Source organism: Aotus nancymaae, unplaced genomic scaffold (genome assembly GCF_030222135.1).
Source record: "Aotus nancymaae isolate 86718 unplaced genomic scaffold, 86718_ANA_hifiasm-v0.15.2.pri h1tg000007l, whole genome shotgun sequence".
Taxonomy (NCBI): Eukaryota; Metazoa; Chordata; class Mammalia; order Primates; family Aotidae; genus Aotus; species Aotus nancymaae.
The window spans coordinates 64,605,368-64,676,600 of record NW_026988418.1 but is presented as its reverse complement, the minus strand read 5'-3'; the positions used below and the strand labels follow the sequence as shown (position 1 = coordinate 64,676,600).

The window sequence follows — 71,233 nt, the reverse complement described above, 5'->3', positions numbered from 1 at the left end:
CGCCCTCTCTGCTGAAGGCAGCTGCTCCATGGGCCTAGGGATCAGAACTTGAGTGACAACACTTGTCCTTGAGCTGATGAATTAGATCCACATGGATTAATGGAAGCCCTGGCCCAGGGTGAGGGAATGAGGACCACCTGAAGGTGATGGGAGGTGGTGTTCCTTTCTTTCTCTAGTAAACAGATGTTCAAAGTCATTTTCCATGTCCCTAAACTCACCTGTCAAGCAGACCGCAGGATAGGAGCCAGATGGGAGGCTGCAAAGTTGTATCTGGCCATCACCATCCTGGCCCCACCTGCCTGATGTGGCTGACAGGTGAGCCTCAGATGTGCTCTCCTTGGTGGGGGATCTGGAGGAGGGGAGGAAACAACATCAATTTCTACCACATGCTTTTTATTTTCTAAGAAATTAAGCACAATTTCTTCCTCCCAGTGAATTTCTTTAACAAGTATATTTTAAAGCCTTAGAAATCATTCTTGTCCTAATTTAATTGTGTAAAGGCTTTCTGTGCTGGAAGGGAAAGCTGAGAGAGAGAAAGAGACAGAAGAGAGAGGACAGAGAGAAGAGTACAGTGGGAGAGGGAAGCAAAGAGAAAAATGGGGAAGAGGGAGTGGGAGGGAGGAGGAGGGGAAAGCGGAGAGAATGCATTTAGGAAATTACGGAGCATCTCTTTCCTTGAATGAATTTTCTCTCCCAATTTCCTTCTCTCCCAGTTGGCTGCCACCCCCAGCTCACCTTGCAGAGATTAATCACCTGAGGTCTCAGGGAAAGGAGCTGGAAAGGAGCCCATGGCGTTTTATCCAGTGTCACGTTCCTTCTGGTTCTAGCCCTCAGTGCCTACCGATGTGTGGGAGGTTTCTTTGATGATGGGACATCTTCCGTGGGGGCATCTGAGGCAGGTGAGGCAAAAAAAGTCACTGTTGGATGCAGGAGCTTGAACCGTGGTGCCCGGGCTGGGGTAATTCTGCCCCGATGGAGTCTGTTGTCGGTAGATGCCCCGGTATCTCTCAGCTCCGCAGCTTCAACTCTTTCCTGGCACTTCCCTCATAGAGTGGGACCCGGCCAGCTTTCCGGCCTCAGCATCTCTCTTTAACCCCAGCCATGGCCTGAGTTCCTCCTCAGTTTTCCTGTAGTTCTGACCTCAGCCTGAGGGGTTCTGGTGGTTCTACCCTGGCCAGTGAAGTTGGCCCACACTTACGGAAGAACAGAGGCACTGAGGGTGGGGACTGAGGAGCATTCCATAGAATTTTTATCTTTTTCTGAGATGAAGCTTGAGTTTCTGTCTACCATCCCCTACAAATCCCTGCTTCTGAGGAAGGAAGTTGCCCTGGGGAAACTGAGGCAATTAAAAGCCATCCATTATACATCAGAAACACTCCATGATGTCTTATTCCTTTGGCTACCAGGCAAGAGGGCGTGGCCAGAAGCCTCCCATTTTGGCCTCTTGTCAGCACTGACTGTACACCTCTCTGTCCTTCCAAACGAGAGTGTCAGCAGGTTCCTAAGTCACCCTCAAGCGGGAACAGGGCCCCATGATGTCCTGATGTCACATTTGCCTTGCCTTTAGTGCCTCCGAGGACAGATGGAGAACTGGGTCAGGGGAGGGCAGAAGGAAGAAAAGCATTGGGAAAATCTACCAGACGGGAGCTCTGTGAGGGCAGGGACCGTGCCCTAGTTATCGATAGATCATCAGCTCTGAGCAGCACCTGGCAGAAAGAGCATGCATAAGGACTGTTGACAATCCTGTGACTGCCCAAGACCTTGGCTTGCTTATCTGAAAAATCTGAGACCTTGGTCTGCTTATCTGAACAATCTTTGCGTCTCATTTGTTACTTTCTCTGATTTCCTAGAAGAGAGTTGTTCTGAAGAGGAGTTTGTTTGCCTAAAGCTCTGGGGTGGAGTTTTAAAATTAGCATCATTCTTGTTTGGAAAAGTGAGAGTTTGTTTATTCATTTAACAAGAATGCATTGAGCATTTGCTTTATGCTTTAGGTAGTGTGAGAAGCGCTACAGTTAAATGACCAGGAAGAAAAACAGGGTCCTTGACGCTGTGAAGTTTATAGTCTAGACGGGGACAGAATTTGGCCAAATAATCTTGCAGTTGGATAATATCAGACCGTGATGAGTGTTTTGAAGGCCAAGCTCCGGAGACTGAGAGAAAGTTTAGCAGGGAGAACAGGGGGCCCTGGTCTAGTGTGGATTCCTTTCCTGAGGGAGTGATGTTTGAGAGAAGTGGTGAAGCAGACTGGAGTGGAGAAGAGAATTCCAGGTGCGGGGAACATCAGGTCGGGACTCCTCAGTGAACGTGGCTTGGGAAGTGATAAGAAGGCTAATGTGGCTGGAGGGCAGAAACTGAGGGAGAAACAAGACACAGTGGTATGGCTTCAGAGGTGAGAAGGGGCAGATGGTGCAGGCCCTTGCAGGCTGCAGGCAGTATGGATTCTGTCCTAGAAGAATAGGAAGCCATTCAAGGGTTAGAAGCAGGAGAGTGACAGAGTCAACATTTTGACTTGGAGTGGACAATGGCTGGGAAGAGGGAAGGGTGCACACGAGCGACCAGTTAGGAGGCCAATGCAATGGCTCCCATAGTGATGGTGGCAGGGGAGATGTAGGAAGATGAATGAATTTGAGAATTATTCAGGAGATAAAGGGACAGGCCTTGAGAATGAGATGGATTGGATGAAGGATGAATGATTCTTAGTATAGAAAACCTCTCCACCAATCACTGTGCAAAGGGTTTTGGAGAAGGTGAGTGTATCAGTGAGGTAGCTTTCTGTTATAATAGAAAACCCAGCCCCCAGAAGAAAAATGGCTCCAATGTTGGCTAAGTTAGCAGCTTTACAATGTAATGAAAGAAACAGGCTCTTCCCAGTTTTTCATTCTGCTTAGGGGTTTTGTCCTCAAATTATCCCCTCACTGTGGAAAGATAACTGCTGAAGGTCTGAATATCATGCCCAGTCATGAGTTATCTGAGTAAAGAAGAGGGAGTGTATTTCTATTTCTGTAAAACAATTTTTTTTGAGACAGGGTCTCACTCTGTTGCCCAGGCTGGAGTGCAGTGGTGCCACCATGGCTCACTGCAGTCCTTACCTCCTTGGGCTCAGATGATCCTCCCACCTCAGCCTCCCAAATAGCTGGGACCACAGGCATGCACTACCATGGCTGGCTAATTTAATTTTTTTTTTTTTTTTTTTTGGTAGAGACAAGGTTTTGCCACGCTGCCCAGGCTGGTCTCAAACTCATAGGTTCAAGTGATCCACCTGCCTCGGCCTCCCAAATTTCTGGAATTACAGCCCTGGCCTGTATCTGTTTTAAAGTAACCTTTCTGAATCCCCACCCCTCTCCACAAACTTCGCTTCATGTTTCCTAGGCCCAAACTGGTTCACATTATGATTGCTGAATAAATAGCTGGCAAGGAACTGGAATTACCACAACTGGCTGAGATAAATCAGAATTAATACCACCTTCTCTGATTAAGAGATAGTTTAACAAAACTGGAATTCTCTCACCAAGAAAGGCAAGGGGAACGAAATTTGGGAAGGCAACTGAATGTCTATTAATTAGGGGTCATTTTCCAAAATCCTCCCAAGGAGAAGCAGACAGGGAGAAACGTTTTTGATCTGTCTCTCTGAGAGGAGGGTGGCCTGCTCCAGGTAGAAGACTGGGGCTCAGGGATCAATCCAGGCCTTTTCTTCAAGTCTAAGGTTATTGAATCTTGAGCAGGAGAAGACCTTATGAACATCGAAATCAGTGGTTCTTAAATCTGGCTGCATGTCAGATAAATTGGGGAGGGTGTTAAAATACAAATTCCCAGCCTCCACAACCATCACCTGCATCAGAATCCCAGGAGGTGGAGGTCTAGGAATCTGGATTACTAAAGAGTTTACAGGCATTTTGGATACTGATATCTAGTACCTGGGAACCACAAATCCACCCCCACATTTAAGAGATAGGGAGACAGAAACCCAGAGAAGGGACTTAATTTACCCAAGTTCACCTAGAGAATTGGTCGACCCAGTGCGGAGAGAACCTCCCTGGGAGGACCTGCTCGAGGCCCCCGTCTTCTGGGTACCCTCGTGCAGGGGGAGGAAACTGCAGGAGCAGCAGGGCTGGAAGGCCCCTGTGCCTGGATCAGCAGCCCTCGCACGGTGGGCTAGGTCTTCGCTGTGTTAGGGTGGGGACCTGTAACTATGACCACCACACATTAGGAACCTTAACAAACCTCACCACATTCAACCCTGAAATAACCCTGGGCTTAGGAATATTCGTATTGTAGAGATCAGTGGACCGATGCTCCCAGACTTCCGCAAGCGTCTGTATTGTTTGGGGCCGTCGGAACTCAGGCCTGCGCGCTGCGGAAGCCCGTGTATCTGAGTCTCTTCACCTGGTTCTACTTTTCTGCAGCCCTGCAGAAATAAACCTGAGCCCGCGCTCGCAGGCGTCGGGAAGGAGGTCGGCGCGGGTCTGTGCGGGCCCTGGAGGCGCCTCCCCAGCTGCACAGGCCCAGCCGGACCAGCAGAGGTCACTGCGTGGGAAACAGTGGGGCGCGGACCTGCGCAGAGCCCAGCTAGCGGCCGACCCGGCGCCCTCGCGCAGTTGCCCGCCCTCTGCTGCAGACCTCCGAGGGAGAGCTGGGCTTCTGGGGCAGGTCATGACTCTTGCAACCAAAGGGAGGCCTGGGGGCCAGTAGGCGGTCCCCACATGTGGAGGGCGCCAGGGCGGTGCAGCGCAGCGGGCCGCGCCCCTGGGACGCCCTGCCCGCTCTGCAGAGCCCGCCTGGGATGCCCTTTCTTGGTCACGGACTCCACTGGGAGCCGGGTGGGCCTGACCAGAGGCTACCAACTGGGGGCTTCTGCTGCCTGGGGCATGGGGATCCACATTGCCGTCCAAATCCCATCGCCAAAGCCCGTATGTGCAGCCGGGGGAGAGTGGCTTAGGCATTGAGTTTTAGGGCAAGCATACCCCAGATCATGAGAAGAGACCAGCCTGCCTGGGCTTGAACCCTGCCCTTACCCCTGTAGCTGGGCACTGTTGGGCAAGCTATCCCACCTCCCTGCCTCTTGGGTTCCTCGCCCACACTGGAAGGTATGTACTTGCCCCATGGGGTTGCCCTGAGGCTTCATGAGTTTCTCTGTGTGTAAAGCCTTGGGCAGAGCGTGGCACAGGGTCAGTGCTGCGTTCAAGTGTTAACCATATTATTATTAACCTCAGTGTCTTTCCAGTCCCATCTAAAGTCCTCAAAGGCAAGGTGAGCCTCCTTACGTCAAGCTCAGGACAAGGCTACAGAGCCTTCAGTGTTCCTCACTGCAGCAGAGATGGGAGCCCTGAACTCTCAGAGGCTGCTCTGACGGCTCCTCCACAAGCCAGGGGCAAATGCCCGCCCACTTCTGGGCCTCATGCCACAGGATGGTCCTGACCCAGCACTCTCTCGCCACTCTTTGTAGCTCAGTAAGATTCTGGAGTCTCACTTCCAGGGATGCTCTAAGCCCTTGGTGCCCCTCAGTGTCCTCCCGAGGGTCTGGACAAGGCCAAGAAGGGCCAGAGACTTTGCTGAATAGTGCTGTGATGTCCCATGTACTTGGTCACATCCCGGTTTTCTGCAGACGGGCCAGGCCTCTGGTGCTGTCCTTAGAGGACTCTGCTGGTTCCTCCTGCAGCTGTAGCTCCCCAGGCCTCCCTGGTGACTATGTCTACTGAAAGGGCTCTTTGTACATGGCCATCTGGGAAAAGAGTGGCAGTTGGGATGCCCCCGCGAGTGCCTGCCAGCATCTCCCAGCCCCAGGGTGACTGCAGACCAGATTCCTGAGCTCCCACATGCTGCCATTGTCACCAGCACTGGGCTGCCCACTTCCTGGGTGGGGCGTCAGCAGGCCTGGGTTCTTGGGCAAGCCACTTTACCTCTCTGATCTTAGGATCTTCATTTGTAAGACGGAGATCATGATAGTTGTCCTACCTGCTCCCTGCCAGAGGTTCTGCAGAGCCTGTGCATGCAGGCCTTTCATAGGAATAAAGGGCTAATGTAGGTTGCTGTAGTTCCTGTTACTGAGCTGTCATCAGGCTCTGCATTGGGCACTTCTGCTAGCAGCCAAGTGGAGACACAGATGAAGGAAGACCTTGACCTTGGGGGATCTCCACCCCTCCTCGTTTTATTGGAGAAACAGAACATACATTCCTGAGGGCATAGAAATATAAAAATATAGGCTTCAAGAGACCCACAAGCATGGTTTAAATATCCATCTACAAACACATAAACGTTTCAAAACAACAGCTGGAAGTTCAAGTGCTCCAGGATTCTGAATTCCTCAAATTTAGGAGAACGTCATCTAGGAAAGTTTCCTGAAGAAAGAAACAGTCTTTTTTTTTTTAGAAAGAGATTTAAGGTGGTGGTGATGATGATGGAGCTTCAGACCATGACAGCCAGATTTATAACCAGTGCAAAGTAGGAGAGGTTTGGTAGTAGCTCTTGGTATATAGAGATCCTGAAAGAATAAAAGATATGTAAGAAATAGTGAGCAGGTCTCTTTCCCAGGGCTGTCAAGTCAGAACTGGAGTTTAGATGGGAGGGTAAACAGACAGGTAGGCTTGTCAAGGTTACATCATCATAAGGTCAAGCTCAGTATGGCCCCGGTCACAGGTCAGTTTTCCAGGGAAACAGGCTCTGAGACAGAGATTTGCATGCAGGAGGTTTGTTGGGGAGGGCACTTGGTGTCATCACCTGTGGGATGGGGCAGAGGGGGAGGTGGTACTGTGATGCAGTTGCAGCAGAGGAGTTGTCAGTTGATCTCATAAGGAGCTCTGGAGCTAGGATGGCCCTTCCAAGAGGTTCCTATTTAAGGCTGGGAAGTCAAGACCTTTGTGTCCTCTCATTGATCAGTTATTAGATGTGGGCTGCCATTGGGGTATAAACTTAGGGGAGCCTGCTCCCTTTGGTAGTGGGCAGTGCCTGGAGAGGGACTCAGCTGTGGGTTGTCAGCAGCCAACACTCCCAGCAGCTGTGGGAGTGCGCACCTCCATTCTGAAGGGGAGGTCTGGGTGATGTACATATGATGGAGGCAGGGAAAGGCCCCCAGTGTCTGATGCACCTGGCCAGCCTCTGAGACCAATGCTGGCCCTTCAGATTCTTCTAGGGCAGGATGATTTGATCCCTTTTTCTAATATACCCTTTTATAGAAAGTTAGAGGTAGAAGTGAGTTTTCAGACCATTTAATACAATTATACTCAGTCTGGGAGAAGGACACATCTCAGAACCATCCAGGGGCTTTCCCAAACCACTCTTAGGAGCTTCTGAAGTGCACTGACCCTCTGCCATTCCACTAAGACTAAACTGTAAGCTCCTCGAGGTTGGGGTTCTCTCTGTCCTGTACAGTGGTGAAGGAATGTTTGGGGAAAGAATGAATGACCCCCGCCCTTGTCCTCAGCCTCATCTCTCGCCACTCCCTCAGTTGTTTTCTATGCTCCAGTCACTGTGACGTCCTTGCCTTTGCACAGACTGTTCCCTCTGTCTGGAACCCCCGCTTCCCCTTCTTCCCCTGACCTGCTGCTGCCTGTCCTTCTGGATCCAGTTCAGTTATCACTTCTCCCCAGCTCCGGAATAGGTGCCCCTCTTCTGATTAAATGAGCTGATGCATGTACAGTGCTCACAACAGTGCTGGGCATGTGGGGAGCTCTAGATGGGTGCTAGCTCTCCCTATGACTCCACTCTTTGGCGCACTGTGCTGAGCATGATTCTAAAATGGATTATACTTTGTTTCAGTGGCTTTTTTACTTGTTTATGTTCTCAGCAATCTGTAAGTTCCTGGCAAGCAGGTACCATGTTCCTTTATTTTTGTACGCATAGCATCTAGTACAGTGCCTGGCACATGGTAGAGGATTAACAAATGTGTGTGGAATGAGTGGAAGAAATAGGTGTCTAGGGATACATTTTGACAAAACTTCTTTTAAAGTATTTTTTAATAAGGAACTAGTTGAGTGAGATTCACTGACAATGGCCGGGTGTGGCATCATTGTTGCACAAAAAATACTGAATGTTGGGTCAATGAATTGATAGCTGGATGGATGGATGGATTATTGGTGGGACAGGCAGATAGGTGGATGGATAGATAAGTGGAGAAATGGATTGATGGATGAACATTGCCATGTGTGGAAGAAAGCCAGGACTTGTAGGGGTCTGGGCAGGAAGGACGGCGGTTAGGAGAGGGCTTTCACGTTTCACAAAGGCCAAGCTAACTAGGCTTGAACTGGGGAGGGGGCACCTGAGGAAAGCCCCTCCCATCTTGCCCAGTGAGGCTCCAGGAAGTGCTGCTCCTGCATGTTCCTACCTGCAGGGGAGGTGCTGGGGGCCATTACTCATTCTGACACATCCCTGAGGTCAGTATAGAGGCAGCAGGATGGAGGTGCTGCAGGGTGCTGAGTCAGGGGAGGAGATGGGCTACTGGTGAGTGGGGCTTTACTGGAGAAAGCCTGGGGACTTGGAGCCAGAGGCAATGATCTCTGTTCCCGAAGGGGGTTGGCAGAGAACTCCCAAGGGGAATCAGGGTGAGTGAGATCACCTTGTGAGAGGGTGGAGAATCTGTCACCCCGGAGCGCCTGGCTGAGTGCACATCTGCATCAGGTTTAGGGTATTCTTGTTCCGGAAAAGTCTGGCTTTTTTCTGCCAGTCAGCTAAGCAGGTAGTTGGTCAGTTAAAGTCTGGCTGATAGGAAGATAAGGTTTGTCAACAGTCACTGGGGTCAGACAGCTGGGTCAGTCAGCAGGGTGGTGGCTACGGTACGTTCTGAGGGCACTTTGTTTGATGAGAAGAGTACTAAAGAGAGAGGCAGGGTCCCTGCTCGGGGAGGCTCCACTGCTTGGTTCTTCAGGGGTCGGTACTGCATCCTTGGAGAAAACTGGAAATTTGGGTCGGGGGTGGTTGTCATAGCACAGCAGGGAGGGAGTAGGGGAGGGCGGTGCTGCATAAGAGGCCTGGGCCCAGGGAAGCCAGTGTCCCACAGGAAGGCCAGTCCTGCACAGCCAACAGTCATCTCACTCCAGAGGCCGCAGCGCTCCTTTGAGAAATGCTGTGCTTACTCAAAGGGAACATTGTCTACTAATGATTTGCAAGGTCTCTAGTCTTGCTCTCCTCCCCACACTCAGACCTCTAGGTCTGTCCTCTCCCTCTCCCCTCCCCTCCCCTCCTCTCCCCTCCTCTCCCCTGGAAGACACTAGAGTTGTCAACTTTGAAAGTTCATGGAGGGCCATGAGCTCTCTCATGGGGAAGAAGGTGGCAAGCAAGTGAGAAGTAGCAACACTGTCTGCCTGTGGGTCTGGTTCCCTCCTGCAGCAGGAGGTTGGACCCCAGGGCAGGAGGAGGTGGGCTTCTGCAGGGCATGTGGCGGGGAAGCTTCCCATGTGCCCATCACCCAGGGCTTTGGGAACCTCCCAGCAGAACATCAGGAGCCTGTGGGTGCTGGGTGAGGCTCCCAGCTCAGCAATGAGGAGGGCGGTGACCCAGATGTTGCCTGGGTCCAGTGAGGGCTTCTAGATCTGCCGATCCCACCCCCATCTTGGTTCCTTCCCTTACCTCAGCACAGAGCTGTCATGTGCAGGCAGGCACAGGGGAGGGAGTCCTGCAGAGGCTGCTGCTCCCAACACCACATGTCCTGAAAGGACAAATGTAAAAATATAAAAAGCCTCTGGTCTTGGGGTTGGATCACATGGATCACACGGCTGGGTGGCCTGTCACCTTGGCTGTCGAGTTGTCAGTTTCTAAGAAGGTTGAACTGGCTGCAGCAAGGGCTGGGGGAGAACTGGGTTTGGCAAAAATGACACCTGTCTGAAGGGTTCATTTTTGTGTGATCTCCTGGGGTGCCCTCCAGCCTTGTGGGGTAGGCTCAGGAGGTGCCACCCTCATGATCCATTTTCAAACAAGAAAGCAAAGGCTCTCGTCCATGCCTGGCCAGTGGTGCCATGGCTCAGACCCAAGTCTTCTGACTCCTCATCCAGTGCTCCCTCCTCTGCAGCACCATCCAGCTCTTTACTTGCAGGCAGGAGCTAGTGCTGCCCATCTCTGAGGAGAGAGAAGCTGCCCCAGAGGCCTTTTCCTTGGGAATGTTTGTGGAGGTTTGTGTGGAAGAGGCCTGCCCATCAGGGCCGATTCAGGGGCCAGGCACTGGACTGGCATCCTGCAGGACTGGAGACAAGATCCCAGAATCTTCTCAGAAGAAGCAACCTATGCCAGTGGCCGGCAGCTGAGCAGCTTGCAAGAACTTGGCATAGCCCTGGCAGGCCCAGTCTCAGGGTGTCTGAGAGGCAGCCAGTGAGGGAGACGAGGGCTCAGTGGGCTTGCTGAAGAGGGTCTGGGGCCACTAGCCTTCTCCCCAATCACTCTGCTCACATCACCCTCACCAGCACTGGGTACCCCAAGGAGCCAGAACAGGGGCTGTGCTGCTCAGGTCACCTGTGGTCCTCCTGACAGTGAGGAGCCTGTACCCCTGGCTTCCTTGAGAACTCTGCTTAATGCCCATGGATTGCCTTGGGGGCTCCCCTGGGTCTCTGCTTGGCCTAGCAGACTGGGCCAGGATGAAAGTGAAGCTGTCAATAATTCATGCTCCAGCTCCCCCTCACTTCCCCTGCTTGGCTGGCTGTAAATATTTCACGGGCTTCAGTGGGCAGAGATGGCCCGGTAGAGACTCCCAGCATGGGGCTTGAGGAGGCCCCGCCCTTTCTCAGAGGCCCCCAGCCATTCCCCTGGCAGGAAAGGAGCCCAACCTAGGCTTGGGGGACTGGTGGGTTGTCCAGAGCTACTACTGACTGGGCTGGCCTTGCCACCTCTGGTGGGGATTTGGGTGCTAGGCCACATGGTCTGCAGACCAGATTGTGTATGTGGCTGGTGCAGTGGAGCCCGAGAAGTGGGAGGAGTGCAGCTGCCTGCAGCCAGCCCTGGAGGTTGTTGTCACCTCCTGCACATATGTCTTGGGTTTATCTTCTCCTCAACCTGCCCTTTCCATGTCATCTGCCTTGGATCAGGCCTTGATCACCTTCCTGGACAATTGGCCCAGCGACTCTGTGACTCCACACAGCCTAATGAATCTTTCTTTCTTTCTTTTTTTTTATTTATTGCATTTTAGGTTTTGGGGTACATGTGAAAAACATGCAAGGGCAATTCCTCAAGGACCTAGAAATAGAAATCCCATTTGACCTAATGAATCTTTCTAAAACAAATCTGGCCTGGCCACTCCTTTGTTTCAGAGCCTTCGCAAGCTCAGGTTATCTTCAGGGGAAAATCCACTTGCCTCACGCCAGTGCACAGGGCTTTGCATAGCCTGGTCCCTGGGCTTCTCGGCCTCAATTTCCAGCCCTGCAGCCTGCTCCCCAGTGCTGCGGTCAGCTCACTGTTCTCTGCACCCCTAAGCTCTCTCCCACCTTCCAGCCTCTGTTCTAGTGGCACTTCTCCCAGGAGGTGGTGGGGGCACCAGTCTCAGGGCTGTGTGCATCTCTGAGCTGTCCTAGGAGTCACTCAGCTGCTTTGGGACCAGGCCTATGGAACGTCAAGGAGAGACACTTGACAAATCTGGGTCCAATTTCCAGCTCTCCCAATTGCTTATCTGTCATTGTGACTGGTGTCATATTCTTCTGTACCTTGGTATGTGTATCTATGAAGTGGAAATAGTAATTCTTACCTCAGAGGGGAGTTGTGAGGCTTGCAAGTAAGGCCTATAAAGTACAGAGCCCCGTCCACAATGAAGAATAGGTGCCCCAGCCATGCCAGTTGCTGTTGTTATTATGCCCTCTGTGAATTTTGGGCTGTAGAATGTCCCTCAAGGAGGTAGAAACTGAGACTTTTTTTTTTTTAAAGAGACAGAGTCTTGCTCTGTTGTCCAGGCTGGAGTGCAGTGGCACGATCTCGGCTCACTGCAACCTACACCTCCTGTGTTCTAGCGATTCTCCTGCCTCAGCCTCTGGAGTAACTGGGACTACAGGCACATGCCTCCATGCCCGGCTATTTTTTTTTGTATATTAGTAAAGATGGGGTTTTACCATGTTGCCCAGGCTGGTCTCGAACTCCTGAGCTCAGGCAATCCACCTGCCTCAGCCTCCCAAAGTGCTAGGATTACAGGCGTGCGTCACCGTGCCTGGCCGAAGCTGACACTATTATGTAGAGCAGGAAGAAAGAAAACAGCAGAGGGGTACCAGGAACCCTGAGAGAGGTCTTCTGGTAAGTAGTATATCTGAGAGGCCCCAAGTTAAGTGAGAGAAAGAGGAACATCCATTAAAAGGGTGCATTATGGAGGACACAGCTGTGGGGAATGGGAGCTAGACCCCACCAGGATGGTCTGGGGAGAACACAGAATGCATCTCACAATGGTCCATCTGAGCATCAGCCCAAAGGAGGATTTCTGCACTGGCATCTCCACCCTATCCGTTGAGGGTTACCTCCAAGGTACTGGTTTCCTGAACTATGGACGTGTGCTGAGCAAGTTCCCACGTGTGTCCATAGTTGCACAGAGACTTTCTTGAGTAATTACTTAGGCAAGTTCAAAGCCACTTGGAGCTGTGGCCAGGAGACAGAAGAGAAGAGCAAAAGAGCAGGGTGCTTACCATGAGACTGAGGTTCATGCTCATGGGGGAGGAGACTGTCAGGTGGGAGTGGGAGCTGTGACTTTCTCCCTAGCTGACTAACTGGCCTACCTACCCTCCCTACACACCTTCCCTCTCTCCCTTCCTTCCTCTTTTTTTTGTTTTTGAGATGGAGTCTCTCACTGTTGCCGGGCTGCATTGCGGTGGCGTGATCTTGGCTTACTACAACCTCCGCCTCCGGGGTTCAAGTGATTCTCCTGCCTCAGCCTCCCAAGCAGCTGAGATTATAGGCGCCTGCTACCACGCCCAGCTAATTTTTTGTATTTTTAGTAGAGATGGGGTTTCGCTGTGTTGGCCAGACTGGTCTCAAACTCCTGACCTTGTGATTGGCCTGCCTAGGCTTCCCAAAGTTCTGGGATTATTGGTGTGAGCCACCTCACCCGGCCCCCTTCCTTTATAAATAATCTTTTATCAAGGAAGAAACAGATGAATCTGAAGATGACTAGCTCTTTTGCTCCTATCCTGGGCTGAGAGGTGACTTGGAGCCAACTGAGGCATGAGGCAGATCTGATGGGGTTGGGGGCTGGCAAGTGGGCAGCCCTCTCTTTAGGGTGTGGGGAGCAGGGCTGGAGAGGTGGCCTTTCTTCTTCCTTCCAGGTCAGTCTGCTTTCCTGTTGGTCCTAAAGAATGTGAACCCCAAATGTCTGAGACAGGTCTCAGTCAATTTAGAAGGTTTATTTTTCCTAGGTAAGGACACACCTGTGACACAGCCTCAGGGGATCCTGATGACATGTGCCCAAGGTGGTAGGAGCACAGCATGGTTTTCTACATTTTTGGGCAACACGAGACATCAATCAATATATGTATGATGAGCATTGGTTCCGTCCGCAGAGGCGGGACAACTCGAAGTAGGGAGGGGGCTTCTGGGTCATAGGTAGATAAGATACAAACGGTTGCATTCTTTTGAGTTTCTAATTAGCCTTTTCAAAGGAAGCAAATCAGTTATGCATTTATCTCGGTGAGCAGAGGGATGACTAGAATGGGGCACAAGTTTGCCCTAAGCAGTTCCCAGCTTGATTTTTCCCTTTAGCTTATATGGGACCTTTTGGGGTCCCAAGGTTTATTCTCCTTTCACAAGAGGCAGGAAGTCCACCTGGGAGAGCCCTGTCTTTCGGATATTGGGTAGACATCCTTAGCAGTGGTGATGGAGACAAGAATCAGAGGCCAGATGCCTCCTCTCCACGGATCAGCATGCAGAGTGGACGTGTATGTGTGAGAGCTCCTTCCTCATGGTCGGCATATATGTTTAGAACCAAGAGAGGTTCTTTTTTTTTTTTTTTTTTTATGGGACCTCATGATGCAACAGTAGGGAGGTTCTTGTCTCGCCTCACTTCTCAACCATCTCCAAACTAATTGGTGAGAGTAGCAGTACTTAAGCATCCGTCTGTCCATGCATCTAGACAGTGTTCCCCAGACCTAGACCCCAGTGAGAAAAGGGAATGAATTGGACTACTTTCCAGCTTGGAATTGCCTTCGAAAGACATCCTCAATCCTGCCCCAGCCATACAATTGTTTTGTGTCATTGGATAAAGTCACTTCACCTCTGAAGCTCACTTTCCTCTTCTAAAAACCAGAGGCTGATAAGGATTGCAGGGACCTCGTAGAGTTGTTAGAAGGTTAAAATGAGAGTCCGCCTGTGGAAGAGCATTGCAAACGATAGAAGATACAAGTGTAAGGCATCTACCTCATCTTTACCAATTCCAGCATCTTCGTCTTTATCTTGTTATCATGGTCATCCTCGTGAGCAGGAGTTCTTGCAGGACAGGTTTCGCTGCTGTGCTGGGAAATTCCTGTTTGAAGTAGGCCGCACATGGGCTGTGTGGAGGTAATTGATTTAATTCACAATCAGCTTCATTAGGGGCCACTTCAGAGGTGGGTTCTCGGGAGCCTCAACCTGAACGTCTGCTAGGCTCTCCTCTGGCTGGGGCCTCCCCAGCTATATGCGTAGCTTGGAGATTTGAAAGGCACGGAGGCAGGAACTGCAGAGGAAGCAGCAGCTAATGAAAAATTCAAGCTAATTGTTTGTTAAAAAGCCCTGTCTGCTTCTATTGGGATTTTCTGGGCTGGGGAGGGGGATGTGGGGTGGCCTGTGGCTATTGTCAGTTTTTCAGGCTCTTGTTTCCTGGAGGACCCAAGTGGGCAGGGTATGGAGAGGATGGGGAGCTTCCTGGGCAGGCGGCCAAGTGGCTGCATCTCTAGCATCTGCATTTGGGGGAGAGAGAGGCTCCGTGGCCAGCTCTGGCTTCCACTGTTTCAAAGCACAATGCCCCTCTTGGTTTAGAGCTGTATCTGTGTGGCAGGCATGTGCTTTGTGTGTGTGTGTGTTGAGGGGTATGCAAAGGAAGAGGGAAGGCAAAGCATATCCTGTAAGTCCCCAGAGTAGTCAAGACTCCTGATTAGCCTGTGATTGGAGGAAAACTTCCTCCCTTTCTGGTATTCAAAGTGCCCACTATGTGGGTGGTGCACTTGTCCTGACCTGGGAAGAGAGGTGTGCCTACTCTGAGGCAGGGGAAACCAGAAATTTGTTCTGTAGTGAAAGTAACCAGTGATGAGTTAACTCATGGATACTGGTGGCATGGCAGTCCCTGCTGAGGCACCTTGGCTGGGCTAATGTGTGCACTGAGTGAGAATTATATGACAGGCCCAACCAATATCAGAGGGAGAGGCCAGGATGTGGGGAGGGCTGCTAGTTGTGTGACCTCTGGGAGAAGTCCCAGAGGCAGGGATGAAGAGTGGAGAAATTAGATCAGACTACTTGATAAACGAATTGAGGTCGCAAGAAGTAGCCATTAGGACCGTCTCAAAAGTTGTAAGCAGAGACAGAGGAGTGAAGGAAGATGTCAGTAAATGGTCAGGGAAGGGGAGATGGCACCATGGAACGTGGGGGTTTCTGGAAGCCATGTAGAGAGCGTGTCAGCCCCCAGAATGCAAGAGTACACTTGAGGTACAGTGAAGAAGGGCTAAGCTTCCCAAGCTCAAAGCTAAAGGAGAAAGCTGGTCTTTTTGCGGTACCCCATTACGGGGCCTAATTTTGAGTTAGAATGTGTCCAGTTGGTTTTCATTACGCTATGTTGGTCTGACTGACCTCTCTTGTTGACTATATCTGCACCTCAAGATTTCTTCGCTATTGAGAAATGGGTTTTGCCCTGTGGCATAGTGGAAAGGTCATGAGGCTTGGAGTTACACAGCCCTGGGTCCAAATCTCAGCTTGCCATTTTGGGGGAGCCTTTGCTGAACCTTCAAGCTAGGTTACCTGTATTTCCATGGTATCCAGTGCTTATCTCCATCTCTGAATTGCACACAGAACAATATGATGAAATTATTTACTTCTGAGGCAAACTGTCAAGCTGGTTTTCATTAGGAAGTTACTGTGCCTGACACCGGCCTCTCTGTAGGGTATTATCTTTGCCCCCAAATCTCTTCATTTTTGTTGAACGTCTCAAGGGTAAGGAGCACAATGGTTTTTTCTATAAATACCAAACACCTTGGGCGATGCCTGGGGCACCTGATTAATGTATGTTTGTGGAACCGAACTGACCTTTGGTGATGTCAGCTTTTGGATCCTGGTTTTCTCATTGGTAAAATGTGCACAGCAATAGTGCCCACCCTGGGATTACGGTACGGCCTGAAAGAAATAAGCACCATAAATGAAAGACCCTGTATAATATCTGGCACATAAGTAGGTGCTCACATACTCTGGTGAATACATGACTTTCTGAGTCTGACATCTTTTAACATCTTGTGGAGGAGAAATTCTCATCCCTTGGGTGAGGGTAGTAGAAGGTGACCAGGGGTTCTGGGAGACCTTCTCTTTGGGGTTTTATGAGTTCACTTTGTATTGGACTTTGCTGCAAAGGACCTGAAGCTGTCCTGACTGGAGGGTTCCAGGGGCAGGGAGACTGGTTAGAGGCAGAGATTTGCTCTGGCTTGGGGGTGTGGTGGAGCAGTGAAAGTGGGAACAGGTAGAGGTGGGGACATTGCTCTATGAGAGCCTGCAGATTTCTCTTGCCAGCAGTGAACTCGATTTCTAAGTGCACCCTGAGGATAGAACAAGTGGAAACAAGACTGTGTACCAAGAAAGCTGAGCACAGACTTAGAGGAAACTTCCTGCTGCTTCTAAAGTTGGCTGTCTCACTTCTATCTCAGGAAACTATTTTTAAAATTTAGACAACTCCTTCAAGTTTCATTCACAGAAATCACAGCCATGATGACCTCTCTATTGTTTTATTTTATTGCTTTCTAAAATGCAGGAATACAGGAATATAGTTAGCAAAAGATTCAAACAATGCACACATTAGCAAATAAAGCAAATGGTGAAAGTCCCTTTGGTTCCAAAGCTACCGCTTTCATTCTCACTTCCTTCCAGAGGGATATCACTCTTAACAATTTGATGTGTACTCTTTCAGAATTTTGTCCATGCATTTACAGGTATATGTACATAAGTGAAAACAGATATAAAGTGCCTTTTTTTTTTTTTGAGACACAGTCTGGCTTTGTTGCCTAGGCTGGAGTGCAGTAGCATAGTCATGGCTCATTGCAGCCTTGACTCCTTGGGCTCAAGCAATCCTTCCACCTCAGCCTCCTGCATAGCTGGGATCACAGGCATGTACAACCATGCTTGGCTAATTTTTGTATTTTTACTAGAGGCAGGCTTTCGTCATGTTGTTCAGGCTGGTTACAAACTCCTGAGCTCAATCTGCCCTCCTTGGCCTCCTAAAGTGCTGGGATGACAGGCATGAGCCACCACGCTTGGCTGATAAACATGAAAGCTTTTAAACATGAATGGGATCATACTATTTCCATTGTTTTGTAGCATGTTTTTCTAAGAAATGCATGTGGAAATCTTTCCATGTTTGTACATACAGATAGATGTTAATTTAAAAAATAATGCCTCCATAGTATTCCAAAATATAAACGGATTATAATTTTAAGCAACTTTTTTATGGGTATTCTGATTAAAGTGAAGTGGAGCATCTTAAAAATGGTTAATTAGGCTGGGTGCGGTGGCTCATGCCTGTAATCCCAGCACTTTGGGAGGCTGAGGCATTTGGATCATGACGTCAGGAGATTGAGACCCTCCTGGCCAACATGGTGAAACCCTGTCTCTACTAAAAATACAAAAAAAAGAAGGGGCTGGGGATGGTGGTGTGTGCCTGTAGTACCAGCCACTCAGGAGGCTAAGACAGGAGAATTGCTTGAAACTTGGAAGTGGAAGTTGCAGTGAGCCGAGATCACGCCATTGCACTCTAGCCTGGTGACAGAGTGAGACTCCATCTAAGAAAAAGCAAAAAGGGTTTATTGACCATTTAAATTTTATTTTCATTTTTAAAACTGAATTGCCTCTATAACTTCTGTCCGTTTTAATGTACATTGGATGTTTGACCTTTCATGATTTATTTGGAGTTATTAAAGTCCAATATTAATCCTTTTGTGTTAAATACATTCCAAATATTTTCTTCCATACTCTTCATTTGCCTTTTAACTTATTTGTTAGTATTGTGTTGTATAAAAGTTTTCATTAGTAAGTAGTCAAATCTGTCAACTATTTTCCTCATGGCTTTCAGGTGTCATGTTTTCTTTAGGAAGGCCTCTCTTAGTCCAAGACTAAAAACAACATTCTCCTATATTTTTATGTAACATTTTCAAGTTGTTTTCACTTCTGGCTTTTTGACATATCTGGTCAGTGGTGTGAATCTATTCTTTAATTGTTGTTGGGGCATGTCAGTGCTGTAGGTAGACAAAGGCAAACACTGGCAAAGATGATTCCAAACATCAAAAAAGTGTTTACCTTTGAAATCATGTGATTATAGATTTTTATATTTTAGAGGGCCAGTTTTTAAAAGCGTCAAAATGTTTTTAGCAATAAATTTAAACAATGAAGAAATATAGGATGTAAAAAGTGAAATTCCCTTAAGCTTCCTTGTCTAATCCTACTTTTCCTGAATTGAATTTCTTACGACAAACATGTTTTGTAAATGTAGAACATATATTTGTTGGCTATTTGTATTTATTTTTCTATAAATTACCTCTGTAACCTTTATCCATTTTAAAAATTGAGCTGTCATTTAAAGAAATGTCTTTGGTGGCATTGTTTGTGCATTAGGACATTAACTCTTTGACAGTTGTCTAAGTTCTAAATAATTTTGAAATTTCAGTCTGTAATGATTAGCTATTAAATTATAACACCAATGATCATTTTTTTTGTTTCTTTCATTCATTTATTTTTGAGGAGTTGCACAATAGAATGGAAAAGAGCACTGAACCAGGAGTGAAAAGAGCACTGAACCAGGAGTAAAAAGAGCTGGGTGTGTGACTTGATACGTCCGCAAACTAGCTGTGTAATCTTGTGGATGCTGTTAAAGTCTCTGTGCTTCAGCCTCCTTGCCTGCAAGATGAAGCTGTAATAGTGCTCTAGGATCCCTAAATTCTATGATTTTTATTATTTAGCCACTGTATCTTTAATGGTCTTACTTTCTGGACAGAAGTATGGCAGATTCACATCCTAAATTGCATGGTGCCCAGTGGTATTAGTGATTCTGATTCCCTAGTGAGTATGGCAACGGGTGAATGGGTGAGTATCAGCTAAAGAGCAGAAAGCACCAGCCTGGCAGGCAAGCAGTTCACAGTCCCCTACAGATGGCACAGAAGGGCTGTAGTACTGGGGGATGGGGAGACTTGGCATCTTAGACAAGTCACTATCCCTATCTTGGCCTTGGAATTTTCATCTGGAAAATGGGGATGGGGAATTGTCGATGACTAAAGGTTTCTGAGCTGCCTTCCAGTCCTGGTGTTCTGTGATGGTCCATGTGAGTCACAGGTAGGTGCTTCTGTGGTTCCCAGCTGGCCGTTCATCTGGTGACCTCCCTTCCTCCCTCTCTGCAAGGTGTCCCCTCTCCCACCCCCTCTCTAACACACCGGGCATAGCTGCTTTATAGCATCCAACTGGCTGCTCTTGGTGTCTCTGTGTGAGCAACTTGAGAACAAGACTTCTCAACTTTTAAAGAAAGCCTAATAACAAAGTTCTCTGTTAATTATTAAACATGCTCATTGTAGAGAAAAAGAGAACTTATAAAGTAGGTAAAGAATGCTGATAATCGGAGACATCTGTTAGCATTTTGTTATCTTTTAGTCTCTTCTCTGGATTTGCTTTTTTTTTTTAACTATATACACAATTTTGTATCCTGAATTTTTCACTTAAAACTCTCCATAAACATCATTTAAGGTCACTAATATCAGAGAGAAGAATTTTATTGTTTAAAAGTATCCTTGCATGTGTATGCCATTTTTGATCCCAAAACAAGGTTAGGAGGCATTGGGGAATTAGTAGGTGTGACTATTCCTAACGTGGAGACGAAAAGTGAAGAGTGAAGCAATAAATAGAACCGTGCCAGGGTCACAGAGCTAGCCAGCTGCAGGGTGGAGCGGCTCTACTGCTGACATTTGCGTCGGGCGTTAGAGTTTACTGTATTTTCACACTTATTCACTTCTTTGAATAATTCTGTAAGGAACGTGGCCAGAAATCACCATCCCCTTTAATGGAGCTGAGTTGCAGATAATTGAGTGATTTATTTGCCCAAGGACATAGAGAGTCAGTGGCAGGACCAGGATTCAAACCCGCATTTCCTGACTCCAGGTTTAGTGATCGTCTTGCATTCCCAGGTGAGGACCCTTTCCACTAAAGTCCCAATGCAAAATGAAATTTGAGTGATGCTAGTGGGTGGCAAGATTTCAGAAATGAAAGTTCAGTGTTGTCGCTAGAGGGAAAGGCGATCCTCTAATCAATCTGGACATCATTTATTTATAATGATGCCCAAAGAAGGTGCACATCAGCAGAGGTGGAGGAGGGCGAGGAAGCAACAGAACTCATCTCAGAAGGAGTCAGGTGGAGTTCTGATGTGGGGGTGGGGGCGACTGGGCATGGCGTTCAGGAGGGAAGGGGATGGAAAAAACTGGAGGGAGGGGGCAGGGGAAGGCCTTCCTGGCACCCGTCCTGGCAGAAAATCCTTCTCCTGGGTTGATGGAGAATTCTTTCTCTGTCCTTCTGCGTTAGGTTCTTTCAAAGAAATGTGATTTAGCTGCCTCTCTTGCCCAGGCCTTGACTCCTCTGGACAGAAACAAGCTGAAAAATACTGCTCTGTTGGCCACAGCAAAGGGTGGGTTTGGTGCTTTTCTGGAAAGCACTGGTCTCAGCTTGATTTTTCCAGGGCTGACCTGTGTAGTCTGCTTTTTCATCAACATTGAAACTGCTCAGTTCTCTGGCTTGGGCCCTCAGGGAAGAGTGTTGAGAGGGTTATCCCACAGAACCGGATATGCCCAGTCACTAATTCAAGGACCACAGATGGGCTGCAGAGAGTTGTGGTAGGAAGAGCTGCCCCAAGGATAAGGAGGCCTGGGTTTCCACCCGGCTTGGCCACTGTACACTGTGTGCTTCTGGGTGGGTCATCATCTCTGATAAGCTCTGTTTCCTTATCTTAAAAGTGAAGGAGTTAGAGTAGAATCATCAAATAGACTCTAGACTCCAGGGTCTATTTGGGTTCTGGTGTCCCTTGATTCACTTAGAGACAGTATAGCTTAGAGGACAAACCTGTGGACTCTAGAGGACGAGCTGGAGCTAGAAGACCTGGCTTGACTCCTGGTTCTGTCACTAGACGTCTGTATGACTTGGTAAGAGTGAGTCACTCAGCCTCTTCTGCCTCTGTTTTCTCACCTATACAATGGGGCCAGTTCCTATCTCACAACATTGTTAGGATGATTAAATGGGTTAATTTGGTGAAACACTTGGAAGGGTACCTGCCACATGGTAAGTGCTTTCTAAATGTTCGCTAAATAAATATGTATTATGGTTAAGTTTGGGGGAGGTGGGAGTGGGTACCAGACTGTAATCCTCTCACCTGGAAGGTGCACAGCTTGTAGCATGTAATAGGAGTTCACAGTTGTTTCTTCCTCTCTGAGGAAGGCTGAGATTCCACAGTGCGAGTCAGCGTTGATTAGTGGCTCTGTACAGCCAACTTTCTCAGCAAATAATGATAGCAGCTAACTTGGAGGCTTTCAGGGAGCCTGCTTCCTACATTATTTTATGAAATCCTTTCTCAACCCTGCAAGGCACTTGGTTATCACCTCTGGCTCCCAGGTAAAAGCCAGAGGCTCACACAGGTGCACAGCTTGACGTAGTGGCACCAGGACCCAGCTTGTCCTCTCTGCCTTGGCAGCACAGACCTGGGCAAACATCTTTTGCCCAGTGGGAGATCCATGCTTAAAGTCACCTTGTGGAGCACAGAGTGGCCCAGGCTTGGAGGACTGACTGTGAGCCAAGCCAGGGGACTTGGGTGCTTTTAAAAACTGATTTGTACTGATCATACAGAAAAAATATACGAACTTAACAAGCTTTTGAAACTCAATCCCTTATTGCTGAACATTTAGGCTATTTTCAATTTTAAGATATTATTATATGCATATTAAACTAGTAAAACATAATTATTGCAGAACTTTAGAAGCAGTTACATGTGTCTATTGATGAGGGCTCCATAAATTGGTTCAGTTTTTCAAGAGAACAATCCAATAATATTTAAGAGGTATAAAATTATTCCTACACTTTGACCTGAGAATCCCACTTCTGAGACCATACTCCAAGGAAATACCCCCAAAGAGAAGAAGGTAATTTATATTCAGTTGTTTTTAGAAATGCTGTCTTTAAACATTGGAAGCAGTCCAAATGCCCAATCATTGGGGTTTGGTTTAAAACTCATGATCTATTTGCATTCTAGAACATGATAGAGCTATTAAGAATGACAAATATGGGAGCTATGTCAAGGCATGGACAAATGTTTACATCCAAAATAATAAGTGGCAAAGGGGCTAAGTGGTATGTATCTTCTGATGACAACTATGCAAAATATGAACCTGTATTTTTTCACTGAATTGGTGAAGATGAGATGCAAGTTGCCATAGGTTTGGATATTTATCAAATGTTTTTTGCTTATAATAGAAACGAAATGGATTCTTTTATACTCATAGATGAACAGAACCAGCTACATAATTTGCAGGTCCCAGAGTAAAAGGACCATGTGGGGCTCCTTTTTCAAAAACTAATAATTTCAAGATGGCAATAGCAGAGCTGTAAGCCAAGAGTGGGCCCTTCTGACCATGGGGCCTGTGCAACTGCTCTGTACATCCTGGCCCTAGCTAGAGCTGTCAGTCCAATCTTCCCACTTCACCAGTGAGCAAACTGAGCTTATGAGCTTGAGTTCTGCTTAGAAAACTCAGAAGCATCTACAATCCCAGATTCTCCAGGCTTGGAATTAGTGCTGAGGTTACCGAACACTTGGAGGTTGGATCTAGAGAGGATATAGTCACAGATCTTTGGCCATTTATTTGTCCCTTGGTTTTGCTGCTCTTGTTGGAGCACCAAAATGGATGGAGTACCATTGTACTTCATCCATTCTTCTATCTATTTATCAAGGATTCGTTTGTTAGTCATTATGTACTGGGTACTCTTCTCAGTGATGGGGATATAGAGGGCACAGAAACAGGAGCTTAGGGTTTAGTTGCAAAGACAGACAAAGAAGACACATGTTTACAGGGCACTTTGGTAAAAGCTATGGTAGGTTTGAACTAATGGTTTAGAAAGCACAGAGGGGTAGTTGGGGAAGTAGCAGCTTTTCTGGCATTGAGGACTAATACCTGAGTCTTGAGGAAGGCATACCTTGATAAAGAAGATGAAGGATAGCTAGGCAGAAGAAACAGCATGTTCTACAAAGCCGGAATGAGGACAATGTGGCGATCTCCAAGTAATGACTTTTTGGAGCAAAATTACGCGATTGGTTAATACGGAGATAAGCCAACTAAAGCTCCAAAGTCTTTGCCTGAAGACTCTCTTAAGATGAACTGTGATATCTGTTCTGGCTCATGCCCTCTCAGGTTTGATCAGCATGCTGTCCATGTCCTCATCCAAATTGTCAGTGGTAATGCTGATCAGGACAGCGCCAAGACTGGGTGCTATTGCAGCCTCCTTGATCTCCCTTCATTGAGGATTCTCTAAGTTGTCCACAGGTCTGTGAGAGAAGCCCTGCTGCATGCCTTGCTGACATCAGAGCATACTGATTCTTCTGGCCCACTGTGAAATAACCTTGGTAGTTAGGCTGTGTTGTTTTCTGAGATCCTATTTGGTTTCTAGTAGATGTTTCTTACTGTTCTGAAAGCTCACATGCATAGTAGCTGAGGACATGAACTGGAAATTGTCCGTAGTGAGTTCAGAAACAAAATAGACCACCCTCCCTTCCTTCCCCCACCCTGTACCATACAGTATCCTGGCTACATGCTAGTCCTTGGCCCAAACTTCAGTGCTACCAGATCCCCCTAGTGCGAGAAGCCCCAGATTCTCAAAGACTCAGTCATGACCTTGACCTTTGACCTCCCCAGATAGGCTTGTACAAATGCCAAGGGAAGCTGGAACCAGACAGTGACCACGGGACTATTCTATTTACCTTTTCCTGGAGACTTCACATATTATTCTTTACTTACCCAGCTAAATTTGTGCTTGCTATTCAGTTTTAAAAATTAATTACCTTTTGTATTTACATGTAAATAGCTAGTTTTAAAAGATTTTGTTTTGAGATGGGGTCTTGCTATGTTGACTATGATGGTCTTGGACTCTTGGGCTCAGACAATCCTCCAGCCTCAGCCTCCCAAGTAGCTGGGATTACAGGGGTGCACCACTGCACCCAGCTTGTAAAATAAAATAGTTGATTGAAAAAAATCACCCTATTAATATTACCCAAAAGGAATCATCATTAAAAATCTGTGGTAACCATTTTGGTCATGTCCTTGTGTGTATATGCATAGAGAGGAGCAGACAGATGGGCATAGAGAGAGAGAGAAATCATTTCACCAGGATGGAATCATACTGTATGTAGCATTTTAACTAAAATGTAGTAAATCGAATTTAACTGAAAGTTTTACTAGGATAATAAGAAACTGAAGGAATTGACATGGAATTTCTGAACATTAGATAAATGTTTTTTTCACAAGAAATATTAGTTCCTAAAATAGCCCTCAGAGTTAAGAGAAAATAAGTATTAAGAAAGCAGAATAAATTTTAAGTGAAATGTCAAATTTTAGACACTGTCTAATGACTCTCTGCTATGAAAGTAAGTAAATTAGCATGTTGCTCTTTCCCTTCTCCTCCCCCACAACACAAGGTATTTATTAAACGCCCTACTTTCACATTGTCCAAAGTAATAACATTTACTTTCTGTTCTAATCTGTGGACTGTGAACCATGGAATGCTTAATGCTAGTTGTTGGTTTTTGTAAACCACAAATTTGCTCTTCAAGTTATTTTGATTCACTATTTGGTTGGCTAGATTTGTCGTCAAATAATATTTTGTAGGACCCTTCTAATTTGCATGTATGAGGATTTTTGTCCACTGGCTTTACACTTGAAGGTGACATGCCTGGGTATCTTAAGCTATGCTTTTCTTCTCTTGGAATGTTGTAGGCATCGTTTCCCTGTCTGTGAGACTGTGTTGTTAAGGGGACGTCTCAGGCATTTCCTCTGAGATAGATAATGTGCTGTGCAAAGTTCCCATGACCAAAGCTCAAGTCCCCAAAACTATTCCTCTATCATTTCTTGATACAACAGATGGCACCACCATTCACCCTGTCGTCCAGGCCAAACCCTTAGTTATCCTTTCTCTCATATCTCACTTTCAGTCCTTCCTCAAAAAGGGTGACTCTATCTTCAAAATAAATCTTGAATTCTCGCCACTTCACTGTTCCTCCATGGATTCCATCCTAGCATGAACCATCAAACTTCTCTCTTGCACTGTTGTAATTACCTCCTAGCAGACTTCTTGCTTCTGTTTCATTCCATTCTGTCCTGTCCTATCCTATCCTATCCTATCCTATCCTGTCCTATCCTATCCATCCCATCCCATCCCATCCCATCCCATCCCATCCCATCTCACCCATCTCACCCATCTCATCCCACCCATCCTATCCCATCCCATCCCACCCCATCCCATCCCATCCCATCTCACCCATCCTATCCCACCCATCCTATTGAAGTCTATTCTACAGGTAATTAATATAATACCAAGTTATGCTTTTAAAATTACATCATGCCACACCCCAGTTCTCAGCCCTATAATGGTTTTCTACCACATTTAGCATTTATATCCTAGAAGACTTTACAAGACCTTTCCCAGATGACTTCTCTGACATCATTGCTACCACTCACTCACTCACTCACTCACTTTCACTCACTCACTCATTCACTCACTCATTCATTCACTCACTCACTCACTCACTCACTCATTCACTCATTCACTGTGTTCTAGCCACAATCTTCTTGCTGTTCTTGAGCCTTTATGCAGATTCCCACCTCAGGATCTTTGCCCTTGATTTTTTTTCCGGGAGGCTCTACCTTTTAGATATCCTTATGGCTCCTTTTTCATAGCCTTCAGACCTCTGTTCAAAAGTGACTTTATCAGGGAGATCTTTTCTGACCACCTATAAAAATAAAATGCCTTTACCAGTCTTAATCCCCACATCCTGGCTTATCATTCTTCATAACCCATGCCATAACTGATAAATGTGTTTTATTGACTGTACTTTTGCCAGAATGTAAGCTCCATGAGATCAGGGACTTTGCATTATTTATCAGTTCATCTCTGGCACCTAACACAGTACCTGGCACATTGTAGGTGCACCATATGTATTGGTTAAACTAATGAATTAACTAACAAAATAATATTTTTCACATTATATGTAAGCTTTTTTCTTTTCTAATGTCCCTGTGATTCTTTCTTTATCCTTGAAGTTCAATAATTTCAGTAAAGTGTTTTGATATAGATTGTTCCTCACAGGTTTTTATTTCCTGAAACACTGTGTATGCTTTTTGACATGCAGGCTTTTCAGGAATGTTTTCTTTTACTTTAGTCTTGTGTCTCCGAATACTTCATCTATCATATTATCTGTTCCCTTCTCCACAAACAGCAATGATGTTGACTCTGGATCTTCCTTGTCATTTGTACTTTTAGTGTTTTGTATAATATTTTCATATGTTTATTCTTTTCTTTATTATTTTATAATTTCTTCTATTCTACCATGTTGTTGACAGCGTTTTAGTTATGTGTATTCTATTTTTCCATTACAATATTTTTATTTTTTTCATTTATTTTCTGAACTCTGCTAGTTTATTTTTCCTTTTATTACTTATAGTCTCTTCCTTTTGTTTTTAAAAGCATTTTATTGGATTTAGTTTTCTAAAGTGACCTGCAGTAAAATTCACTCTTTGTGGAGTACAGATCTATGAATCTTGGCAAATGCATAGAGCTGTATACCTACCACAACGGTCCAGATACAGAATAGTTCCATCACCCTGAATAATCCCTTTTGTGATCCTTTTGTAGCTGATTCCTCCCCTACTGCTATCTGTAACCCCTGGAAACCACTGATCTGCTCTCTCACCCCATAATTTTGCCTTTTTCAGAAACTTCTATAAATAAAAGGATATATTATATGCTTCTGTAAATATAAGAATATATTTTGGATCTGGCTTTTTTCATTTAGCAAAATGCACTTGAGACACATCCACATCATTGTGTGTATACATCGTTCATCACACTTTATTGCTGAATGGTACTCTATTGTTTGGGTGTTCCAGTTTGTCTATCCAATGACCGAGTTACTGAAGGACATCTGCATTGTTCCCAGTTTTTAGTGATTATGATAAAGCTGCTATAAACATTCATGTAATGTTTTCTTTTGTGAACATAAGTTTTCATTTCTCTTGGATTAATATCTAAGAATAGGATTACTACCTTATATATTACATATATGTTTCCCTTTATAAGAAACTATTAAATAGTTTTTTACAGAGGCTGTAGAAATTTGAGGACAGGAATATATGAGTCCAGTAGCTCTTCATTCTCACTAGTACTTGCTATTGTCAGGAATTTTTATTTTAACCATGTTTATAGGTGGTTAGTGGTCTCTCATTATAGTTTTAATTTACGTTTCTTTAATATTCCTGTTTTCCACCCATCTATCTTTTTCAATAAAGTGTCTGCTCAAATATTTTGCCCATTTTGGGAAAAGGTTGTTTGTTTTCTTAGTGTTGAGTGTTATTCTTTATATATACTGAATACACATCCTTTGTCAGGTATGTAATTTGCAAATATTAGGTTGCCACTATTTTCAAGGGCAAAAACCATAGTTACTTTGCACCAACCTAATATTTTTCTTCCAGTCTGTGATTTGTCTTTTCATTCTCTTCACAGTCTCTTTTGCAGAGCAAAATTTCTTAATTTGGACAAAGTTCCATTTATCACTTAAAAAAAAATGGATTGTGCTTTTGTGTCATCTCTAAGAACTCTTTACCCAAGGTCATAATGGTTTTTCTCTCCAGTTTTCTTTTAGGAGTTTTATAGTTTTTTGTTTTACCTTAAGGACTATGATACATTTTGAGTTAAATTTTGTATATAGTATGAGGGTTCATGAGTGTTCTTAGGAGGTTTGCTTGAGACTAGGTTGTAGGCCTTCCCTGGCCACATGGGGCTTTTTCTAGGGATCTAAGGAGGACAGACAGAGAGAAGAAACCAGATTTCCATGCCAGACATCCTGAGGGGTATGCATCGCGCTACTTCTCTCATTGTTGGGCATGACATCTGAGACTGGGGCATTGTCTCCAGAAAGCCTCAACGAAGTGAGGGCTTGGGATGGGCGTAAGAAGAGAGTATGAGGTAGTGTTTGCCCAGGAAAGCAGCTGTGCATATGAAATCTGATGGGGAAGAGGACCTAGGATTATAAGATATTGAAAACAATAGCAAAAACAATAGTGGTTATCTTACTAAACAGTTAGGACAGCAACTTTATATACATGCTTTCTAAGCCTTACAGCCACCTGGCAAGGCAGGAGTTATCCCTTTTATACAGATGAGGGAACCAAAGTTCAGAGAAGTTATCTGTTCAGGGCCATACAGCTATTGATTGGGAGGGTTGTGATTTAAACCCAGGCTGGATGCTGAAGCTGGTTCTCTGTCTACTCCAACAAGCTGCCCCCGCATGACTCAGGGCTCAGGGGACACTAGGTAGTGGTAGACAAAGGGTGAGGAGGAAGGAAGGCTGGAGTTTGGTCAAAGGCAAACTCCTAGGAGGCTGAAGGACAATGATCTCTTGGTTGAGGGACTGGGAGAATCCCTGGAATTGTTCTCCCTATGATGTTTTATGAAGCAGTATATGTAACTTCTCACTGACGGAAGAAGTAGGGCAGAGGACTGGACAAAATGGCCCCAGTGGACATTGACAGAGAATCTCATGGATACAGCCCTGATGGAGCATTTATGCCTACTGTCCTAGATGTTTCCTCCCAAGGCTGACTTGGCATTTTTAGGCCAGTCTCAGCCTGGGAAGCTGTCTGGCTGACTAGGTGACCAAAAAAAACAAGTTCCTTCCCACCTCGGTGGGTACCCATGTCTCCCCTTGGCATCTCAGGTGGGGCATAGCTCACAGAAGCCCCACCCATCATTAGCTATCTGTCATGCTGAGGAATATCTACAGGACCTGGCAGTGGGCAGGAAGTGCCTGTCCTAGGAGAACGGGGTCTACAGTCTGGGAGAAGTGGTCTTGACAAAAGATAGCAATTCTGGACCATTCTGCTGTTCTGTGTAAAGATCTTCTTCTCTCTCCCAAATAAGGGCACTTTTTGGCCTAGGTCACAGAGCTATTCCTGGAAGGTAGACAGTGTGCCAGTGCTCCAGGCAGCACCATTTTTGCTCTGTAAATAAATGCAGTGGAGCCACTGCCTAACCCCTCAGGGGACCAGCAGTCCAGTATGCCTCCAAGCAGGGCTCCCAGAGAGGTGGGAGCAGAGCTACAATGGCCAGAGAGGTGGAGAACCTGCAGTCTACTCATGCCAACCTCAGGTAGCTCCTGGCAAGGGATCTACCACCCTTGTTCAGTCCTTTACTTCTCCCTGAGAGCAGCAATAAAAGGAGGGGGCTCTAAATGTGCCCTTGGCCTCGCCTTGGCTCCTGAGAGTAACGATCCAGATGACAGCATCTCAGTGAGCCTGGCCAGCCCAGGCCTGAATGGAGGGGAAGCCGGACAACACAGAGGAAGTGGAGCCATCCCTACAACAATGGAGTCTCTGCTTAGCGCAGACAGACAGAAGCTGAGAGGAGAGGAGGCGAGAATTCAGTCAGTGAATTCAGGAAGGGTCTGAGCAGCATGAATACACTTCGCCCCTAGGTTATCTAGGATCCAGCAATGAAAGGCAGCAGGGCTGTGGTGAGGGCCAGCCCAGCTCCCCTTTACTAGCTGGGCAAGTTACATAAACACTCCAAGCCTCAGTTTTCTCTGCTGTAAAGTTTTAAGGGTTTTGGGAGAGAGTGGCTGACATGTGAGAAGTGTTTAACATACTTTCTGGCACACAGTAAAGTGCTCATAATTGCAGCAATGAGCATCACCATCATCATCATCATCACCATCATCATCATCATCATCACCATCATAATTGTCATCACCATCATCATCATCACCATCATAATCATCATCACCATCATCATCATTGCCATCATCATCACCATCATCATCGCCATCATCATCATCACCATCATCACCATCATAATCATCATCATCACCACCATCATCATCACCATCATCATCACCATTATTACCATGATCATCACCATCATCACCATCATCATTATCACCATCATCACCATCATCACCATCATCACCATCATCATCATCGCCATCATCACCACAATCACCATCACCATCATCATCACCATCATCATCATCATCACCATCATCACCATCATCACCATCACCATCATCACCATCATCATCATCACCATCATCATCATCATCACCACCATCATCATCACCATCATCATCACCATTATTACCATGATCATCACCATCATCACCATCATCATCACCATCATCATTATCACCATCATCACCATCATCACCATCATCATCATCGCCATCATCACCACAATCACCATCACCATCATCATCATCACCATCATCACCATCATCATTATTGTTTGATACTTTAATTAATGCACTGGGAGTCAAAATACTTAGATTTGAGACTACTTCAAACATTTAGTTATTATGTGACCCTGGTGAGGTAATTTGATCAATATGAGCATCAATTTCCTGACTGCTAAAATAGGGCCAATAAGAATTCTTGTCAGAATAATGTTGGGAGAACTACACATTCAGTACCTGGCCCAGAGTAGGCTCCAAAAACACTTAGTTAGAACAAGGAGACTCTTATAAAGCTTAAGAAGGACAGCTTAGGACCCCTGCAAAGAAGTATGATTTTTGTGGCAGGGAGTCACTTCATGGGATGGATCACCTCAGGAGATGATACTGATTAGTGCCTTCCCCAGGAATATTTCATTTGCAAGGGAATAAATCCAACGTAGACCAAGTTGAGAAAATAAAGAAACCTAAAGGAGTTCAGATGGGCTTCAGGCACAATTGAATCTAGACATTTTTAACAATGGCATCAGTACACAGTTTCTTCATCTTGGGTTCTCTTTTCCATTTTGCTGGCTTCTTTCTCAGCCAGGCTTTCTCCTTGTGGTGGCAAAGCTAGCCACTGTCTGCACCGGCTTGCATCATTCCACAGCTTGCTTCAGAGAAAATGCATGCCCTTTCTCCCTGGGCATGCATCTTACTCTCCTGAAAGGACTGTTTGGATGACATGACTGACTACCCCTGAACCTCCAGCCAGATTCCATCCAGGTCACGTGGCCAGCCCTACGGCAGGATCTTAGGGCCCTTTGATTGACAGCTCCATTGGAATCAATGCAGGGGGACTGTTCCCATAAAACAAAGAAGTGCACTGTTACCAGAAGAAGGGAGAAGGCTTACTGGGCAGGCAGATAGCAATAGCTGTCGACTAGAGTTAAAAATATGCTCTAAGTAAATCCCTGGATGACCTAATGCATCATCTTAATGGGCTGTTGGGGGAGTGAAGATGCTTGCAAGATTTCATTCTTTGGATCACTCAGTGCCCTGCCAGAAAAGGATTCATGGCCTGGATCTCCATTGGACTGTTCTGTCCTTTCCACATGGCCAGTCCCCTGCTTGCCTCCAGACTGCACCCACAGCCTCACTCCCACCTTCAAGGTAGCCTTGGAGGCTGGATTTCTCCCTTGAGCTAAGGTGGTCCAGGCAGCATGAGGATCTGAGGGCTGAACATTCATTCCTTGCTTAAATGAGTGCTGGGAGGGGATAGAGCGAAATATAGATGGCCCTGAGAAGAACCCTGGAGGTGGAATCAGAAGCCAAACGTCTGATGTTGGCCCTGTTCCCTCCTAGCTGCATGACCTTGGACCATGCCACTGTCCTCAGCATCCTCTTCTGTCAAAGGAGGGGCTGGGCTAGATGGTCTCTGACGTCTCTTCCAGTGCTGACATTCTGGGACTCTGTGAATGTTATTAAATTCATGAATCGGCTTCTTTGCCTGGAACAAGTCAGCTTAAAATACATGCAAATTGCACTAAGTATAGCTGTTCCCTTGCTGAGGAGGCAGCCTGGCATATTTACATAGTTTGAAATTGGCTGCTGCATGCACAGGGTGGGGGAGCAGTGACAGGCTCTGAGGCTGGGCCAGCAGCCACCACCTCTAATGCAAATGGGGTCCCAGACATTTCTTATCCTGGAGTCCTGAGGTTCACTGTTAGCTGGGACAGGGAAGAGAGCTGCTCTGTCCTAGAGCCTGGATACGTCAGGATCTTGCTCTCTATTATCTTATTTAATCCTCACAGCAGTCCTTGAAAGCAAGTATTACTGCTGCCTTTTAACCAATGAGAAAACCAAGGCCTGTAGCTTGCCCATGGCCACACAGCTAGTAAATGTGGAGGTTAGGGTGACTTCCAAATTTGTGCTCTCTCCACCACTAGGCCCGCAGAATTTCCTCTGCACACCCAGGTGCTGCCAGACTCACTGCTTTTCTTGTTGGCCAGTGTTGAGAGTCTTCGTTCATTCATTCAGTAAATACTTGGTGAGTGCTATGGTGTGCTAGGTTGTGTTCTAGGGGTTCTGCAGTAATCAAGACAGACATGGTCTTGGTCTTCTTGGGGCTTACATTCTAGTGGGAGAGATGGAAGATAAACAGGTGAATAAGTAAATGAAATGAATTGCAGGTTGTGATAAATGCTCTGAAGAAAACGAATAGAGGGCTGATGCCAAGGACACTGGATCTCACTTAGATGGGAGCTGTTTAGGCAAGACCTGCCTGAGATGATGATGTCTAAGCTGAGAACAGAAGGCTGTCAGTGATGAAGGTTGAGCCAGCAGCTGTGGGTCCTGGACTCAGCACCTCTTAGCTGTGTCACCTTGAGCAAGTCACTAATTCTTTCTGAGCTTTGATCTCCTCATCTGTGAAATGGGGCTAATAGTATCTCCCTTGAGAGGGTGGTGTGAGGATTGTTAACAGAGCATGCAAAGCACCCAGTGCAATACCTGGCAGGTAAGAGATGTCCCCTGTTATTGTTATTGTCACTGTGCTTTCTGATCCAGGCCTAGGGTCTACATTACTTTTGATAATGAGGCTGCATGATAGATCCGATCATCTATGGCTAACCCCAAAGACCACCAAGTCTGGTAAGATAGAGCAGGTCCCAGGCTGGGAACCAGGGTCTTGGTTCCAATCTTGGCCCTGCTAGCTGATGCCTGGTGACCTTGCAGGTCAGGGAACACATGAGTTCATGGTGATTCCCTGCTACTTGGTCATTCTGTCTTCCAGGATGGCTGTGACACATCAGAGCATAAAAAACTGCTTTCCGTACTCTGCTTAGACCCAGTTCTCCATCCAACCAGCTGCATGGCCTCAGCAAGTCTCTTTGTGTCTCTGGGTCCAGTTTCATCATCTGCCAAGAGGGAATAACAATACTTACCTCCTGTCATTGTGAGGCATGGATAAGATTTAGAACGTGGGAGTACTCCAAGTGCTGCAAAGTGGGGCAGAAATGAAGGTTGTGTTCCTGGGCCAGGGATGACCCTCCTCCCCACCTCCCACCAGCTGGCAGAGGAGAGGTAGCCCAAAGTGGCTTGTTTTCTGAGAACCAGTGGGGAACACTGAGGCCCAGAGTGAAGACACGCTGTCCAAGGTCTAAGACTGGCGTCACTCCCAAGGTGACAGTTGGGACCTCTCGAGCTGCTTCTCCAAAGGTGCACTCAGTGGAGCCAGATGACTCTTGCTGAAGTCAGTGTCTGAATCATTCATCCTGAATAAACCTGAACTTGGGTTTGCCCCTGCATCTGTAGAACTGAAAGGAACATGGGGCAACCACAGTCTCGGGGACCCTGCTGTGTGTAGGTGAATCCCCAACCGTTTTGTAGATAGGATGGCTCAGTTTCAGAAGATCATGGGAAATTTGAGGGAACTGCTGGCAGATGGGTAGCACTGAGAAGTTCCTCAGCTCCATGAAGCTATCGGAATCAGAAGAAATGTTGGATGTGAGGGGAGGTCACATAGCTCTGCTGATGAATGATGGATCATGGAGATAGCCCTGGACTGGGAGTCCAGTCCCTGGGCCTTGGCTTTATCACCTACTTATTCTGTGCTCTTGAACAAATTCCTTTCCATTTTTGGCCTCAGTCTTCCCATCTCTATAATGTATCACATGCTTTCTAAGGTCCCTGCCTGCTCCTGACATTCTATTTCTTTGGCTGGACCAGCTCACCTAAGCCCCAAGAATTCACCTAAGCCCCTAAGCAGTTTTACAACTGGGGAGACACAGGAGATAAGGGTTATCTTTGGGGGAGTTCTGGAGGAAGGAGCTGTGGGCCTAGTTGGGAGGGTCTGCCTGGAAAATCTGCATGACATCCAACCCTGGGAAGACCCTGTGAACTATGTGTGGCCCCATTTTAGAGCTAGGGAAAGATACTATGTCCCAGTAAGCTCATTTGAACAATAGCAAGATGGGGGGCTCAGTGAGGAACTCAAGGCAGGTGCCTCATGATAAAACCGCAGTCATTGGTCCCCTCATCTTCCACCCTGATCCCTGGGGGGAGAGCTGAGCTTCTGCATTCTGCAGGTTTGAGCCACACTAGTCCCTGAGCAGTGTTTACAGTCTATCATGCTGGGAACGGGCCTGGGCATTCCGGAATCAGCCTTCCCTGGATTGCCCACCATGTTTCCTAGTTTGGGTAATGAGCATCGGCTTGAGTCTTTGGATCAGCACTCAGTGTTCCCCCAGCCCAGCAGCTTGGTCAGCTCTCCAAGAGTCAGGTCAGCTATTCACAGTCCTTCTTCCTTCCCAGGAGCTCTAGATATTCACATCCCAGTAGGATCAATGCCCCAGATCTTATAGCCTAGGCCTAGTCTGGACTGGACCTTTCTTGGGCTCCAGGTTGCCAGTGGCAGGGCCAGCCAGGCTTGCTGGATGGAACCCAGGGCACGATGTGAGGCTAACTCCCTCAGACAAGCCCAGAAGCTACACCCCAGGGGCTGGCCAAGCTGAGGCCCAGGGGCATTCCTGCAGACAGGGCAGCTGGTTGGATTGATCTTGTAATTAAATCAGGGCCAGGCCTGCCTACTTGGGCTCTGGCCCTTGGCTCCCAGGATGGCCAGGGTTTGCTGCTGAGGGCAGAGGGTTTATGCTTGGGTTGGGTGGGACAGGATGGGTTGTCATGAGAGGGGCTATCTTGATTCAGTCTGTGGTGAAGAAAATGCCCCTTCTCAGTGCTCAGTTGTCCAAAGTTAGGACTTTGGGGAGGCTAGAAGGTGAGAATCCTTCTTAGGTGAACATCTTGGGTAAGTGAACTCTTGGTCAACTCCTTCCTTGAATTTCTCCATCACAAGAATGGGTTGCTCCATTATGCCAGGTGTTCAGGCCAAAAACTTGGAGTCATGCTGGATGCCTTTGTCTTTCTGAGACTGCATACTCAGTCCACCAGCAAATCCTGCTGCCTCCACCTTCAGTGTGTATCCAGAGTCCAAGTCCTTCTCCCCAGCTGCTCTGCTGCTACTATCCCAGCCTCTATACTCCTTGCTTGAATGATTGCAGTCGACTTCTCACTGGGCCCCAGACTCTATCCTTGCCCTCTACAGTCTGTTCAAAACAGCAGCTGAGGTGATCTGAAAGCAATACATCCAATTAAGTTTCTCCTGTGCTAAAAAGCCTCCTGTGGCTTCCAACCTTACCCAGAGTCCAGAGTCCTGCAAGGTCCTATACCATCTGCAAACCCCCTTTCTGTTTCATTTTCCATTATCTTCCCCTTTGCTTCTTCTGCTCCTGCAACACTGGCTTCAATGCCTGCCCTCTTCCACCTGGCCTCACCGACTGTGCCCTTGCACTCCCTGAGCATGGAATGATCTTCTCACATAAATCTGTATGGCTCTCTGACTTCTTGAAGGTCTCTGCTTAGATGTCACCTTATCCATGAGACCTTTGCTGCCCACCCTGCATAAAAGTGCACCGCCTACCATCACTCTTCATCTCCCAATCTTGCTTTGATTTTATTAATAGTGTTTTCTTTCTCACTTATCAACCCCACCAGAAAGTCAAGCCCATGAAAGCAGGAGCTCTGACTGTTTTGTTTACAGATATCTATTCCCCAAATAGCAAGGAAGGGGATACAGTTTTTTGCATTCCCCATAAAATCGAGTAAGGATCTGGAACGTAATAGGGGCTTAATTCATGCTGCCTGACTGAGTGCATCACTCCCTTGCCAAACGCTGTGACCCTTGACTTCTTTGGAAGAAGAGCATCGTGCAATTGATTTGACTGGCAGTCAGCAGACTGGCATTTTAGTTACCAATTTACCTGTGGCCTTAAGCAAGCTGCCAGCCCCCTCTGGACCTCAATCTTCTCACCTACAAAATGAGGCAATTGGTCTAGTTGATCTCCAAGACCTTTTCCAGACTGGACTAGCCAGGATTCTATTGCCCCCAACTTCCTCACCCCTCACCTTATTCTTGGGAGGCAATTGTAGCAGAAGGAAGCATGAACCAGGTGATAAGAGACCTGAGTTCTTTTCTTAATTTCCAGCTACGTGTCCTTGGCAAGTTTCCATCCTCTTGGCACCTTGGTTTTCTTATAGGCCTAGGCTATAAGATCTGGGGTTTTCTTGTGTATAAACTTAGTGTGGTAATGCCTGACCTGATGGCTGCCGCACAGATGTACTGTGAAGGTCAGTGGATAAGAAACTGCTCTGGAGTCCGGCTCATGAATAAGAGGGAGAGTTAGTAGCATAGGCTTCGGTGCCAGATGCCCTGGGTTCAAATCCTGCCTTTGGAAGTTGTGCAAGACTTCTTGAAAGTCAGGTAAACTTCTCTGTTCCTCTGTTCTCCCGAGTATAACATGGGGCTAATTAGAGCCTTAGACATGGGATAATTGTAAGGATTGATAAACACACTTAGAACTGGGCCTGGCATAGAGTATGTGCCATATATAAGCATTTTCTTTTATTATTCATTCCTAGAATTACTCATTTATTTTGCAATAATTTATTAAAGCCTCCTGCTTATTTATGGGCTACTATTGGTTCAAGGTTCATTTCCTCCCCTCTCCCAATTAATTTTTTCTACACCTTTCCTTTCTGATGGGGAGGGGTGAAGAAGGGGTCTGGGGAAGAGGTTCAGAACCCCCCTAGGCTTTTTCTCTCTCTTAGGAGCTCAGGCCCAAGGGAAGACAGCTTTTTCAGGAACTTTTAATATAGCAGTTGCTCATTCACACTTTGCAGCTTCATGAATCCCATTGACAAAAATACCCATTCCATTGTGCCTTATAATCCCTAGACTTCCTTATCTTCCCCAGGATACCTTGTTCCTATATTTTTCTGGAGTCTCAGGGGTCAGAGGTTGAAAAACAGAGTTGGAGTCCTTGGTGATTTTTGCTGAAGTGTCCCTATAAGACTCAGCTGAGGGTTGACCCCACCACAGTGGTGGCTGTGGTTTCACACCAAAGGCTTCAACAGTGTATTAGTCAGGGTTCTCCAGAGGGACAGAACACTGGGATAAATATGAAAGGGAATTTATTAGGGGGAAATGGCTCACATAGTCACTAAGGTGAAGTCCCAAGACAGGCTTTCTGCAAGCTGGAAGATGACAGAAGCCAGCAGTGTGGCTCCCAGAGCGGGTGGTAGTGTGCCTCAGTTCAAGTCTGAAAGCCTCAGAACCAGAAGAGCCAACAGTGCAGCCCCCAGTCTGAGGCCAAAGGTCTGAGAGCCCCTGGGAGGCCTCTGGTGCGAGTACCGAATCCAAAAGCCCAAGAATCTGGAGAGTGAAGGCAAGAGGAAACAAAGGCCTCTTACTCCAGGAGGGAGGGAGGAAGAGAGAGAGAAAGAGAGAGAGAGAGAAAGAGAGAAGAGAGGAAGTGGGATGGGAAGAAAGGGGGAGGGAGAGCCAAGCATAGCCCTTTCTTCGGCCCTCTTTGTCCTAACTGGACAGCCAGCTCACGGGATGCTGCTGCCCACACTGAGGTTGGGTCTTCCTCTCTCAGTCCACTAACTCACATCAGTCTTTTCTGGAAACTGACAGACCCTCACAGACACACCCAGAAAAAGTGCTGCACTAGCCATCCCTCAGTCCAGTCAAGTTGACATCTAATAGTAGCCATCACAGATGGCTTTGTGTTGTCTTGGAGCTGAGTCCTAGATTAGCTGTTTGAGGATGGGCAATTTCTTTGCCTCCCTGAGCCTCAGTTTTCTTGTCTGAAAATTGAGATGATGACAGTGATCTCATGGAGTTGTTGCAAGAGTTAGGTGAGATAAAACAGGCAAACTGCCCAGTGCAATGCCTGCACATGGTTGATGGTCCTTATCTCTTAGTTGAATTGGAATCATTTATTTAGTCAGTGTATTTACTGAATACCTACTTTGTAGGAGGAATCTCTTACTTTTGATTTAGTAGCTTGCAAGGTTAAGAATGATGAAAGCAGGTCCTGGGACTTTGTATTTTTCTGACTGTGCTTGCATGTGCACACACGTGTGTGTGTGTGTGTGTGTGTGTGTGTGTCTTTCCCAAGGTAGGTTTATTTCCCCTTTAATCTTTGAGGGAGGAGAAGGAGAACTCCATTCAGCCACAGCCACCATCTGAAGCACCTTGGGTGTGAAGGGGCATTAGGAACTGGTGGAGGGGTGTTGGAGAGGTGGGACAGAGTCGCTAAAAGGTCTGGTTCCACCTGGAGCAAGGATGCTGGGCACACCAAGGTCTAGATGGGTGGGTTGTGGAGTGAGTTGGCAAGGCAGCTGATAACTGTTACCTTGGATACTTAGATGACTAGGGGTCAAAATGGGGCACTGGCTCTAGGAATAGGGTAGGGCTTGACTGGGGTCCGCCAGAATTTGGGAGAAGGTTACTCACTTAACGCCTCTTGTGGGGAGGGTTACAACAGTGGCTTTCTGCTTGGTCTGGCTTCTTCCATTGCAAGAAGAGTGAGACAGTTCTTCCCTGCACTGGTGCCTTTCTCTATTCCACAGATCTCCGATGCCACTTCCCAGGGCTCAGCAAGATGGAGCTTAGAGCCAATCAATGCCATTTCCATTCTAGTTCACCTAGGCTAGGTGGACTATTTTGATGATATCAAGCCTCCTTAGGACAGATGAGGTTCTCTTGTTTCCCTTCTCTTAAGATATATCTGTGTACCCTTAATCACCTGGGGGAAGAAGGCAATGATGATGGAAGGACTAATGTCTACTGATTGTAATACTTATAAAGAGTACGGGCTTGAACCTCAAAAGGCTGTGCCAGTTATTTAGCTTGGTGACCTTGAGCTACCTGTGCAACCTCTTCGAGGTTCGGTTTCTTAACTGATTAAAATATACATAATAAAACCTACTGTATTAGGCCATTCTTGCATTGCTGTAAGTAGCCAAGACTGGGTAATTTGTATAGAAAAGAGGTTTAATTGGATCACGGTTCTGTGGGCTGTACCAGAAGCATAACACTGGGATCTGCTTCTTGGGAGGCCTCAGGGAGCTTTTACTCATGGTGCAAGGGCACAAGTACTTCACATGGCAGGAGCAGAGAGGGAGAGGGGGGGCAGGTGCTTCACACCTTTAAATGACCAGAATGCCTTGTGAACTCAAGAGTAAGAGCTCATGTATCACCAAGGGGAAGACCCAAGCCATTCATGAGGGATCTGTCCCTATGACCTAAACACCTCCCACCAGGCCCCACCTCCAACACTGAGGATCACATTTCAACATGAGATTTGGGTGGGGCCAAATAACCAAACAATATCACCCAGCTGATGGGACTGTTGTGATAACTAAATGAGATGATGCACGTCATACACTTTGCAGTGCTTCTGGCACAAAGTAAGCTCTTGGAACATGCACGGTACTTTGTATTTATATAGATATTAATGCCTTTTAAAATCTTCATGCTGACCCTGTAAGGTAGGCATTTTAATCTTAAGTTGAGACAGGAAAACTGAAGTTTATAAATGTTAACTCCCTTGTTAAGTTCGCATGGATGATAATAGCCTATACCATAGAGCCAGAGATGGAAGCCAATTCCGACTTCAAGGCCCAGCCATTTCCTAAGGCATCGACTTTTACCACCCTTAGAATTTGGGAAGCCTGTAGGAACTCTTTGGAGCTCTAGTCCCCTGGAATTGAGGAGAGGTTTGGTCCTAGAGCTGACATAGGGTTGGGCAGGCTCCAGAGGGCAACTTCTATGGGATGTGTGAAACAGGGCATTAGGAGATGTGTGGCACCTTGACCACAGGCCATTTAACTCAGGTGACTCACAGCAGCTGCACCTAAAGGCCAGTCTGACCCCAGAAGTTGAGATGAGAGGTCTCTTCTAGGGCCAGAGAAAGATACAGGGTGAGGGGTCCTAGAACAAGGCCATTTCTCTGCTTTTCCATGACATCAATATTTTGAGCACCATTGTGACTACCAGTCCTGGCTAGTGTTCAGGTTGGAATAGGTACAAGGCTGAAGAGCCTTGACTGTTTTTTGATAAGCCACTGATTTGTGAGTGTGTTGTTTACTGACCTAAGTGAGAGTGTGTGTGTCTGTGTGAGAGGGTAGCCTAAGAGAATAAAAGGAGAGGATAACCAGAGCTGATAGTCAGATTGAGAAATGCCCCAGTTGATGGATTAAAAAGATGCAGACCTGACTCATTTGCATGTCATTTAAATAGCATTAGTTGCGCTTCAAAATATGTGGTTCTTCCCCTACTGCTGTGCTAAACCAGCCTGGGGATATTTCAGATCTTGATTCCAGGGCCTGAGAGTCAGGCACAGCTACAGCACATGGAATAGATTAATAGGAAGAGAAGTCCTGGGGCAGAAACTGAGTCTAGCTCTGTGTCGGTCACTAACTCAGGTGCGAGTAAATGTCTGTCTTCTTCTCTTGTCTGGAAAACCCACAAGAGCAGAATATCCTAAGCATCGAGTGCAAAAACATTTTTTTGAATAAATGAGTGTTTTTACATAAATTAAAACAACTCTGGACAAACCACTTTTCCTTCCTGGATATGGAGGAGAAGATAAGGTGTCAACTTTTGACCAATAGTTTTAATTTTGGGGGCTGTGGACAGCTGTAGACATGTCGCAAGAAAAATGACCACACCATAACATGTCATACATCATTTCAGGGGATTTTTAGACCCATTTGGGGTCAATTCTTGAACCCCTTGGTCAAGGTTAGAAACCCCTGGGCCAAAAAAAGGCAGAAAATCCTTCAACTTTCAGATTTCTGAGTATCCTACCCCACATGGATCTTTAGGACATGGGAATCCAAGAGAAAGGGCACACTCATATATTTTTACTGGCTCCCACTATGTGCCAGGTGCTCATTTGGTCTTCACAAGATAAGGTAGGAATAATGATTTCTTTTATAGAAGTGAGGAAACTGAGGCTCAAAGAGAGTATGCCCCAGGGTTACGGAGCTGGCGAGTGACAGAGATGGGATTCAAATCCAAGCCTTTGGCTCCAGAGCTGTTCTCTTTCTCCAGGGGGTTAACATTGTTTCTCAGTTGTGACAGTCAGCTTTCCTCTTCCTGCCCACCACATTGGCCCCCTGGACTAGGAGGGCTCCCCACTTGTACCCTACCCATCAAGTGCCCCTCTTAAGTGGGAGCTACTGGTTGGGGTGAGCCCAGGGAGGTCGAGAATGTACAGGATAGGTGCCTCAGGCCAGGCGGGGAGGGTCTGGTGTGCGTAAGTGGCATGGGTGGGCTGCACTTGATCTAGCTGAGCTCTCCTCCCCAAAGTGGAGAGAAGAATGGGGACCTCGATGTTGTAACTTCCACACATCCCTACTCCCTTTCCCTCCCTTTCCTCCTTGCTTTTACCTAACAAGAGCGAAGTTAACAATTTACCTAACAAGATCTAAACAGTCAGGGACTGTTTAGACAAAATTCTTCCCAGCTCCCATCTTCCCAGTATCCCAAGTTCTTGGAGGCAGGAATTCCTTGCTCAGCCCCAGCAGAAGGGACCAGCCCTGGGAGCCTGACTTGTTTTCTTATTTCTTTAGAGTAGGGAGCCCCACTCCATTAGTCAGCCTGAGGTTGTTCTGCAGAGGTCTAGAGCCCCACATGGTGGGAGAAATGCCCAGTATGAAGGCACCTGTAGCAGCAGCTGTCCCAAATGGTTCTTGGCTCTTTGCCACCCTCTCTCGTCATCTCAGTACCTGCACCCAGAAACACACCCTTCTGAAGGTGAGGTCAGGGTGGGGAGCCCAGCTGCTTTGGCTGCTCAGTTTTCTTAGGGGCAGAGCATGGTAGATTGTGAAGGGGTAAAACTAAAGATCTTTAATAAGAGACCTAGGGGTTTGGATGTTTGGAGTATGTGGGTGGTCAGGGATGGGATGTGCCTACTAGTGGCTGAGGCACCGATTTATGTGCCGTCATACTCCACACCATGGCCTCTTTTGAGACTTCTAAATTTTGGGGAGTTCAGGACTAGAATAGCCCTCAGAGGAAATCAGACAGATGTGCCTTAGCAGTGTGTGTGTGTGTGTGTGTGTGTGTGTGTGTGTTTGTGTGTGTTAGGATCTTCTCCAAGGAGGTGCTGCTGCGTCTCCATCTCAGGAGGCCCAGATAGACATTCTCCTCACTTGAGAGTTGGGAGCATGGTTGGTCCAGACCCCTGGGCCAGCAGTAATGGACAGAGGTGGGGGTGGGTTTGAGGACAAAGTCTGCAAAGGTGGGTGCGGCTGCATTTAAATGATTTCCAGACTGTGTTTGGTCTTCAAACTGGGTACCCCACCCTCACACATCCTCCAGCTCCATAGAGGATACAGGAAGTGTTGATGTAATCGGGGAGATCTCAAATGCACCCACCCACCCTCCTATCCATATGCCCTGCCTTGTATGCCTGGGGCTCCCAGTTAAGGGCAGGTGGGCACATGCCACGATGATTTCCAGTGCATCCAGGAAGACCCTCTCCCGTCCTTCCCTGGTCTCTCTGTCTGGCCCCTTGTGGCTACAGAAACTAGACTGAGAGTAAGGAGAGCATACTTGCATGTTGTAGGGATGGTAATTCCAGCAGGCAAGAAAGAAGTGAAAACCATCAATGTCTGTCAAAAATTTTATTTTTTTCATATCACACAGAATGATGTTAAAATAAATCCTCAGTAATATATATTTATATACTTATTTACTTGTGTCAATATTTACAAAAGACTGTGGAGCTCTATGAAGTCTATGTACACCCATGATCAGGTGGACAGGCAATGTTCATTGAGGCACATATGTACACATATATGTATAACCTATGTACAAATATCAGACCCTACTGACACAGGAACTCTCAGCTGCAGAAGTCCTGGGTGGGGCAGTGTTGGTGGGGCTGAAAGCTTCCAGAATATGTCAGCAAGAATGATAATATCAATACATCCTGTGCAATGTAGTTACAGCTGGTGTCTAAATTTTCATGAAGCAAACAAATAGTTAAATGACTCCCAACTCCCTTGAGTCTTCCCCACAAGTCCTGCTCCGCCTTCAGTTCTCATTGGTCCCCAGCCTCTTATCACCATGGAGACCCCAGTTCCCTTTCGGCATCATCCTTACGAAGCTTTACCATCAGCCTTGGAGTTCCTTCTGGTATTGATCCCAAGGAGGCTTATTTATCTGCCTCTTTGAGTTTTCAGCAATTATTAGAGACAGGACATGGGAGGGCAGCTGCAGAGTCATGCATAAGCAGCAAGGAAGCCAGTGCAAACCCTAACTGGAGTCTGTGCTGCGTGAGACAAAGTGAGCGGCGGCCATTTCCACTATATATATATGTATATATATATGTGTGTGTGTATATATATATATACATACACAATATAAAATCTCCAGAGACAGCCTATATAAGCACATAAGCACACAGGTCTGGAAAAGGAAATAGCATCCTCCACTCATGAGCTTTACAGCTATGTCCCTGATGAAAACTAGAGAATCTTCCTTGATTGCTGGCACCATTAATCTCAACTGTTCCCAGATTATCCTTAGTGGAGAGAGGGGTGCAGGGATGCAGAAAACCAGGAAGAGGCCAATTTGGCTGGGGTATTGTTTGCTCAGCAGGCTAGAGCTCGATCATGGGACTTTCCAGCTTCCTGGGGCCCTTCAAATGAAGGAACCATCCAAGCACGACAACAAAAGGAAACTGGGTCGCTGGATCCCACGTGAAGGCAGAACTGGGGCAAGCACAGAGCATGTTCAAACCCTCAGGAGCTGAGACTCACCCCCGCCAGAGCCAGCCAGCCCTCTCCTTGCTTTTCTATCCCATTTCTTGCCTGGAGCTGATGTGCTCCTTTCCAGCCCCACCTGGCAGGTCAAAGTCCTTGCCCTACGCTTTATAGGCTAAAAAGGCAGTAATGTTAGCAGCTGACGTGGAAATTGTTTGGTAGCAAAGTGCACCCTGAATATTCTCTTCCTCCTAGCTCCTCCGATTGCTTTCTCTAGCAGCCCAGAGTGTTTATTCACTCATACAAACAAGGCATTCGGTGTCTAGGGAATCATTTTTCAAGGAGAAGCAGGGCTTAGAGGCCTCTCACAGAGACTCAGAAAGACATAGGACTGAGTCCTCTGGATAGCTACCAAGGGTCCTAGCATACAGTCATATCTACACTGCCCTCAGTGATCTAGACACTGCAGTAGCTGTCCACATTGTTACATAATCATGCCCTGTGCATCCATCAGTGGAATGATGCAGGGAGTCCTCAGCTGCAAACTCATCTGGAACGTATTTGACTATTTTAGGAGTGCAGAGGAGCACAGAAAGTTATATCCATTTCCATGCTGAGGTTCATGAAGTATAAGAAGTAGCCATCCAGACAGGCCACCTCAACTGCCTCAGTTCACCAGCTAGTCATGCCAAGTCTGGGCTATGGGCTTCTGCTACCTGGTCACAACTGACACAGCCATACTGGAGGGCTTCTGTGGGTGTGGGGAGATGGCAGACACCCCTGCACCACCTCAATTGCTCCAGATACAGTGAACAATCCCTCCCACTCCTATCCAGGTAGAAAGCACACAGTCAAATGCAAGAGGTGAGGCTGAAAGAAACTGTCTCCCATGGATCTAACACACTGGCAGGCAAGAGGGAGAATGACGGTAGGTTTCAACTTGCACCCAGCCGTTTCTTGAGTGATGTATACAGCTTACCCCCAAAGAGGCAACTGAATTTCAGCTGCTCTAATACCCAAACCCTCGACTTAGGTTTAGTCATAATAAAAAACGGAATGGATTTGTTAGTTCCATTGATTGTCACAAACCTCACCTTCTGTGTGGCAGAGATGTGCTTTAGTTCTTCGTTGGAATGTTACTTTCAGATCTCACGAACCTCAAACCTAGGGCATCACCAATGAGAAAGAGAACGCTAAATAGATCAATGCTTTGCTAGGTCTTCAAGCTTTCTACTCCCCTCCAGTACAAAGTTTGGAATAACCTTTGTGGTCCTCAGTGATGAGGTTACAGCCAACCAGGGCAGACAGAAGAAAGGCTAAAGCACCTAGCTGTTAGATCAGTCTTCCCTTTTATCCCTGAGTCAGGCAGCCGCGTGGGAGGGAAAGGAAAGAGGTGATCCTGGGCCTGTTCTTTTTTTATGAAAGATCTGCCTTCTAGAGAGGTGCCTAAGCAGAAAAAAAAAAAAAAAAGAATGGAACTGGAGAGGTGAAAAGAATGCAAAGGAGGTCATTCAAAAAATGCACATAAATGTAGTTTATTCCTTGGATTGCCAAATTTATTCCACATGAGTAAAACTAAGGAGATTGGTCAATGTATAATTCTATAAGTTAAAAAACAGTATACATATATACATATACTCTCTCTATATATACACACACAGATATATGTATATATGGAAAACCTCTAATAACTCAGGACCAATTAACCAAACCCTTGATTGACAAGAATTATGTCTTTTTACTACACTTTCAGTAGAAAGACGCAAATGACAGCAAAGGCTCTATCTGATGAGCCAGGATGTGCCCCAGTGGCCCATTTCCAGGTCTGTCTTGCAGCCAGCAGCCATTCAGCCTGTCTCTTTGGTCTTCTCCATCTATCTCTACTTCTGTACAAGAAGCACTGAGGTTTAGAATGTTGACCCTGAACAATGCAAGGTCTCCTGTTATCTTCCAACATTCTACTTATCTAAGGCAGGAAAGTTTATACTAACCTACTTAGGAAATATTTTTCTCAATAACAAAGGTTGAACCAGGCATGTTTTCCCATTCCCACTCAAATAGCCAGAATTGCAAAGCAATCAGGATGTTCCTGTCCCTGAGGTTTCCCATCAGTTAACTGAGGTTTTGCTGTACACATGTGTATAGAGCAAGGTAGATCAAAAAAGAATGCAATGGGACCCTGGGGTTGCCAGCCTTCCCTGATTGTCCAATCTGAACATTTAACCTCACAGATGTTTTAGGAAAGGGGACTCTTCTGAAGCCCCTGGTTATGTGTGCAAATATTTGTGCAGCTGCACACTCTAGCAGGTGGTAGTCTTTATTTCACTTATGTCATGCCCTAACCACCCAAACTTCTATCCCTGTAGACTTCTACTGAAACCAACAAGAACTTGCTTCCTTCCGCAGCTCTCATGGAGTCCCTTTGGTTGAGCAAGTCAGCTTATTCTGAAGGAGAGTTAGAGGGCAATTCCCAAATCTGCCCAGGCTACTGATCCCAAGTGCAAACCTCCAGGCCACATTCCCTCAGCATCCATTTCCCTGGGGAAGGGAGGAAGGGTAGCAAAAGGATCAAGTAATGGCTTTTAGTGCATGGAAATGATCTTCTGTAATGGCTCAGGATGCTTGATTCTTATATTGGGAAGCACTTTCCTGTAGGCTTCCATTACACCTGCCAGACTGAGGGAAAGTCAACAAAATGGGCTGAGGAGGTCACTCAAACTTAGGATTTTTGTGCCTAGAGGTTGTAAGGATGCTGTGAGACAGCAGGCAGAAATGGGGAGGCAGAGAGAGAGGGGACAGAGACACACGTGGAGACAGAGAGGTGCACCAGGAAAGAGACAGAACGACAAAGCCCTCTCGCGGGCCTTCCTTGTGCATACGCTGCACCTCAGCATATGTGTCCATTCCAGAAGAAGATCAGATCTCAGAGCACAGGAGTCATGTAAACACGTGGGAAGAAGAGGGAACTACAGAGACTGTGAATGAGTGCCCAGAAGTCAAGGGCACTATCTGATAATCCAGGTACTATCTATCACTTTTCGGTCCTGAGAGCAAGATTTTGAAAGAGCTATTGCTAAAGAAAACAGTCACTATTTATTTTATTGCACTTTTCCTCTTTAAAAATATTCAAACACAAACTATGAGAGATGAAGCTGAGATTTGGTGGAAGGGAAGCAGAAAGAAAAAGTAAACTAGGTTAGTTTGAGGAAGGGACCCTTCCTGTGTGTAGGGGAGCCCCTACCTCCATCTGTCCCTGCTGGCTGCTTTGATAGGGGAACAGGGTTGGTCGCAACAAGGGCCAAGACTGAAGATACAGATGTTAGTCACAATTGCTACTGAGAGCTCCCAGCATCCCCCTCCCTGTGGGTTGGCTCAAGTGGGCTGATGATGTTAATGAGGTTAAGTCATGGGTTCAAACCTGGCAATGGATACCTTGCCAAGGCTGGGGGAACCTCCATTGTGTAACCAAGGAGCACCCTGGACATTACAGCCCTTGCAGACCAGGCAGCCATCACCGACATATAGGTTGTTACGACAATGGGCCCCAGGAAAGCCCTGGGGAGCCGAGCTCAGCACCGTCATCCCCTCTCTTGACTAAACAAGTCAAAGCACTGTGCTCCCCTGCCTGACATGGGGGTAGTGGTGCTACCTTCATATGCAATTTGCATAGTGTTCTATAATTTCCTTTGGGGAAAGTCGGCCTCTATGACTCTACTACTGTGGGCAGTGCTGAACCCCCAGCCTGAGGACCTCCAGAGGGTGTTGGCATCTTTCAACATGGGTTGATACTGATAAAGTCCTCACTGCAATACAGTGAGAGATCCAGGAAGGACAAGTAGGACAAGCTAGTCCTGAGCCCTCCCCACACGAAGCAGCAACATGAACACCCAGGCTGGGGTCTCAGGCCATCATAGCTTCCATGGGATCCCTGTCCATATAGGCTAATGCAATCTAGAGGTACACTCCCAGGGGGTCCCTTTTAGAAGGCTAACCTCCTGGTGACTTGCCAATACCAGCCTCAGAAGCCCAGGTGAGAGGGACAGAGGCAAGCAGAGAAGAAGGAAGAGAGCATGCCAAGCATCACTGAGGTTTCAGGAAGCACAGAGCCTTAATTATTTCTGAAGTAAATGTTGGCTCCTGAAAAGTTTCTGAAATTTGACCAGCTCAGCTACTCTCTCTTCCTGACAATCCCTCCACCCTTCCTGGGGCTTTTTCTTTTCAGCCTCCTGAAAACTCCAACTTTCCTGAAAATTCCAACTTTCAGAGGCACTTGATGAAGCCATCAGGAATGGTATCTTGACTTGGAAACGCAAGTTTGCAGCCAAGCACAAGTTTTGGACCCACATGTCCGTTCCCTGCTGTTGTTGCCTTCTCTGTAGAGTGGAAGCTGCAAGCATCACTGGAAAGGAGGGTGAGACGCAACGGGAATGGCTGCAGGAGCAGATCCTGATCCGAGGCCTGACTGCAACCCCTAACTTCCAATGTAGGTGAAGTCTTTGCTGAAATGCAGTCAGCTCTCAGCTAGTCCTACTGACGGGAAGAACCGGCTCCAAGAGTAATCCGAAATGGTGGGTAATCTTAGAAAGTATTTAAATATGGCCTTAGAATATACGATAAAGTCAGGCCTTCTAAAAAGTGTTTGCTTGTTTAGCCTTAGGTGTATGTTCTTAATCACTTTTTACTTTAGCTGAACTGGGCTGCATAGTAATTGGATGGGAGGCAAGGCATCAGGGGAGCCCAACAAGAGGGAAGGAAGAGCATGCCTGGGCTTGAACACCCCCAGAGGGGAATCAGGAGTTGGCCCCTTTGGGCGTATGCCCAAGAGCAAGTGAAATGCCACAAGCAAGTAAAAGTGGCTCATTTTAAGAGACAGGTCTCTATAGGGTCTCAACTTCCTGACCTAGCCCCCCAAAAGCTGCAGACGTTGGAGGGGCAATAAGATCTGTGGGCTTAGAGAATGTTGGGGACATCTTCACCCTGGTCCTGGGCTCAAGATTCTGCAGTTTCTTGAGCCATTACTGCTTTTAAGAGAATAGGGCTGAATCTGGAGACCCCAGGTGATAGGAGTAGGGGAGCCTTGGTTATTGGGTTGTCTGTGTGGATTTGCTGCAAGGAAGGGTCATGGCAAGGAGGCCTATATTAGGCTGCCACCTGTCCCAGATACTTCCACACCCTGTAACCAGGTTTCTGGTGGGAGGAAGGTGAATGGCTAGAGACCCCATGCACTTCCTGGTCTTAGTCAGATATCTGCTTGATGTGATGGCTCATCCTTCTGCTTGAAACCTCGGGAGTTACTTTTCAGGACTGAAATCTGGTGGTGAGAGAAAAGACTAGAGAAAGAGATTCCTTGAAGGATACTGAGGGATATAGACACAGGCCAGGGAGAGGTGACTAAATCTGATCTTTTGTTTGCGCCTGTTCGTTCATAGCTCTGGGGGCAGGGCAATGGGTCTGAGTATATGTCTGCATTTTATCTATATTGTGTGATGCTTCTGAGCATGTGTGCTATGTATTTTGTGTGCCAATTATAAGTAAACGCATTGTGTATATATACTGAGTTTGTGTGTGTTTCATGTGTAGAAACAATGGTAAAGTATCTTTTGTGTATTTTACATGCATATGCATGGTGTCCTTGTAGTTTTTTATGTATTTTGCATCTGAGTTGCAGGCTGTATGTTTGTATGTGGTGTATGTTTGTCTTTTGTCTATGTTATGTGTAAATTATGTATCTATGCAGAGTGTGCATATTTTTTAGACAGTTATAACCATATATCTTCTGTGTTTGCTTTTATGTTAACTTGGTTTGTCTGCATTTTGCACATGTTCCATGTTTTATACTTGTGTGTGGCAACAGTGTATCTATTTTGTGGTGAACGTGCATGACTGTGTGTGAACATTTTAGAGTCCTGGGCCAAGAACACTGATAAAATATCTACCTCTGACCTAGGCCTCAGATATGGGTTGCTTTACCTTCTATTTTCCAAAGGTCTGTGTCCCTCCCCAACCCATGCCTTGGAAATTCAGCACCACCTCCCATGAAGGAGAGGAAGAGAAGCACAGAGGCTTTGTGCTGGGCATGGGATATCCTGCAGATACCTGGGGATGTGGGTGACCAGGCACTAATGAGCACCCTGGGCCTAGCACCCTGAGCTGGTGCCCCATGCCCCAAGACAACTGTAGGTGCTAACTAGGCAGCAGTGAGGCCTGGGCTGGAGCCACTCATACACAGCCCAACCCCTGCAATTCACTGTTCAGGAAATTTAAGCCACTCTGTCAAAAGACCAAGAGGCCAGTGTGGTGAGTAAAAAGCCCCAACCTGAAGCCATTCTGGGGTCAAGCTATTCTATCTTTGAGCTGTGCAGTGCTCACTTGCACTCTACCTGTTCTTGGGGGTGGGAGATGATTCTTTACGCCACTGGTTCATTTTAACAAGCAGTTCTGGTTGCCAGTTCAATGGGAGGAGAGTTTGGGTCTGGAGATCAAAATGACACCTTTGGATCATCTAGGGACTCCATCCCTTAGCTCTGGACCTCAAACATTTCCATATAGAGGAGGCTCCCTTTAAGTCCAGATCAGTGGAATTTGGTCCCAGGGAGTCTTACTCGTTGGTGTCCTTGGTTTCAAAGCAGGGGATCCATTCTGGCTCTTTAGGGAAGGTTTGTGAAAGTGACAAATGCAGAGCCAAATGATAATAAGATCCAAGTGGCATGAGGAAAGGTGAGAATGGAGATGATGAAGAGGATAGACTGTAGAGAGGAGGCCCGGGGTGGGTCTGGCCCAGGACAGCTGGAACTGTGAGGGCCACAGGGCCCTTGTGCACTCAGTAAGACAAGCTTCAGCCATGGGAACTGAAGCTGCAGCACATGGAGGGCAGAAAGACAATTCTAACATCTAAGAATCCATGGATACCGGAGTGTCTGAGGCAATGGCAGCAAACCCAGGCCCAGTGGGGTTACCAATGAGACAGATTAACCTGTTAGGCCTCTTAAGACAGCCAACCCACCAAGCAGTGGATTTGCTCCTGAACCTGAACTCCAGAAAATGAATATATATATATATATATATATGTATGTGTGTGTATATATACATATACACACATGTATGTATATATATACACCCTAGTGCACATAGTCAAACACATGCATAAATTGCCCTGTGTCAAAAATATTGCATAAGCTTGTACGATGTTCAAATGCAATTTTTTTTTCTATCGCTAGCTAGGTAGAGGAACGTGTGAAAGAGAGATACTCGATATATATTTATATACACTGAATCCACAGACCTGCCTGTCATCATGACCAGATGCCCTGGTCCACTGCATAGTCATGCCCATGACTATATTAATGCTAAGGTGCAGTCATGTGAGGTGTTCAGACACTGCCTTCCCTGCTTACTCTCCTGGCTTTGCAGAGGTCTGCGTTCCTGTTTAGAAGAACAGGGATAGGTAGGCTGAGGGGACAGAAGTTTTAGTTCCATTCCAAATAGTCTATGGTTTTTCCCCTGATGGAGGGATTTTTACCTTCTGATGGGAAAAAATCCCTAGTTCAAGACCATTGCAAGGCTATTAATACTCTAAATATTAATACTGTGTAGGCTACTAGGAAAATAGGTTATCTCCTGTTTTAAATATTGAGATTCATGCAACAAACACCCATGCAGCTCTATCGCATCACTGGTAAATTTCACTGCAGTGTCAGTGTAGCTGGGCCACATCAGTAAGAAAGCAGATGTCTGCAAACTCTAGTAAGAAACCAGACATGTTTTTGTGACCCTGAAGCCTGCAAAAATGGTGAAATCAGAGGCTGAGGTCCGTTGGTTTGTTAGCTTCTCCCCATAGGCCTAAGGGAACAAATGTGAAACTTGACAACTCATATTCAGTCATACTAGCTGTCCCTCCCCCGGGCTTCCCTCACATCGACACTGCAGAGAAAAAGCAGAATGCAGCATTTTCCGTTATGAAACACAAGCCTCCGGAGCGTCTACTTGGCAACTGCAATTCACAAACCCCAGCCTGTGACACAGAAAGTAATTCCAACACACAGGACTGTGTGTTCTTTTCAATGCGAAAATGAGAATGACCTTTTGAATAAACACCAGATATTTAAAGCTAAGCCATGATTGTGTTCCTCTGTGAAAGGGCAGGTGGGCTCAGATGGGGTGGTGGGATGGCAGGGAGGGGAGTGTATCTCCTGGATGTTGTGTGCATTTAATTAGGAAGGAATGGTGGCACTGATATGGTGCACTGTGTATTGGATATGCAGTGGCCTCAATGTGTCTTTCTGAAATCCTAGCTTGATAGGTGACTCCCATCTTTGGAAACTCATAAGCCAGTGATGAGGATGTGCATGAAAGCCATGATAGATATTCTGTGTCCTAAATCAAAAATCAAAAGATCAAAAGTCACTTGCACAACTATTGCTTTCCATGCAGAACCAGATACACACTGTAGAACACACTGACTACAATGCAGGCTATTATGCAACATCTGCATTAGTTCCATTGAGCTGTGAGTATGGTAATAGGTTTCAATCAGACATCAGTTAACATTTTGGTAATATTCACATAATTTGTGTTAGCCAAGGTACAGTTGGCTGTTTTCAAGTTTTCCTCTCTAAAGTCCTCATTACTGTTGTTTACCCCCTCCTGGATCTCCATATAATCAGACTTACTAATGGTAGAGGCACTTCTACTTTTCTTTAGGTCAGGGGAGGATGGGATCTTTGGACAGCTTGTCACTTGCAAGTATTGGGCCTGCTCCTCTCCCTCTGTCTCCCGGTGGTAGAAGTAGTTGAAATTGGACACAATGACAGGGACTGGTAAGGCAATAGTTAACACACCTGCAATTGCACATAGGGAACCCACTATCTTCCCCCCAATGGTAGTCGGAACCATGTCTCCATAGCCTACAGTTGTCATGGAGACGACTGCCCACCAGAAGGCATCTGGGATGCTGGGGAACTGGGACTCTCGCTCATCGGCCTCTGCAAAGTAGACAGCACTGGAGAAAAGGATGACCCCTATGAAGAGGAAGAATATCAGGAGGCCCAATTCTCTCATGCTGGCTTTGAGGGTCTGACCTAGAATCTGGAGACCTTTGGAGTGTCTGGACAACTTGAAAATCCTAAAGACTCTTACCAACCGGATGACACGGAGGATGGCCAGTGACATGGCCTGCTGGCCTTGCTGAGCGTCCTCTGGCTTCTCAGCCAACTCTGTCCCCAGGGTGATGAAGTAGGGGATGATGGCGACAATGTCAATGATGTTCATGATGTTGGTGAAGAAGCCAGCTTTGCTGGGACAGGCAAAGAACCTCACCAAGAATTCAAAGGAGAACCAGATGATGCAGAGAGTCTCTACAATGAAGAAAGGGTCTGTGAAGGAAGTGGACTGCTGGTACCCGATGGTGCTGTTGGAATAGGTATGGAAGGTCACCCCGCCACCATGCATGTCTTCATTCTCATCCCGGAAGATGGGCAATGTTTCCAGACAGAAGCTGACGATTGAGATCAGAATCACCATGACAGACACAATAGCTATAATCCTGGCAGGCCCTGAGCTCTCTGGGTATTCAAAGAGAAGCCACACTTGTCTCTGAAACTCATTTTCAGGCAGAGGACGCTCTTCCTCCTTGATGTAGCCTTCATCTTCCCGAAACATCTCCATCGCTTCCTCTCCCAGCTCATAAAACCGAATTTCTTCAGAGAATATATCTAAGGGCACATTCACAGGTCGCCTCAATCGGCCCCCAGACTGGTAGTAGTACAAAATGGCATCAAAGCTAGGACGGTTCCGATCGAAAAAGTACTCATTTCGGAGGGGGTCAAAGTACCTCATTCGCTTCTTTGGGTCCCCTAAGAGGGTCTCTGGAAACTGGGCTAAGGTCTTTAGCTGGGTCTCAAACCGCAGCCCTGAGATGTTGATCACCACCCTCTCACAGCACTCGTGGTCTGCCTCTGGGTCATAGGTGTCCTGTGGGTGCCCAGGGAGGGCAGCAGCCTCATCTGCTGGGTCTCCGGTGGCCACTGTCATAATTGGGACTGAGAGAAGGGCCTCACGCTATGCCTTTCAGCTGCCTGGTGGCAGGGAGCTCAGGATGCTGCTACTGGCCCCAGGAAGCACAGGAGCATTGGCCTGGGCTCCTGCAGGAGAGCCCCGAGAGCTCTCTGAGAGCTGGAGAGACAGCCTCGCTTGGCTGAAAGACAGAGGCAGTTATTGACATGAGACTACTCAGCATTGGCAGCCCGACCTGGATTGCCACTTTTTGTCTCCCATCTCTCAGCCAAGAGTTCAGAAACATGATCACCACCACCACAACGACAAAGCAAAATTTACTTTCACCTTGTAACTTGTCTGGGGATCAGAGGGAAACAGGTAGCAATCTCTCAAGGAACCTCTGGAATTCCCTGCACTGGGGGAAGGTGGCTGGTACAGGCCCCCTTGTACCACACAGGCTTTGTGGAGCATAACCCCATGCTAATAGGTTAAAAGTGGACCCTCTTCCCGATGCTGCTCTAATGTCTCAGATACTTATACCCAGGGAGGTATTCATGGTGGGGGATCTTGGGCCTGGGTCTTCCTCATTGGTCTCCACCCAATGATTCTACACAAGGCTGTTATTAAATGATAGATTGATTTACCTGACCAGACAGGAACCTGAAGCTCTCTTCCTTGCAGAGCTGATCAGAAGCTGCGGGAATGTTAGATGTACAAACAGGCAGCCCAACTCCCCGTCACATCTTCTCACTTGAGCTAGAAATAATGGTGAGTCATTCTGGGCAGGAGGGTAGACTCTGGGTCCCGGAGGTGAGCTCTAGGACTGGGCTGGGCTGGATGGGCGGTGAGGTGCCTGGCCAGGGGCATGCGGGACTCGAAGACAGCCGAGCCTGAGTCTGGAGCCTTTGGAAGGAAGGAGACAAGATGCAAAGCTCAGCAAAAGCTGGAGTCCTGGCTGTCCTCAGGAGGTGTGACGTTGCCTGGAAAAAAACAGCAGCAAGGTGGAACCAGGGCATTTGGGCAGCTGGTGCCAAGATTTAGGAGGGTCTGGGAGCTTCCCTTATAGAAGGTGACAGGCCCCCATGCCCACCCTCCATTCTGATGCCAGGCCTGAGGACTATCCCTCAGCCTCCCTGCCTCTTCTGTGCAGGCTTCCCATCAGCTTGAAGCACTTTCTCCCAGGGAGCAAGCCTCAGGTTTAGCTGGGCCTGCCTTCTCCAGGGTCCTCCCTGGGTTGATCCAGGTCCCTAGTCCCCAGCTGCTCTCAGGAAGGACTCTGGAAGAAGCACTCCTACCCCCACATGTCAGGACACAGCATCTCCCAAGAGGAGGGCTTAGCTCACTGCAGCCTGTCTACAAGCTTTGACCTCAGCCAGTCCTGGAAAAGAATCTCCCCACCCCCCCGCACACACAGACTCCTTCAGGGCACATCTAGGGAGACCCCACACAACAGTCACCACTGTACGGAAGCTGGATGAACTTACTCTCCCTCCGGGATCCCTGGGCCGCAGGCCTCTCTCTGAGCCGGGTGGCATTTGAGCTGGGCAGGCGCTCGACCACTGATTTCTCCCCCAAGAGAAAATCCCTCATATCTCCTCAGCAGGGAGCACAGAACAAACGCTCAGCCTGCCTAGCTGCGAGGCGGTTTGGCAGCAGCGAGAGGGGGAGCCTGAAGGAAGCAGGCTTCCGGACTGGCCCCCTGCCGACCCAATCCCGCCGGCCCCAGGGCGGGGAGGGGTCTGGGCCCTCTCCCCATCGCCCCGGGCTCCGGCCGGGATTCCGTCCGGCGCGCTCACTGCTCGCCTCTGCGCTGAGGACCAGACCCTCCTGCTGGCCGCCGCCGCTAGCGCCACCTTAACCCCCTCCTGCCCGCGCGGTCGGCTCCCGCTGCGGGCCCGAGCGCAGCTCAGCTCTCATGCCCCCCGGGTCCAGCCGAGGGACCACCGAGGCTCAGTCTCCACCCAAAAATCCCGGAGCCTGATCTCTGGGCGTGGGGAGTAGCCTGCGCCAGGCTGCTGCCCCAGATCTCAGCTTCCTTTTAAGCGCGGGGGCTCCGCGGCAGCCCACGGCCCCAGCGAGAAAGGGGAAAGCCCTTCTCTGCAGCAAAGCCGTTTGTTATTCTGTGCCGGAGAGGCGGATGCAGCCTGGCCGTCCCAAGTGGTTCATGTCCTACCAACCCGCGCTATTTACCAGACACGGTTATGCTGCCAGCTGCACTTCCCACCACCCACCAGCTCCTCCCTGTACCCTCCGCCCCGCGCCACGCACGCCCAAGAGGGTCCCGAGCCCATTCTGTGCACTCTTCTTGAGCAGGGTGCAAGTTCCCCTTGATCTCCCCGGTCCGGGACCTGCCGAGCAGACGGCAGTGGTCGGCAACCGCCTGCCCGCCCGGGACTCAGCCCGAGGCTGCTGCGCTGCAGGCTGCGCCGCCGGGTGCCCCGCAGCCCCTCTGGGCGCCGCAGCCGGGCGGGGAACGCCGCGCAACGCCCGACACGGATTTACCCTTCCGGATGGGCACCGGGGCCTCCATGTTCCTGGGCTGTGGCCAGCGCCGGCAGAACCCGGCAGCGGGCGGCGGCGGGGTGCGGGCGGCCAGCCGGGAGCCGGCTCTGCAGTCCCGCGGGCGGCGCGTACGGAGCGCCCGGCCGCCGCCCGCAGCCGCACCGCGCCACGCAGCGCCGCACCTGGCCCGACGGCGAACTCGAATTAAAGGGGCCGGCGGGGGCCGGGGCCGGGGACGAACTGCCCGCCGCCGCCGCCAAGCTCGTCACCTCGTTGGGCCGCCGGGTCTCAGCTCCCGCCCTGCGAGGAAAACATTCTTTGGCAGAGCCGGGCTTACTAACCAGAAGCTCCAGGAGAGCTCAGCTGGGGGCTGCCGGGCCGGGAGATGGGGGAGGGCAGAAGTTGAGGAGCGCTGGTGAGAGGCTCCTGCCAACGTAATAAAGTAGGCGAGGAGGAGATAATCGATAGCAGCTATCCCAGGCCCACGGCGGGATTCAGCCCCGCGGGAGACGTGTTGCTATTATTGTGGTGCCGCCAGACAGGCTCTGCAGACCCCTTTCTGGCCCTTTCTCCCGCCGGCGCGACCCCTTCTCCAGATCGGCTTCCTACCCCCTTGTTACCCAGCAAAGATTTGGCTTCGCAGGGAAATGCAGCAGGTGCGGTCCGCAGTGTGGCAGAAACTCTTCTGCTGTGTTCACCCCCACCGAGAGGAGCCGCAGGGCCAGGCAGCACTGCAGGGCCGGCCCTCTCTACTCCCGGTCTCCCTCCCCCAGGGCACCGGCAGGGAAGGCTAGGGGACACGCTGCTGCCCTTCGGAAGGGTCAGCTACTCACATAACGGGCCCTCTGGCAGAACTTGCAAAGCCATCTGGCCCACGGAGCTCTGGACTTGGGAGTGCAGCTTACAGCATCCTGGGGTGGGCAGACGAACATGCCCTTTGCTTTTGGGGAATGTGTGTGGGAAGCCCAGCCTGTCTTCTGCCTAGAAAGGGCATCCGAGAAGGTCCAGGGTGCTTTTGGGAGGCACACGACAGCCTCAAGCCCCTGCTAGTTCTGTTCTCCAGGTCCCTGTCAGGGTCACCTAGACAGGTGCGCCAAACAGTGGTGGTTCCTTGAGATCAGACTGGGGTAGACACAGAGCTCTGAATTCAGAGTGGCTCTAGCACCGAGAAGTCCCCACTGGGCCCTTCCCCAGCTGGAAACCCTACTCTCTCTGCTTGTACCTCATGGGGAGAGCCCCGGAGAGCCAGTGAGGCCAGACTACAGGTTCTGGCATTTCATCGTGGTAGTCTGTGAGGTGTGGTTGAAGACTGGGAGCCTGTCCAGAGCTACAGTGGGTGGTCTGGGAGGGCAGTGACCTCTGTGAGCCTGAAGGATGACGGATGGCTAAAGAGAAGGGCAGCTATGGTTTAAGAGCCCCTTGAACCTGAACTGTCAATGTCCCAGTCAGTGAATGGCTTGGGTGTTTGGGAGGCAGCTAGACTGAGACTTAAATCCCTGACAGTTACTAGGTAAGTTATTTCACTTCCCTGAGCACCAGTGTCCTCCTCTGAAAAATCAGGATGCCCCTAAGGGTGTGGTGAGGTTTTAATTGTTGAATGAGTTTAGCATTCGGCAGACATTCAATATATGAAGATTTCTCTGCTCTGCTTCCCTGTGAAACTCTCCTCCTCGCTCTCAGCCTCCAACTTAGCGTTGGGCTGTTTTTCTAGGCTCCCAGTCACCAGGTCATTGTTGCCCCATTCCCTCTGCTTCCCAGCTTGCCCCACCCTTTACTTTCCCTGAGATCTCAGCCATTCTCACCCCTCTACCAAATTGTCCTCCTGTTCCCTGCCCTACATAGTTCTTCTGAAAACCTCCCTTGACCAGCACCAAGGGGCTCTGTTTCTCCTACTTGGCACACTGGGTTCTCATGTAATTTAAAGTCAGATAGTCCTGTGTGGCCAAAGTCAGATAGTCTATCCATTTGACCATGTCTATATGTTTCCTTTGCCTTCCTTTCTTTAAAATAGGAGATGTGGACAGAGAAAAGCTGACGGGGGTTGGGGGGGTGAGGGGGGTGGAGAATCAATCATCATAGTTGGTGACATGGGCTTACCATGTGTCAGACCCTGTGCTAAGCACCTCTAACTCAGTGTGACATTTAATCCTCGCAGCTTTGGAAGTTAGTGGATACATGAGTATTGTTTCGTAGGAAAGGAAACTGACGCAGTAAGAGGTGAAATCATCCGCCCAAGGTTAATAAGTGGTGACTCTAGGACTTGAGTTAGGTCTTCGTGATTCCAGGACATGCGCCGTTAACCCCACACCACACTGTGCAGGTGGAATGAGCAGCCCTTGAATTTCATTTCCCTCTCTGAGATCTTCCTCTGACCTCTGCTTCTATTTTGTGACTTGGCCTCAAGGGTATGTTGTCCCCTGTCTACCCTTTAGACTTAAATGGGGACAACAACAACAAAAGAAGCTAACTAAAGAGGGAAAAACAGAAAGAACCATCATAGCAGTTGTTCAGGCACATTCCAGGGCTTCTTCCCTGAAAAGTATCTGTCAGTATCTTGGTTTGGCAGTGCTGTGTAAGAAAAGAACTCAGACCCTGTTCCCAGCACTGACGCTTGCTAGCCGTATGAACTTGAGCAAGTTATTGACTCTGAGCCTCATACTGTTCATTTCCTAGTTGGTGGAATGGGAGAGCAAAACTACCTTACAGGGTAGTAAGGACAAAATTAGCTACAAAGAAGGGACAGCCAGCTAACTTAACTGAGCTCCCTTTCCAGTTCTGTTTGGCCACACAATAGCAGCCAGAGTGTCCCTTGATCCTTTCCCTGGGGCAGGGTGAAAATCCCCAAAGACCACTCCCTTCCCTTTGGTTTGGTTTCCTGCTTGAGAGCCAGACCTTGCCTTCAGCAGAGGGAAGGGCTGTGGTGGCTGTCACAGTGAGTGATTGGTGACTACAGTCATCTGAAAGAAGAGTTTATAACTGTGTGTGCATACATACCCACACCCACACTAACACAGAAGGACTGGAGGGAGAATCTCTTAGTTCTTCCCATTTGTGAATCTTCTCAGGTGTCACTCCTGGGGAACCAGCTCCCCTTCCTGGCATGACTGCCATCTCTGCTTGATGCTCCCCACCAGCCCACCCACCTGTGTGCTGGCACAGTCCCCACTCACCCACAGGTAGGGCAGGAGGGCACTGGGCTGACAGCCCTCCAGAGATCATTTGATTTAATTTTTGCAAGCAGCCAGTGGGAAAGATACCACTGTCTCTATTTTACAGATGAAGATACTGCAGCTCAGAGAGGACCAGAGTAATTTAGCTGGTTAGTAGTGAGGCTGGAACAGCACTCAAGATTGTGTGACTTTATAAGTCACCATACTGTTCGACTGTCTGCTTTTACTGTTAGCTCCATGCCAGGCCTCTGGGCTCAATTTCTGGTCCCAGGAACAGAGATTCCCCAGGGGTGTCCTATCCTGGAAGCAACCCGACCTCATAGGCAATCTGGTTTAAAAGGGAGCTGGTGCTGGTGATTAACTGTTCATACCTTAACTGAGGGACTTGAGGCAGTGGTGCAAGAGTCAGGGCCCAAAGGCTCCCAAAGTGGAGGACAAGGCAAGGCACCTGACCAGGGCAGCAGTTCGTGTGATCCAAGCTCACTCACTGACCTTTCTGTATAGCAGTTTACTTGTAAAATGGGTAGGACACTAGGCTCCCTTACCCCTTTGCTTCATAAGGCTTAAAGAGAGAGTGAGGATGGAGGAAGGAAGGAGACGAACCTTCATTGTTAGTGTGTGTTAACAGCTCATTGGTTAGGAACACAGAGGATAATATCCATGGAGGTGCATGGAGAAGCAGAGCCTGGTCAGTGTGGAACAGGACTCTGTTAATGTCACTGTTGCTGCTGATGCTGTGGCTGCACATCTGACTGACGTTTGAGGACTTCCCTTGGAAGTGGCATGGGCATCCACTCCAGCCCATTACTTACCTCCAAAGTCAAGGCCAGGCTTCTGCAGGAAGGCGTCTCAGGTTAATTTCAGCTGCCTTAAGGGGCTCCTTCATGGAGGCCTGAGCCTTGGCTCCTGTCTTGAATGAGCTGCTACACAATCATCTCACTGCAAGTATTGGCCAAATAAAAGAATATGTTCTTTATATTACAGGGTGGCTCATGCCTATAATCCTAGTAACTTGGGAGGCTGAGGCGGGAGGATTGCTTGAGGCCAGGAATTCAATATCAGCCTAGGTAACATAAGGATCCAACTCTAAACAATTTTTTAAAAGTTAGCTGGGCATAATAGCATGTCCCTTTAGTCCCAGCTCCTCAGGAGGCTGAGGTAAGAGGATCACTTGCGCCCAGGAGCTTGAGGCTTCAGTGAGCCATGATTGTTCCACTGCACACCAGCCTGGCCAACAAAGCAAGATCCTGTCTTGAAAAAAAAAATGGCTGGGTGCAGTGGTTCACACCTGTAATTCTAGAAATTTGGGAGGTTGAGGCAGGCAGATTGCTTGAGCCCAAGACTTAGGGACCAGCCTGGGCAACATGGTGAAACCCCATCTCTACAGAAAATACAAAAATTAGCCAGCATGGTGGTACATGCCTGTAGTCCCAGCTACTTGGGAGGCTGAGGTGGGAGGATCGGCTGAGCCCCAGGGAGGTGGAGGCTGCAGTGAGCTGAGATTGCACCACGGCACTACAGCCTGGGCAATAGGGTGTGAACCTGTCTCAAATAAATAAATAAATAAATAAAATAAAAGAACATGTTAAGGAATGGCTAATGAGGGTAGTCCCTCCCTCATGGTTTGGAGCTACTACTCTGGTTCAAGCAGTGTGCTGGTTGTCTTACCATGAGGCCCCTGCTACTGCTACTCAAAGGCAGAATAGCAAAGTGGTTGACGTACAGCCACATGTCACTTAACAGTGGGGATACATCCTGAGAAATGTGTCAGGTGATCTCATCGTTGTGCAAACATCATAGAGTGTACTTACACAAACCTAGATGGTATAGCCTGCCACACACCCAGGCTCTATCTACCATACACAGCCCTAGGCTGCTAACCTGTACAGCATGTTACTGTGCTGAATATTGTAAGTGATTGTAACACAGTGGTAACAACATTCACCCAGCTGCCCAAACCAGAAGCCCCTGGGTGTCCTTATTGACTCTTCTTCCTCCTTCACCTGATACACTCCACATGCAGCCAATCACTAGCCTTATTGTCTGTTTGCTTCTCTCTGATTCCCTCACCCTCCACCTGCTGCCCTGGTTCAAGCCACCAGCAGGCATAATCTGGGCCACTGCAAGCTCTGCTGGTCCTGTCTTCAGACTTGCTCCCCTCTGGTCTCTTCTCCCCACAGTTGCTATAGAGACCCCGCTAAGGCGCAGGTAGGATCTGTCACCTCTTCAACTCCTCATTGGCGCCCTATTGCTAGGATCAACCTGCATTTTCTAAAAGGCAAGCAAAGCCCTTCATGATCTGATGTTCCCCTGTCTTCCCTCTAACCCTCCATTCTGGAAATCCACAATGACATCACATTAAACTGCCTTGAAGACTCTAACTGGCTTAAAATAGACAGGTTGCGTTAAAACTTCAAGTCAGACAGGCCTGGGGTGGAGTCCCTCCTCCATTGCTTGCACGTGCATGACCTTAGGTGGGGTGTTTTTCCTCTCTGAGTTTCAGGTTCCAATCTGTAAAATGGGATTAACAATGCCTAATGCTTGCTCTGGGGATTAAATGAGATAATGTGCACAAGGTGTTTATCTCAGTGACTTCCAGGAAGGCCTCAAGAAACATGAGCTTCCAGTTGGTTCCAGGTCTTTCTGCTCTGACTCCAGCAGCCCCCTGGCCAGGATGCCCTGCCTTCCTCCTCCCCTGTCAACCCAGTGACTTATTCTGACACTCAACTCATGTCCCATCCTCCATGAAGCCTTTCTCAACCTTCTACCTGGGTCTCTACCCACCAACTCCAGACCAGGCCTGTCACACCAAGTCCTGAGGGGCCTGTGTCCATCCCCACATGGTCTTCCACTAGGAGGAAGCACCCTGAGGGCAGGGCCATGTCCATGTCTCTTCTGCCCTTACATCCTGGTGACTGGCCCAGGCTGGGCACAGAGGGACTGCCCTGGTAGTTTTTGTGAACCAGCAAATACTAGCAGATGCATGGCCTCTATGGTGCCCACAGCTTAACTGCCTCTCCTTGTCTTTCGGCCCCTAGACTTGGTGTCCTTAGAAGCCCCTCACTTCAGAAGAAACTTGAGTTGCCACAGGGCCAGCCAGAGGCTATTTCTGATTCTTGCCCAAGAAGCCGAGAGGGGTTAAGAGGGAAGACCAGCCTTACGCCAGTCACCACTTCCAGGAAGAGGATGCACCAGGCAGTGCCTGCATCAGAGGATGGCAGGGCAGGGAGGAGGCTTTCCCAGAGCTGGTGATTCCCTCTCTATTTTACAGAGAGATTAAGTACCTTGGTCACCCAGTCAGTCCAGGCAAGAGCCAGGGTTTGCACTTGGGCACCGTGGCTCCAGAATGCCTGCTGCTATCCATCCTGCTGTGCCGATCTCATAGAGTGCTTGGGTATACTGTGGGCGGGACCTGGTCTTGTCCACCAGTCACTCTGTGCTTGAAGCCCTCTGGGGATTCCTGAGGACTCGTGGTCTCCCAGGTTCTGCTCACATGTGCTTATTGCCTCTTACCAAAGATCATTCCAACTTTGGACAGAATTAACTTTTCAGTTGCCTTTTGTGGACTTGGAATTCTCCTTGAAGCTTTCACTCAGGCTTCTCTAAGCCTGCCTGTGGCCAAGGAGAGCAAGTCTTCCTTCCCTCCCCCACATCTTGCAGACATCAGCACTTTACAAAGTTGAGAACAGTGGCCAGGAGTTCCATGGCTTCTCTTCTTTGAGGTTGATATCCGCAGGCCCTCAACTCCTCCTTATATGCTGTGGCTTGAGACCTTGCACCACCCTGGCCATCCTCTGAAGTTTTCTCACTTCAAAGTGGGCCATATATCAAAGTTTCCAGAGAAGAACACTTTGACCCTGGTGTGGCCCAGTTAGCCCAGAAGTGCAGACACTATCGCTGCTTTTGCTTCATAAACATGGCCTAACGCAGGTTGACTCTCTAGTGTCTGCGTCACGTGGCTGAATTAGCCCTGCCTGAAGGTTACTCTCAGCCCCAGGTCCTTCACCTTTCCCTTTTATCGCCTTTGTTTGTTTTCTATTCAGAACAGGAAAACAAGAAGCAACTCAATATCATGGAAAGACCCTTGGCCTGCCCATTCCTGTTCCGACTATTACCAGGTGACCTGGTGAGTCACTTCCCCTCTTGGGTCCCCATTTCTTCATCTGTAAAATGGGAAAGCTGGGCTACTTCTTGTTCTATGATTCGCTCTGCAACGGAGCTTAAGCAGATGAATGCACACGTCTCCCTTATCTTCATCTCACCGTAAGTCCTCCTACTGTCACATTTTACTGAGAGGACATCAAGGCTCAGAGGCCATATGACCTGTTCAAGGTTGCACGGCTCTAGTAAGTGGCAGAGCTGGGATTCGAGCCCAGGTCTCGCTGAACCCCACATAAACGGTTTCCCCAAGACATCTCGCTGCCTGTTTGAAAGGGGAGGAAGGACTTCCGGAGATGCCAAATCATTCTGAAAACGAATCCTGCAAACATTCCAAACGGTGCAAACCTGATGCTCAGTGCATCTTAATGATGTTCTCTTAGTCCAAGAAGGGTCATTACAAGGGGAACACGGGGAATTTTCGACTCTGAGGGCTTGCAGAACAGCGGCTTAAACTGCAGCGAGGAGTTTCCTGCAGTTGAATCTGAGGACAATGACTGGCTCTGCTGGAAGCTTGATGGCCTAAGGCACGCAAAGGAGACCTGCAAGAGCAGAGCAGGGCCTGCCTGCCATGTGCCACTTACCTACGGCCTTCCCCAAATGCCAAGGGAGCAGAATTAGAGGAGTGAAAGACTAGGTAGAAAACAATTGGATAAAAAAATATGTGTTTTTTGAATGGAATAAACTCTCGTGTGGAAGGCAGTGGGCTTGTCCTGGGAACTCAAATCTGAGGTTCTGCAGTGACTCAGCCTCTCTGGCTCAAGTATTTTAATTTTAATTTTAAAATGCATATGTTCTGAATTTATTAAAAGAACAAAACATCCTAAGTCCCCTACTCCTAAACTCTCCTGCTATGAGGAGACTGAAATTGGTCTAGCATGGGGCTGTTAGAAAGATTTTCTTTGCCACCAGCTGTTGCGCTCCTGATCTTCCTTAAAAGCAATTCCTTGGCCCTACTTGTTAGTGTCAGCAACAGTGATGCTTCGGTGCTTTGATTACCTCAAGTCTTGGAAGCAGGGGAGGGAAAGGCAGAGGACTGAGGAGGTGGCTGAAGCATCCTGGCAACATTCCTGGTGTTGCAGAGCCAGTGCGTATCTGGAAGAGAGGAGGGAGGATGATTTGGGAGCGGAAGAGAGCCTGGGGCACAAAGGACAGCTAGTGGGAGGGACAGAGGGTCCCAGGTGCCTGTGGTGGAGAACCTCCGTGGTCCTCGTCCCTTGCACTTGGGACCAGGAGTCTTGGAACGCTTGCTTTTCACCTGAAATTCCAGGCTCATCCAACAGTGCCACCCAGTGGCCACATGGGTGCAGGGACATGCCTGAGGAAGTGGAAACCAGATGGGAGGAGAAAAGGGCCTCGCCAACTCAGAAAAAGAGAAAACTGAGTTTCTTTCTGCCTTGGGGATGTGGTGTGGGCTCCCCAGGGGTCTTTGGACCTGGACAGAGCCCTGCTCTAAGGGTCTTGCATGCCCCAAAAGAATTCCTCTCTTCTCTGAATTCTGGCCATTAGAATCTGCTGGGTTAAAGCAGAGCTTCTGCAACCTGCAGATCCGCAAGTCAGTCTGGAGAGACAAGGCATCTGCAGCCCCTGGCCCGGGCTTCACTTCCTGAGATGCTGAGGGGCTGGGGATGCAGTCCTTCCTGCACCCCAACACCTAGCTTCATCTAGTGAGGGTCAGGGGCCGTGGTAGTTGTCAGGTCAGCGCTGTAGGTCACTGGGGCAGCAGTGGAGAAGATGGAAGTCAGAAGGTAGAGTGACTTCATAGGGGGCTGCACACCACTTCTCTTCTCTTCCAGCTGTACCTCTCCAAAGCCCAGGAGCTTTCAGGAAATAAGCAAAAGTTCTTTCTCTAAGAAACGTGGGACCCCAGAGTTAGATTATAAAGAAGCCAGCACGGTTCCTAAGAAAAACACAACAGAACCTGGGAACAATGGTCTAACTGAAACTCTCCAGGCTATATGGGAAGGATAATTCCTAACAGAGGTAGGTGCTATGTTCACTCCCATTCGACAGTTTCAGAAACAAGCTTGGCGGGGCTGAGTGGCCTGCCTGTAGCCACATTGCCAGCAGCTGGGTGCAAAAGGCAGGAGCTGAGTCACGGTCTGTCCTCCAGCCCCAGCTCTAAACCAGGCACAAAGGCAAGCACTGTGGGGGACACACAGAGCGTGGCACAGAGGTGGTGCTTGATAAATACTAGCTCCTTCCCTAGAAGGGTGGATACGGAAGCAGAGCTGTCAGCAATGGACTCTAACCCAAGGCAGAATGAATTGGCTTAAATTGAAGAATAAAGTACAAAAGCACCGAAGAAGAGGAAAGCCTTCGCCAAGGACAGGCATTAAGAAATGTCTTTACAGAGGAGCAGAATGTCCAAAGCCCCTGAAAGAGGTGTTGAGGTGAGGTTTGGGCATTCTGCATGGGCAATATGCATGCTTCACCGCCCGCTTCATTCATTCACTCCCTGGAGAAGGGCTCTCTGGAACAGCCTGTCTGACACTGTGTGAGGAGGGATTTTGAGGATTATGCTTTCTCTATACCCCCAGTGCCTGGAACACTATATGTGCTTAACACATATTTGTGAGCTAAATGCCCAAATGGGTGAGTGGAATCCAGGAAAAAGGCACAACAGGGACAGACCAGAGAAGCAGCCTCACCTGTGCTAGGGACTCTGTGCCAGATGGAGTGCCAGGAGTGAGCAGCGTGGGAGGACATGGTGAGACGAGAGGCTGGTGGGGGAAGACTGAGAAAGGCTTGAGGTCATGCTGAGGAGTTTGGATTGTCTGTAGGTGATAGGGAGCCATTGAGAGTTCTGAGTGGAAGAGACAGGATCCAATATGTGTTTCAGAAAGGTAAGTTGGGAAATGTAGAGTGCACTGAGAATGTAGCGGAAAGGACGGATCTGAGAGCAGACAGGAAACTGATAAGGAGATGTCGGGGGTCTGGATTCAGGCCATTTGTTCAGTAGGTGAAGGGCAGAAGGGATGAAGGCAGTGACGAAGAGAAAAGCACCAAAAGGGAGACACGAAGAGGGTGTAGGACTCGGCGATCAGTGAGACGGGAGAGGAGAAGAGTGGGGGGAGCCTTCGGCCAAGCGCAGGGCTTCAGGAGGGTGGTGTGCGCAGTGCATGTGCACCTGCGTGTGTACACTCATGCATGTGTCAAGGGGTGGAGCTCACATGGTGAGCAGTTCTGGCATACATGGGGGTTTGTGGGGCTGCTCTGAAGAGCCTGTTCCTGGTCAGCAGGGCAGATGGCAATGCCGGCCTGATGCTCAGGAGAGAGGTTGAGGGTAGAGAATGGAGAATTGAGAGTCATCATCATGGAGGAGTCTTTGAAGCCAAGGGTGAGAATAGATCTCCCAGGATGAGAACGTATATGGAGTGGGAAGAGCAGAGACGGGCTGGTGTGGTGGCTCATGCCTGTAATCACAGCACTTTGGGAGGCCAAGGCAGGAGGATTGCTTGAGGCCAAGAGTTTGAAACCAGCTTGTGCAACATAGTGAGACTTTGTCTCTATAAAAAATAATTTTAAAAAATTAGCTGGGCATGATGGCACCCACCTGTACTCCTAGCTACTTGGGAGGCTGAGGTGGGAGGATGACTTGAGTCCAGGAGTTCAAGGTTACAGTGAGCTGTGATCACACCACTGTACTCCTGCCTGCCATGTGAGTGACCTGTCAGCATGTGAGAAAGGCATTTTCTCCTCTTTTAATTCCTCTCTGGAGAGTGGAACCTAGAAGCCTGGCTGCCTCTGACCTTGCCGTCCAATTAGGGGCAAGGCCCTGGAAGATCACTGCCTTCCCTCCGTTCTTTCCCTGTGGAATTGCTGCTCTGCATGGGCTTCCTTTTGTTTCAGAGGTAGGACAAGGAGGCCTGGGTGGCCCTCAGCTGAGAAGGAGATACAGGGGAGCCACAAAAGAAACGTAAGGAGAGGTTGGAGAGGGAGAGAGGCTTGCTCAGGTGCACCAAACATCATGACTTGGAGTCTAATTGGCAGCTCAAACATGTTATATCCCAAACCAAATTCTTGCTTCCTTCCCATGCCCCACATCTGAACCCCACCCCTCTGAGTAGGGGTGGGGTTCAGATGTGGGGCATGGGAAGGAAGCAAGAATTTGGTTGCTTGCTCTTCCTCATCCAGTTGCTCAGGCCCAAACCCTGGGACACAGCCTTTGGCTAATCCAGCGGGGATTCCTATGACCTCTGCCTTCAAACCGTCTTCTGAACCAGATGTCTTATCTCCTCCAGCAGGCAACGCAAACCTGGCCCCGGACACTCTCCTCTCACCTGGGCTTCTCAGAAGGCTTCCTGTTCCTATTCATGTCCTCGCAGAAGCCAGAGTGATTTTTAAAAAAAAAAAAACCATAAATTGAGTTGTTTCATGCCTTTGTTCGAAGTCCAGTGGTTGTTCACTGCCCTCAGAACCAAACCCGAAGTCCTATGGCCTGGAAGTCTCTGTACCGTCTGTCCCCTGGACACCTTTCTGACCTCATGTCCAACTGCCCCCTGCAGCTGCCTCCTTGCTGGCCTCCACACCAGAGAATGCATCCCTGTGGCCTGGCTGTCCCCACTCCCTCGGAGTCTCTACCCCCAAACATGCTCATGACTTGCTCCCTCCCTTTATGGGGCCTCTGCTTACGCACTACTTCCTAGGAGAAGCCTGGCACATATTGGGAGAACGAAAGAATGCGTGTATGATAATTGTGCCTGGCACATAGGAAGCTCTTACAGGCTCTCCTGTCTTGGCTATGAAATCTCCTCCCACCCGCAAGGGTATGGCTGGTTCTTGGTAAAGGAGGTCCCACCTACACATAGAAGGCGGAAATCAGCTCTGCAGAAAGGACAGACGCACGAGCTGCCACTGGCCGCCAGAGGGCGCCGCATGCAGTGTCCTCTGCACACTGCGGCTCGGGCTGTGCTGCAGCGGTCTGGGAGGGCTGCAGCCATCCACGCCCACGCAGCAGGGAGAGACCCGGACTGGACGGCCACAGGCAGGGCTTCTGAACCAGCTGCGCCTGGCTCTCTGCGCATCCCCCATACCAGGTCGTAAGGGCTCTTTAAAAAAAGGTTCAGGGGAGATTTTGAGGGTTTGAATTTTTTTCCCCACCTATTCGTTAAGTCCTAAACCCCAGCACCTTCAGTCACCTGAGGTCACATCTCTGACAACACCTCCCCTTCCGCATTCTAAAAATACAGAAACCAGAAGCAGGAGCTTTAGTGAGGTTAAGCAACATACACCCTCTGCCTGACAAACCCCTCAGCCCTCCCCTGGACAGCTCGCAGTCTTTCCGCGCCAACCTAGTGTCCTAGGAGACTGCCTCTCCCTGTTCACATGCCCTATAGCAAATGCTGCTGTGAACTGCGATTGTGTGAGCTTCCTGAGAGAAGGTTGGTTATCAGAGAGAGAGATTTGGTGGGTATGCAGGACCAGGAGGCTTTTATCAGACTTCTCAGCCCCCAGACCAGATTGGATATCGCTAGCATCCCCCTGTCCTCAGGCATCCCGGTCTCTCCTTCCAGATCCTCTGTTCTTCCCCTCGGTGTGAACCCTGTCAAGTAGGTTAGCCTTGGAGGCTCTCAGAGTGGACAGCATCTTAGAGATCCCCTCACTGTTCCTGGGTGCACTGAGCAAACACAGGTCCCAGGAACTCACTGATCACCGCCCCACCCACACCCCAGATCCTCGTGTAGTGTTGTGGTGTACTGTGACTGGCAGGAATGTCTGCCCACCATGGCAAGCAAACTCTGTCTCCCAGGCATGGCTGCTCAGAGTCTCACCTGTCTTTCCCATTGCGCCTTCTCAGAGGTGAAGGCTGTGCTGTTAAGAACCTCACTTGGCAGAAGGCCAGAGAGCAGGGCAGAGCTGGGCAGGGCAGGGCGTGAATGGTGAGCTGTCGGTCTAGGCAGGGCATGAATGAATGGTGAGCTGTTGGTCTAACCAACAGACGGTCTGAGGTGAGGATGCAGGGAGGAGTGAGTACCAGGATCAGGTCAAGGTAGCATTTGAAGTGGGTAAAGTCGGTCTCCTAGGTTCCCTTGTCTTCCACATAGCTCCCGATTTTTGTTCCTTCTCACTGAAAGCTCCTTTTAAAATATCCTCCCCACACACCCCAGGGGCCCCATGTGTTGGATCATCTTGCCTGCAAAACAAACTGCTCTTATTATGTAATGATGAGTGAGTGCGTCTATCCACCGTTAACAACCTGAACATTTGTAACAACCCAACATAGCTTCTGGCTGGTGCGAGAGGCTGTGGACTGCCTCACTCTCCCTAAAGTGTGAGAATTCAGCCCTAAGTAGAGTCACTTGACATTCTGTTTTGCCTGGGCAGGCTTGTCACATGTAACAGTGTGACTTTCTCTCAGGCTTTTTGAAATTCTAAAATAACTGAAGTGCCTCCGTATGACCCTCTTGGACAACCAGTCTGTAGGGATTCCTGGGTGCAGACACTGGCTTTGGTGTCTGACATGCTCTGTCCTGCAGAGTCCCACTCCTTGTTTTCTGGGTGGATAAGGGTTCATTAGCTAATTTTTAAAAACAGGTTTCCATAAAAAGTGGATTCGTGTGCTAATTTTAACCATAGCTTTCACATGACGTGATGCCGTAGCCCAATAACATACGTAAAATTGTATATTCAGCCTGGTTATAACTTCATTAAAAAGCAACACCAAGGGGTAGGATTTCCAGCTATGGCAGAGTGAAGATAAAATTATATGCCTATAGTTGAAAAGAAAATCTCACATCAATGACCTCGTTTCCAACTTAAGAAACTAGAAAAAAGACAGCAAATGAAACCCAAAATGAGCAGAAGGAAGGAAGTAACAAAGATTAGAATGGAAATTGATAAAACAGAAAGCGATAGATAAAATCAACGAAACCAAAACTGGAACTTTGAGAAGATTAATAAAATAGATAAGTGTCTAGCCAATCTAACCAGTAAAAAAGAGAAGTAACCAATATCAGAAATGAGAGAGATGACATTACTATTAATTCTACAGACCTTAAAAGGACAGCAAGGGAAACTCTAAACAACTTTATCCCAATACATTGAACAACTTGGTTGAAATGGAGAAATTCCTTGAGAGGCATAAACTACCAAAGTTCATGCAAAGGAAACAAATAACCCTGTTATTTTAGAAATGAATACATGTCTAAAACCTGCCTAGTTTTAACTAATTTTCTTAGTTAAAAACAGAGAA

General features: G+C 48.1%; 1 protein-coding gene across 4 annotated transcripts; it reads right to left on the bottom strand.

Moving 5' to 3' along the window:
* Window positions 1-43,117: 43,117 nt before the first annotated feature.
* On the bottom strand, window positions 43,118-56,725 carry KCNA2 (potassium voltage-gated channel subfamily A member 2). Of its 4 annotated transcripts, none has more exons than XM_012468111.3 (3): window positions 55,693-55,822; window positions 54,853-55,188; window positions 43,118-54,407 (listed from the first exon to the last, which is right to left on the bottom strand). In XM_012468111.3, the coding sequence occupies exon 3, from the start codon at window positions 54,242-54,244 to the stop codon at window positions 52,745-52,747; it is 1,500 nt and encodes a 499-aa protein (XP_012323534.1). In that variant the 5' UTR covers window positions 54,245-54,407; window positions 54,853-55,188; window positions 55,693-55,822; the 3' UTR covers window positions 43,118-52,744. The 4 variants fall into 4 exon arrangements, with proteins under 4 accessions (XP_012323534.1, XP_021527601.1, XP_012323536.1 ...); XM_021671926.2 differs by lacking the exon at window positions 55,693-55,822 and adding an exon at window positions 56,711-56,725 and having other exon boundaries at window positions 51,689-54,407; XM_012468113.2 differs by lacking the exon at window positions 55,693-55,822 and adding an exon at window positions 56,477-56,494 and having other exon boundaries at window positions 51,689-54,407.
* Between the last annotated feature and the right edge of the window lie 14,508 nt (window positions 56,726-71,233).

Coding starts and splice junctions, on each gene's coding strand:
- KCNA2 (XM_021671926.2), bottom strand. CDS start 54,244: ATGACAGTGGCCACCGGAGACCCAGCAGATGAGGCTGCTGCCCTCCCT.